Source organism: Aotus nancymaae, unplaced genomic scaffold (assembly GCF_030222135.1).
Source record: "Aotus nancymaae isolate 86718 unplaced genomic scaffold, 86718_ANA_hifiasm-v0.15.2.pri h1tg000138l, whole genome shotgun sequence".
In the NCBI taxonomy this organism is placed as follows: Eukaryota; Metazoa; Chordata; class Mammalia; order Primates; family Aotidae; genus Aotus; species Aotus nancymaae.
Window position 1 is genome coordinate 1615423 of NW_026988553.1, and position 60948 is coordinate 1676370.

At 45.0% G+C, this 60948-nt stretch overlaps 2 protein-coding genes and 1 pseudogene across 2 annotated transcripts; 2 read left to right on the forward strand and 1 right to left on the reverse strand.

Moving 5' to 3' along the window:
* Positions 1-13823, forward strand: part of LOC135272837 (chondrosarcoma-associated gene 2/3 protein-like) — a 26382-nt pseudogene extending 12559 nt beyond the window's left edge.
* A 15254-nt stretch (positions 13824-29077) lies between these two features.
* Positions 29078-32503, reverse strand: CETN2 (centrin 2). The gene is made up of 5 exons (XM_012477331.1): positions 32427-32503; positions 31321-31479; positions 30872-31000; positions 30261-30398; positions 29078-29670 (listed from the first exon to the last, which is right to left on the reverse strand). Exons 1-5 carry the CDS (start codon positions 32427-32429, stop codon positions 29581-29583), a joined length of 519 nt encoding a protein of 172 aa, XP_012332754.1. The 5' UTR covers positions 32430-32503; the 3' UTR covers positions 29078-29580.
* A 219-nt stretch (positions 32504-32722) lies between these two features.
* On the forward strand, positions 32723-59990 carry NSDHL (NAD(P) dependent steroid dehydrogenase-like). The gene is made up of 8 exons (XM_012477332.2): positions 32723-32835; positions 40317-40467; positions 42707-42865; positions 49875-50021; positions 53701-53829; positions 56444-56586; positions 58197-58299; positions 59411-59990. Exons 2-8 carry the CDS (start codon positions 40360-40362, stop codon positions 59741-59743), a joined length of 1122 nt encoding a protein of 373 aa, XP_012332755.1. The 5' UTR covers positions 32723-32835; positions 40317-40359; the 3' UTR covers positions 59744-59990.
* Positions 59991-60948: the final 958 nt, after the last annotated feature.

The window sequence follows — 60948 nt, forward strand, 5'->3', positions numbered from 1 at the left end:
TCTGTCTTGCTAGGTTGCCCTTTTCCTGTTTTTATTTTTTGGTTACGGGGAGAAGGGTTTTGTTGAGGCTTCTCCCCTCAACTCCCTGTACCTGTCGGCTTATTTAGTTCCATTTCTGTGATATATAAGGCATAAAGAAAACACAGGGAACTCACCACTATGTTGATCCTTGGATTCCAAGGTCCCTAGCCAGTCTACCTCGTTTCTCTACCACTCAGACCCTTCTTACTGCCTGTTTTTTGTGTAATATTCTGGGCATTTAGTTGTACTTAGCAGGATAAATAGGATAAAGGATGTGTACTCCATCTTCCCAGAAGTAGAAGTTGAATCTCTACAGAGAATTTTAAAACAATAAAACTGATAAAAGCCAATCTTGATTATTGTCACCACCTTACTCCAGCATACCTATATAATTTCTGTGATAAAATGCTCTCCCCTAAATCTTTTATCCTTATTTTTTCAAAAGTTATTTTTCTCTTCAGGGAATTGTCAACCTAAATATGCAGAGAGAGCCTCTTTAAAGAAAATTTTGGAATAGAGCACTGCATTGGGATTACATGTGCCGCAGTAAATGATGTGTATTGAGAGAGGTAAAGGAAGACAAAGGTTTTAAAAGGAAACAATGAGGAGAATTACGTAATTGCTTTGAAATAATTATCCTTAGGCCAGGCGCAGCAGTGCATGCCTGTGATCCCAGCACTTTGGGAGGCCAAGGTGGGCAAACGGCCTGAGTTCAGGAGTTCAAGACCAGCCTGGCCAACATGACAAAACCCCATCTCTATAAAAAATACAATATATTAGCCAGATGTGGTGGTGCACTACTGTGGTCCCAGCTACTTAGGGGCTGAGGTGGGAGGATGGCTTGAGCCCAACCGACAGAGGTTTCAGTGAACTGAGATTGCACCACTGCACTTCAACCTGGGTGACAGAGTGAGAACCTTTCTCAACAAAAAAAAAAAAAAAAAGGAAAACGATTATCATTGACTACAAAGATCAATAACAAGGGTGATGCCAGGCCGAGGCTGGACAAGCAGTTGTTGGGCAGATGCCCTCACAGAAGTACTTTTTGCACAAGGTTGTAATGGCCTTTGTCAAGTATGTGGTTTTTGCAGACTCTTGTTATCGGGCATTCTTACATGAGAACCCTTCCTTCATAACGTTTTGCAGCTATATTTGTCAGTGGTTTTTTAACATTAGTGAATCCATTTCGAGTCTGACAACTTTCAAAGAATATAATTTCTAAAAACAGTTTTATTGAGATATAGTTGATATACAATAAACTTCCCAAAGTACACAATTTGGCAAGTTTTTTCATATTTATACATCAGGGAAACCATCACCACAATAAAGATAGTAAGAGAGTTTATACTTAATAAAAGCATTAAAAGTGGAATTTTCTCAAAAAAATTCTTCAGAAAATATAAGCCCTTAAAGTGCTGAAGAGGATTTATTTTGAAGACAAACATTCCGAACATAAAGAGAGTTGTAGTAACTTTACTTGTAACACAGATCTTGCTGCACTCGTTTCGTATTAGACGCAAACCCTGAAGCAATTGCTCAAACTTTGTTCAACATCAGAGAATTTATATCAAAGAAAAATCCTGCAAATGTAATAAATTTGGGAAAAAACTACAAACAAATTTAAAAAAATAAAGATAGTGAAGACATTCATCATTCCCAAATGGTTTTTCCCGTTCTAATTCCTCCCTCTTGCTACTTCCGAATCCCCATTCCCAAGCAGATCCCAACTGATCTGTCTGTTATGATAGACTATTTGAAATGTTTTAAAGATTTACATAAATACTTAGAAGTGGGATAGCTGCATCATAGGGTAGGAGTATGATTAACTTTTTAAGAAACTATCAAACTGTTTTGAAGATGGTTGTATGAGTTTACATTCTCACAAGTGTTTTACTTTCTTCCTAGCATTTAGAAGGAGTAAATCTTTTCAATTTTAACCATTCTAATACGTGTGTAGTTATCTCATTGTGATTTTGAGTATCATTTTCCTAATGAATAATGACGTCGAGTTTTTATTCATGGCATTATTTTCCAGATTTTTCTCTTTGTAATTCTCATTTTCTAAAGTTATTTTAAATTGCACTGTTGTGTATTTCAATTTCAAATTGTTCGTTGTTAGTTTATACAAACACAGTGGATTTTTGTATACTGATCTTTTACTCTGCAACTTGCTAAATTCAATTATTAGTTTTAGAAGCATGTTTTTAGATTGATAGAACTTTCTGCAGTCTTGGGTTATAGTTTTTACAGGCAAACCCCCAGCACAACTTCTAACACAGGAATATCTGCCTCATCCTCCCCACACTGTTAAAACCCAAGCCTGGGTTCTATATGTAAAGAGATTAACATGACCCCTATATTTGAAACAAGACTAGAATACATCTGACAGCCTGAAGGCAGTGATTTCAGATTGGAAAACAGAGAATTGAGAAGAGCTATGTAGATACTGGGAAAAGGAGGGAAATGGCAGTTCCTTGGTGGTAGCCAAGAAGCAAATGGTCTTCAAAAAAAGCAATTTGTAGGCAGGAAATGGAATGATTCACATTTCCACAAAAGACTTAATATAGCTACACTACCATGCAGGGATTTTTAGGTAAGACATACAAATACTAGGTAATGGTGAAGGGCGGCAGAGAACAGAATGTATTAATACCACTGAATGGGATGGCTCATGGGAGAAAACCTGAAGGAGACACCCTCTCTCTGCTACATGACCCACAAGAATTGAAGATGGGGAAATGAACAGGGCGAAGGTCAGTTTGGAAGGATCTCTATATGTGCTAAATAACTGTTCCCTTACTTCAACCAGTGTGTCTGCGCTTTCCAGTATCCTCCCCTGAACAATCAAAGCTCAAGGCTATGTCTTATCATTGTCCTGGAAGGGATATATATAGTGAGGCCAGGAGGCCTGGAATAGACTATTGAGAGATGCTGGTGTGGTGAAGATGGCCAGGAAACCACGAGCGTCCAGTCCAGTTGTCTAGCAGCCACCTACCAACATCAAAGCAAAGGGAAAAAGGAAGGCCCCCTCTCAACCCAGGCCCAGAAGCCCTATCAAGGTGAGCGGCCCACTCAAGCTCTGACTCCTACCCTGTCCTGTCCTGGCATAACTCCCACCCCAGCCTGCACCACTTATCATGAAGCTTCTGTTCCCACCCCTCTTCCATCTTCCCCAAAACCAATTCCCTTCTGTGATCTCCCTGCTGTCCTTCCAGGTTCCCAAGACAACCTGGAAGGCAAAAAGAACCCTTCCAGGGAGTTCCAGGAAAAAAAAAAAACCTCTCCCTAAAACACCACCGCTTCAAGAGGAGGGGAGTAGGCCAACACTATCTGGCCACTGCAACCAGCTAAATGAGGAACTCAATAAAAATGAGCCACAGCAGGACCAAGTAAGCCAGGAGACATCCACCATCTCCAGCATTTCCCTCCAAAGCCAGTAATTTCAGGGCAAGACCAGAGACCTCAAATCTATCTGAGAAGTCCCCAAAGGTCTGAACCGCCCTCACCCCACAGAGAAATAGCCAATGAGGTCTAAAGTACATTTTGCACCCCACAGGGTGATGAAAATAAAATGAACCTGTTGTAAAATGCTGTGTGGGTCTGCGTGTTCTCAGATGGTGGGGACGGAGGAAGGAGGGAAGAGGCAGGGGTGTGGGAAGGGAGGGAGGTGGGTATTCCACGGTTGGGGCTAGACGTACAATTCACAATCAGCCAGACACGGAAGATAAGGGGTGCGTCAAGGTTGAACACTGAAGGCAAATCTCCTGAAGTTTTTATTTCTCTGTAATAAATGTCCAATAGCCTAATTTTAGGGCCATATGCTAATTGCATATTTAGTTTTATTAGAAACTGTTAAACTCCTTTTCAGAGTGACTGTACCATTTTACATTCTCTCAATATATGAATGATGCAGTTTCTCTACATGCTTGCCAACATTTAGTATTCTGACTATTTTTTAATTGAAGCTGTTATGAGAGATTATAGTGATATTTCATTAAGGTTTTGATTTGCATTTCCCAATGGGCAATGATGTTGAACATCTTTTCATGTGCTTATCTGCCATCTGTGGATTCTCTGCCTTTTTACAGTGTCTAGAGCTTCTAGTACTACCTTGAATAAGAGTGAAAAGAGCTGAAAGCAATCATCCTTGCCTAATTTTAAGGGGAAAGCATTCAATCTTTCATCTTTAAGTAATGATCTTATCTGTAGGATTTTTTGTACATGCTCTTTATCAAGTTGCAGCAATTTCTATTACTAATTTGCTGAGAGTTTTCAAATCATAAATGAATGTTGAATTCTACCCAATTATTGTTTCTGCCTCAAATTTATATTTTTCGAATTTTATTTTTTTAATTAAATTTCTATGATCTTCCTTCTTTACCCTGTTGACATGTTGGATTACAGTGATTGAGTTTCAAGTGTTGACCCAGTCTTGCGTGCCAGAATAAATTCAACTTGGTCGTGGTGTATAATTCTTTTTGCGTATGCCTGGATTCAGTTTACTAATATTTTGTTGAGAATTTTTTTTGTTTAAGTTCATGAGAGATATTGGTTGTGTAGATTTTTGTGTGTGTATAGTCTTTGTGTTTGGTATTAGAGAAATAAAGCTGCATAAAATGAGTTGGTAAGTATTCACTCCTCAATTTTCTGGGAAGTTTTGTGGAATTGTATCATTCCCTCCTTAAGCAGGTGGAATTCACCTACAAAGTCATCTGAGACTGGAGTTTTATCAGTACAGAGACTTTAAGTACTAATTCCACTACTTTAATAGATATACAGCAGTTCAGACTACCCTCTTGGTACTTTGTGTCTTACAAGGAATTTGTTTATTTGTGGTAAGTTGTTGGACTTTTTAGCATAAGCTTGCTCATAATATTCTCTCTCTCTCTCTTTCTCTCTCTCTCTCTCTCGATGGAGTCTCACTCTGTCACCCAGGCTGGAGTGCAGTGGCAGGATCTCAGCTGACTGCAACCTCCACCTCCCTGGTTCAAGCAAGTCCCCTACCTCAGCCTCCTGAGTAGCTGGGATTACAGGCACACGCCACCACTCCCAGCTACCTATTTTGTATTTTTTGTAGAGACGGGGTTTCACCCATATTGGCCAGACTGATCTCGAACTCCTGACCTCAGGCAATCCTCCAACCTTGGACTCCCAAAGTGCTGGGATTACAGGTGTGAGCCACCGTGCCCGGCCAATATTCTCACTATTTTTTAATGGCTCTAGGATCTGTGGTTATGTTACCTAATTCATTGCTGATATTGGTAAAGTATGTCTTCTCTCATTTTGTTCTGAGCTGTTGATTTAGAAATTTACTGAATTTATTGATCTTTTCAAGGACCAAGTTTTTAGTATAATTGCTTTCCTCACGGTTTTCCTATTTGTTTATTAGCCTATATTGACTTTAGTTTGCTCTTCTTTTTCTAGTTTCATAAGATTTTCCAATATAAGCACTTAGATGTCCTTCTAGGTACTGCTTTAATTACATGCCATAGTTTTCGAGGTGTTGTATTTTCTTTTTTTTAACTTTTAAGTTCGAGGTGCATGTGCAGGTTTGTTACATAGGTAAACTTGTGTCATGATTATTTCATCACCCAGGTATTAAGCCTAGTACCCAATAGTTGGGTTGTTTTTCCTGCTCCTTTCCCCCTTCCCACCCTCCAGCTTCCAATAGGCCCCAGGGTGTGTTGTTCCTCTCTAGTGTCCATGTATTCTCATCATGTAGCTCCCACTTATAAAAAAGAACATGCAGTATTTGGTTTTCCGTTCCTGTGTTAGTTTACTAAGGATAATGGCCTCCAGCTCCATACATGTCCCTGCAAAGAACATGATCTGCTTTTTTATGGCTGCATAATATTCCATGCTGTATATGTACCACATTTTCTTTATCCAGTTTCATTTTAATTCAGTTTCAAAAGTTTTAAAATTTCCCTTGGGACAAATTACCTTTGATGTGTGGATTATTTTAGAAGTGTAATTTTAAATTTCCAAATATTTTTGAATTTCCTAAATATAGTTCTGTTATTGACTTCTAACTTAATCCTGCTACTGTGCAGGAATATACCTTTATTACTTCAATCCTTTTTATTTACTCAGACTTATTTTATGCCCCAGGACATAGACTATCTTGGCAAATGCTCTATGTGCACCTTTAAAAAATGTGACATGACTGCGTACACTGATGTTGTTGGATGGAGTGTTCTGTAGATGTCAATTATGTCATGAACACAGATAATGCTATTTAAGTCTTCCATATTTTTATTGGTCTTTGTGCACTATTTCTCCTTAAGTTTTTTGCTTCATTTATTTTGAAGCTCTATTATTAGGTGTATACACATTTAGAAGTAGTATGTCTTCTGGGTAGATTGGCTCCTTTGTCATTATGAAATATCTCTTTTTAATTCCTGATAATATTCCTTGCTCTGAAATCTATGTCATCTGATGTTAGTATAACTAATTCATGTTACATCATTTAGCATTCTTTCATTTCTGATTTATCTGTTTCTTCATATTTAAAGTAGAGTTTTATAGAAAAATATAATTGAATAATTCTTTTTATCAAATATGACAATCTTTGCTTTTTAATTGGAGGGTTTACTCTAACCAAAGGTTGTGTAATCTCCCTAGGAAAGATCTATATCTAATAACTTATAAGTGCGGGAGTATAAATACTGGGCCCCTTCGACTCAATTCAAGACAACTCTGAAGGGACATGTCAGCTACAAGGATCCCCATGGGATAGGATGAAGTCTCTATTGTGACTGAGTCACAGCTGAATGCTTTCTCTGCTACTTGTTCCTCCCTACTTCCTTCACTTCCTCTTAGATGTTGTTCCTGAGAGCATTTTCCAATAATCTTCCTTCATACAAACCTCTTGGGAATCTGAGCAAACACAGGCAGTTTTAAAATGGTTAAGCACACACCAGCCCTTTCCCAGAAATTCTACTTCTAAGTGTTTTTCTCAAAATAAAAGAAGCCGTAGGTCTACAGAAATATTTGTATAAGATGCTTATAGCAGGGTAATAACAGCCAAACATGAAAACAATTGTCTGCTAACAGGTAAATGGTTTAAAAAATTGTGATATATCCATACAATGGAACGCAACAATAAGAATGAATAAAATATTGATTCATGCAACACAATAAATGAATCTCAAAAACATTATATTGAGGGAAAGAATCCTGACGCAACAGAGTGCATACTATATGATTCTAATTATATGCAAAATTAATTCATAATGATGACAAACGAATAGTGTGTGCCTTAGATGAGGCAAGATCGAATATAAAATGAAATGGGGAACTTTCTGAGGTCATGGAAAAGTTCTACATCTTAATTTTGGTGAATACATAAGTATTCACATTTGTCAAAACTCATATAACCATGGACTCAAAATCTATGTAAGTAACTATTGAAAATTAAACCTGAATAAAAAGTTTAAAACTCAAGTGACACTAAACAATATTGTTAATAAATGTATTGAAAGGTAGTACAACAAAAGGAAAAAAAATAAGATGATTATTACAAAACCCCCCTTTACTGTGGAGGAAGTTGGCCATAATTTACACAGACAATTGCTCGTAATGTTCTATATCTAGACTTGTGTGGTAAATATATGGGTGTTGACTTCATAATCACTGCAAACTGTATGTGTTTGCAGGTTTTGTTTGTGTGTTATATTTCAAAATTACAAAAATATTTAAACAAATATATTTAACTACATTGAGATACCATCTCACGCCAGTTAGAACAGTGATCATTAGAAAATCTGGAGACAACAGATGCTGGAGAGGATGTGGAGAAATAGGAACACTTTTACACTGCTGGTGGGAGTGTAAATTAGTTCAACCATTGTGGAAGACAGTGTGGCGATTCCTCAAAGATCTGGAAATAGAAATTCCATTTGACCCAGCAATCCCATTACTGGGTATATACTCAAAGGATTATAAATTGTTCTATTATAAAGACACATGCACACGTATGTTCACTACGGCACTAGTCACAATAGCAAATACTTGGAACCAACCCAAATGCCCATCAATGATAGACTGGATAAAGAAAATGTGGCACATATACACCATGGAATACTATGCAGCCATAAAAAAGAATGAGTTCATGTCCTTTGTAGGGACGTGGATGAACCTGGAAACCATCATTCTCAGCAAACTGACACAAGAACACAAAATCAAACACCATATGTTCTCGCTCATAGACGAGTGTTGAACAATGAGAACACATGCACACAGGGAGGGGAGCATCACACACTAGGGTCTGTTGGGAGGAAATAAGGGAGGGACAGCGGGGGGTGGGGAGTTGGGGAGAGATAGCATGGGGAGAAATGCCACTTATAGGTGAAGGGGAGGAAGGCAGCAAATCACACTGCCACATATGCACCTATGCAACAATCTTGCATGTTCTTCACATGTACCCCAAAACCTAAAATGCAATTAAAAAAAAGGATTAGTATACAAAATATGTAAGAAATGCCTATAAACTAACAAGAAGATGACAAATAACGTGCTACAAAAAAATGAGCAAAATAAATAAACATGAGTTTAACAGAAAAAGAAACACAAACGTACCATAGACATTTTTATCTTATTTATATTTTGTATAGAGATTGGGTCTCACTATGTTTCCCAGATGGGGCCTCGAACTCCTGGGCTCAAGCAATTCTCCTGTCTCAGCCTCCCAAAGTGCTGAGATTACAGGCATAAGCTATCACGCCCAGCCAGTAAGTAACAGGCACTTTTAAACAGCTATATTGAGATATAATTTATGTCTCATATAGGCATCCATTTAAACTGTACGAGTCAATGGTTTTAGTCATGCATTTAATTACCTCTTACTATTAGTCGTCCATCACTGCTCATTCTTCCTCTCCTCCTCTCTCTCTCTCTCTCTCTCTCACACACACACACACACACACACACACACACACCCCAGAATGTAGAATCCTTGAGGGCAGGGACTTTATCTTCTTCACTTGCTGTGTCCTAATATCTAGAATGGTGCCTCAGAATTGTAGGTCCTTAGTGAACATTTGTTAGTTGACTGGAATGAAAGCAGTGGAGATGGAGAAAACCGAATCAATGTGAGGAATACGTAGGACCTGGAAATGGATAGGATGTGGGGACTGATGGAGAGGAATGTGTCATAATCACTTCCAGATTTCCGGTTTGGGCCATTCAACAGCTGTTTATGTCAATAACGGAGCCATAGAATGTTGGAGGAAGAACAGACTGAGAGATACAAATGACTGGAAGTAGAATGGCATCTTGTAGTGAAAAGAACATGTATACAGAACGCAGAAAAAGTGAATCATAGTCCTGAATTTCCTGTGTAACTCTGATCAGGCTACTGCCCACTTCTGGACCTGTTTTTCTTTTGTGAGTTGATTGATTTGGACTGAAAAGCATTCTGAGTTTTTGCAAGCAGATCTTGGTAAATATTTTAGGACATGTAGAATCTGTCCACAGAGGTATGTTTCATTGAGTCCATACCCCTCAGTTGGCTTCCAGCTAGTATTACAAATCTGTCCATAGCATCAAATCTTCACCCAGAGATCTCTGAGATTTGTAGAGAGTGATACACCTGACACCTGAGCTCACAAACAAGTCATTCATCTATACTTAGCCTGAAATGCAAAGTATCCTTTGTCATTCCTGCTCCCACTGTTCCTTTCTGGGTCCAGGGAAGTCAGGTGAGTGGCAGGTCACTGCCACTGCCAGCAGTTCCCTGCACAGCAGTGATGATGAGTTCACCAAGGATGTTTTTCTTTGGAAGCTCCTAAAACTACAGGCCCAATCAGAAGCCAGACTTTCAGATGCCAAAGGATTGCTCGGGAGCCTCATGTGACAGCATGATGACATAGCGACTATAAAACGAATGTGATAAACATATTTGAATACTTAAAACACAGAATTTTTTAAAACACAGTAAAATAAGAGAACCTTCTAGGAACTCCCCACTTGCCTTAGAATAAAGTCCAAACCCCTTTCCATGTCCCATAGGGTCCTGCATGGTGGGGCCTCCTGTCCAGCCTGAGCTCCCGCCACTCTCCCTGCTTAGCTAAAATCTGAGGCCCAGGGGTCCCTCACCCCCTCAAGCTAAACTCCTTTTTGCTGTGCTGGTGTCCCTGTGGATACTGCCTCTCTGCCCGTGAGTTTCTGTGGCCTTTGAGGCTCACCCTGTCTAGAGGCTCAAGCTTACCAAGCTCCCATGCCCTATGATGATTCTATGGTGAGACTGTGGGTCAATTCCCTCTCTGGCTTTGCTTCCCCAGGTGGTTGGCAAAGAAGCTACTATGTCTGCGTGGGTCTCAGGCCAGCCTACAGGACGTGAGGAGCTGGAAGGACAGAAGGCTGGAAAGACTGAGAGCTAAGAGTTAATGAAAGATCCCCCAGGGCCTGCAGTCCAGGGTCTTGTCAAACTAAAACTCTGTCCCCATTAAACACTAACTCCCCATTCCTCCTGTCCCTACCCCCTGGCAACGAGCATTCAACTGTCTGTCTCTATGGATGTGACCATTATAGGGACCTCATATCGGTGGAATCCTACACTAATTGTCCTTTTGTGACTGGCTTATTTCACTGAGCGTAATGCTCTCAAGGGTCATCAATGCTGTAGACTGTGTCAGAATGTCATTCCTTTTTAAGACAATAATAGTCCATTGTATGGATGGACCACATTTGGCTTATCCATTCATCCATTGATGGACATTTGTGTTCATCTACCTCTTGGCTACTATGAATAATGCTACTGTGAACATGGGTACACAAATATCTCTTCAATCTGCTTTCAGTTCTTTTTGATACATACCCAGAAATGAGATTGCTAGATCATATGGTAATTCTATGTTTAATATTTTAAGGAACATCCATTATCCATTCTGTCTTCCACCATTTTACATTCCCACTATGGTGTGCAAGGGTGCACAAGGGTTCCAATTTCTCCACATCTTCATCAACATTTATTTTCTGTTTTATTGATACTAGCCATCCCACTAGGTGTGAGGTGGTATCTCACAATAGTTTTGATTTGCATTTCCCTAAATGGTGATGTTGAACATCTTTTCAAATGCTTATTGGTCATTTGTATATCTTCTTTGGAGAATCATCTGTTCATGTCTTTCGTCCATTATTAAATCGTGTTTGTCTTTTGTTGTTGTTTGGTTGTAAATGTTCTTTGTATATTCTTGATAATAACCCCTTATCAGATGTGTGAATTGCAAATATTTTCTCCCTTTCCATTGGTTACCTTTTAATATTGCTGATTGTTCCTTTGATGTGCAGAAGTTTTTAATTTTGATGTAGGCCAGTGTGATGGGTCATGCCTGTAATACCAGCACTTTGAGAGTCCGAGGCAAGGGAATCACTTCAGCCCAGGAGTTCAAGACCAGCCTGGGCAACATAGGGAGACTCTGTTTCCATTTTTAAAATAATTTTTTAAAAATTTTAGTCAGGTGTGTTGGCACACGCGGTAGTCCCAAATACCCAGGAGGCTGAGGCAGGAGTACCACTTGAGCCTAGGAGTTCGAGGCTGCAGTAAACCATGATTGCACCACTGCACTCCAGCCTATGCAACAGAGTGAGACCCCATTTCAAAATAAATTCATGTCATCCCATTTGTTTGTTCTTTTGTTGCCTGTATTTTTGTCATTGTATCCAAGAAAGCATTACCACATCCAATGTCATGAAGCTTCTCCCCTGTTTTCTTCAGTTTCCGGTTTCAGCCCTTGTGTTTAGATCTTTCAGCCATTTGAGTTAATTTTGTATATGGTGTAAAGTGAGGGTCCAATTTCATTATTTTGCATGTGGATAACAAGTTGTACCAATTCGTTGAAATTCTCCTCAGCTCTTAAAGGAAAAGAGAACAAGGAGCATGGTGACTAAGGGTGGCAAGACCTCCCTTTCTCTTGCTGAGCCACTCACTTGATTGAGGACCCTGGGCATGAATTTCTTTGTTCATTCATGCACTGGGCAATGTCCAAACCCAGAGTTCACAACTTCCATAAAATTTAGGGCGTTTGTACAATTAGACCGTGGAAGAATACTTTTTTTTATTTTCACTAACCTCTAGTTGAAATTACCTTCATGGATAATGATTGCTGGCAACCAACCACAGGAAGATTAGCAGTACTTATAACTGTCACCGAGTAAAATCCCTGATATTTTCATATTACATTACCTGTGACAGGAGCTCTCCAAATATGCTTTATACTTGTCGCTACTTCCAAATTATAGCAGTTATTAGATCGTCCCTCAATTTTATTATTTAACACATTCATGAAGATGCACATATATTTTATGGCATCACAATTGTGATTTTAAAAAATATTTTGATAACTGTGTTTCAATAAAATTGCTTTCTTTGTATTTCCACTAATTTTATCTCACGCATTCAAAAACATTATTCTGAGAAGGAACACAGAGATTTCCCCAGACAACCAAGGAGAAGGTTCCCTGTGCTGGGCACTGAGGACACAGCAGCCCATGACACAGACCTTGGTCACTGGCTTTGGAAAGATCCCAGCCACTCAGGGTGGGAGGGCACACAGATTTATAGATACAACACAGTCTGGGGATTTCTGTTCCTCAGGGCAGCAGGTACTGTTGGACCCCAACAGGGTACACAATTCCAAATTGACTAGCCAATCTTTCTTGGAGATTTTTGTGTGAGTAAGGACTGTCCACTCATCAGCCTGGAGGAGTGGTCTTCTCCCTGGTGACCTGTTTACATCTCTTTGTGCAAGTAATGAGATTCAGAGGAACCAGCTCTGCCACCCTGGCAGAAGATCAGCTCCCTTCTCCCGTCTTCTGCTGACACCAGCTATTTTCAGCTGTAAGAGCAGAGATGCTTGCTGTGCTCTTGGTAGCTATGGAAATCCCAGGGTTTCCCTAGCAACAGCTCCAGATGGGTCTTGTTGCTAGGGAACGCTGGGATTTCCCAGGCTGCCAGATGAGCAAGACGGCTCTAGTCCCAGGGCAGAGGTGCTAGCATAGATGTGGGTCTGAGCCCCAGGGGATGGATGATCCCCTTTGACTCTGACCTTTTCGGGCACGCAGCCCCATACCCAAGGGAAAGGATGCTGCACACTGGATGAGGAGATCCTGAGAGTGGATGAAGAGGGAGTGCTCTGGGTAAGCAAACTGATTAGAAAAGTCCAAATGAGCCCAACGGATGTCAGGAAGAGGAAGACAGTAGACTTTGGGAAGCTAGCAACCTTCAAGTCCAGCACTTGGCTGTTTCTAAAGCACTTTTCACAGTATTATCACACTATAAACACCTTCTTAGTTTCAAGAGGTCCAAGATTAGAACCAAGGCCAGTCTCAGGAGTGTGCAGTCTAAGCAGTCACACAGCGTCCCACACTGAGAAGGTCTCTGCATGCTTGAATTGAGCTCCACTACCACTGACTTGAAATGCTTAATAAGCTTTAAACAAGGGGCCTGAATTTTTATTTTGCACTGGGCTCCGCAAATAATGTAGCCCGTCCTAGCTAAAACCTTTATTTAACAAGAGAGAAAGCTGAGCCACAGGGAGCAGATGCACTTGGTCTAAGTGCACCTCAGGGGCCACTGAATTTGTGCTTAGCTGCTTTCAGGCCCCAGCAACTGGGCTGAAACAGGCCTTCAGTGTGGGAAGGGATTCCTGGGGTTCCCATGGCAGAAAGGGAAGAGTAGCCAGAACCACAGCCCCTTACTTGTTCTAAGGATCCAACTGAAAACTGGAGAAAACAAGGCTCTGGGGAGCTCTCAGGCTCGTAGGGAAGCAGACAGCATTAAGAAAATCCGATTAGAATAGGAGCTGAGGAGGTGACAGCAGGACAACACCTGTTAGGGACTACCTGTTGTCCCCAAAATTCATATGTTGAAGTTCTAACCCCTAGTGCCTCAGAATGTGACTGTGTTTAGGCGTGGGGCCTTTAAATAGGTAATTAAGATACAATGAGGTTGTTAGAGTGGTCCCTAATTCAATATGACTGGTGTCCATATAAGAAAAGGAGATTCAGGGACAGACTTGTGCAGAGGGAGGACCACGTGAGGCACAAGCCAAGGACAGAGGCCTCAGAATGAACCAACTCTGCCCATGCCTTGGTCTCAAACTTCCAGCCTCCAGAACTCAGAGACAATGCATTTCTATGGTTTAAGCCTCCCAGTCTGTGATGCTTTGTCATGGCAGCTGGAGCAGACTAGTATAATATCCTTCATTCCTTCCATTCCTGTGAAACAAAGCCTATGACTATTTCACAAAGGAAGGGCCCAAGACTTTAAGGGGTTAACTATTTCACTCAGGGTCACACAAACTAGTAGGCAGTCATGCCAGGACTTGAACGCAGCTTGATCTGTCCCAAAGCCTGTGTTTTCCACTCCGCCAGCCTAGTAGGAATTGCACCCCAGCTCACCCAATTCAGAACATCTGAATCCCTTTCCTAGCCATGCCAATCCCTCTGCTTCCCGGTGGGCTCAGGGACTTCTGGCACAGGTCTCCGAACTCCAGACTCATCACTAGCACATTTCCGCTTTGGGTTCCAGCTTCTCAAAGCTTCCCTGTGGTTTTCACTCCTGCCATAGGCTAAGAGGACTGCCATGGCTGCGTCCTTTGATGGAAGGACTGTGCAGCCATATCAACATTCACCCTAACCCTAAAGGCCAAACGAGAGTGACAAGCCTTTAAAAGTGTCACACACTGAAGTACCAGGTACATGGGGCTCATGAACACTTCAGCACTAAGGGAACATCCTTCCTTTAGTATTAAAGTGGCAACATCAGGAAATCCCAGATTCCGTTGCCTTTATGTGGAGGAGCAATTCAGCTCTCTCTGTGACTCTCTTATTTCAACCCAGAGGCAGCCAGGTACCTTCCTAAACAAAGAGCTGTCTACAGGTCTGGAAAGCAAAACCAACTGCAGATAGTTAAGGAGATTTTTCTTCTTTCTTCTTTTTTTAGAACAATTTTAGGTCAATGGTTCTTTATTGGGGTATAACATACATACAGTAAATTACCCAGACATTAAGTGCCCAACTTCATGAAAAATTTAACAAGTGTACACTCCCATGGACCCATCATCCTGGTTGATATAGCAGCTGTATTTTTAAATAGAAACCCCGCCTTCTTTAGACAGGCATGGTGGCATGTGACTGTAGTTTGAGCTACTCAGAAGGCTGAGGTGGGAGGATCGCTTGAGCCCAGGAGTTTGAGGTCAGACCACTGCACTCCAGGCTAGGTGACAGCAAGACTCCCATCTTTATTTACAAAAAGATAAAGAAAATCTCATCTCGCGAAACTCCGTCTCAAAAAAAAAAAAAAAATCCCATCTCTCTGCTGCGAGGCTTCTGTGCCATGAAGAAGAGAACAAGGGCTGGGGAGACACAGGGAGGAGCAGAGCTCCAGCACGGAGGAATCCTGAAAGCATCCCTTCTAGCGTGTGACAGACAGTTAAGCTAGATCTTGTAGAGTAGGGAGTCTGCTGAGAGGAGACAGGAAATAAAGGGACATTGTAGGCATAATGATATGCAAAGGCTTAGGAGAAAGAGTTCACCGTAAATACAGCAGAAGTTGGCTCACGGGGTGTCATCTGGGGTCAGGAACAATGCATGATTATATAAAAATGAAACCAAGCTTGTTGGCTGACTTAGAAGCTATTTCTGCGACCAGAACAGTCAGTGCCTGTCTAATGTTCATGTCAGGTTTTATGGCTTGTGGTCAAAGGCTGTCGCACAGTACACGGAGCAAAGAGCAGGAACTGCATGATTTTTCAGAACGACGTCCAGAATAAATATGAATCTCTGCCTTAAATGGGACATTGCAGACAAGTTACGTAAGGAATTATCTATCTAATAGATCACAGCACTAATTGATCAAAGTGCTTAACATCAGCTTAGCACCAATGTTTAAAGCAGTCAGTATCAAAGAGATACTTAAAGTTGTAAAATCTAAATGTGTTTCCCCCTCATTGTCCCCACATGTCATTTTCTCCCTCTTTAAACACTTGTCTCACTCTATTGCATAGAATTCATCTTTGTAAGCTGTTTTAAATCTTTTCTGGAAAAAATATACAATATACACAGATTACCACATACATAGGTGCATGCCTGTCTGTCTCAGAAACAGTCTATCATTTCACGTCAATTTTGAATACCACCTCTACCATAAACCAGACTGCCATATACACTTGAGTCTGTTTCAAGACTATTTCTTCTCTTCCAGTAGTCCATTTACTCATTCCTGGTGGTACACCACACTCTCTACTTACTGTATTTTCTTCAATTTAAACAATCAAACATCTCAAGTCTTTCCCACTAAAAAAAGAAAATTCTCCCACTGTCACCTGCACTTGGCCACTAGCTTCCCATGCTCACTCTCTTTCCAACCTTTTACAGTCACATTTTTCAAAAAGGCTGTACATGTGGCCTTCTGTTTCCTCAGCCACTTTTCAATCCTAAGCCACTGCAATCTTATTTTTGCTCCCACCACACCACACAAACTGTTCTTGCTAAGATCACCAATGAATGAGCTCTATGTTGCTAAATCCAGAGGGCAAACTTCAGTCTTCACTAGCTTGACACAGGTGACCACTTCTCCCTTTGCTTCTGTGCCCTTCCATCCTCTTGGGTTTCCTGCAGTCACTTTCCTTCTTTTCCATCTTGCTTCTTGGCCTCTCCTCCTCTTCCCACTTCTTAAACACGGAAGCTCCTAGGATTTTGGGGCTGGGTTACATTCTGGTAACAGGCTCACCACACAGTTTACCTAGGAGCACTCCTCCTCATCTATGGCTTCCAACATTACCTGCAACATGGACCATGCTACATGTTCACCAAACACCATTTCCTTTTCCTCCTTTACATGCAGCTAGACCACATTTCCTGGAATCCCTTTTGATTACATGTAATTAGCTTCTGACCAATGGGATGTGGGGAGAAGGGATGTTTGACACTTGCAGATCTGGCCACTCAAACCTCACATGTGGTCTGCCATGTTCTCTCTTTTCATTCATCTGCCAGCCAGGTGCAAAAAAAAATAAAAATGCTAGTAGAGATCTCTGAGTGCCTAGGGGCCCCTGGAACTACTGGACAAGAGGCGGCTGAATCTCTAATAGCCTGAGTAAAACGGAGCCCAACCTCCACCCCAACCCACCTCCACTGACTTTGAACATGAGTGAAAAATAATCCTTTATTGAGTCAGCTCACTGAAATACAAAAATTGTTTGATGCAGCAATTAACCTGGGCCAACTAATACACTGTCTCTATGCTAATGACAACCAAATATTTGCATTCCGAGCTTATTACTCTAATTATGCATCAAATGATTGACAGTGCAGCCCAAACTGATGGGATAGCTTTTCTAATAGATTCCTAGGAAATCACAAAGATTCATGAATGCATTCATTCATTCAACAAATGTTTATCAAGTGCCTACAGGCACCAGACACTGTGCTAGAAACTAAAGTTGCAATAACGAGCAAAGATAAAACCAGTCCATTCACTCACAAAATCTACTGTGAGCCGGATGGCAGCTGATCCTCATGTCTCATTACATTCCAGCTGCAAGAAACTTCCATAGCATTTGCTCCTTCACGCAAGCCCACTACCCATAAAACGGAGGCTTCCCCTCTCTAGGTCCTGGAATCCCTGTTCTCCCCTCTGTGAAAGGTGCAGCTGGATGTAGTAACATAACGCCCCTTTCTGTTAAGAATTTCGTCAGTTTTTTTATTGTAGTAAAATGTATGTAACACAATCTTTATCATTTAACAATTTGTTGGTATATAATTTAGTAGCATTAAATATATTTACCATGTTGTGTAACTTTTACCACTATCTATACCCAAAAATTGTCATTATCAACAAAAACTCTATACCCATTAAATAGTAACTCCTCTTTCCCCTTTACGCCAGCCTCTGGCAACCTCTGTTCTACAAGTGGAATCATGTAATGTTTGTCCTCTGTGTCTGGTTTTTATCACGAAGCATAGTTTTTAATACTACATCCATGTTATAGCATGTATCAGAGTTTTGTCCCTTTTCATGGTGGAATAATATTCCATTGTATGGCTAGACCATATCTTGTTTATCCACTCATCTGTTGATGTGCTTAGGTTTCTACTTTTGGCTACACTGAATAATGTTGCTATGAACATTGGTGTACAAATATCTTTTCAAGTCCCTGTTTGCAATTCTTTTGAATCTATATCTTAAAGTGTGATTGCTGGATCATATCATAATTCTATACTTAAGCTTCTGAGGAACTGCCACACTGTCTATTCCCGTCAGCAATGAATCCAGGTTCCAATTATTCCACATGCTTGCCAACACTTGTTATTTTCCTTATTTTTTATTATAGCCATCCTAGCATGTCCTAGCATGTGTGAAGCTGTATCTAAGAATATGTTTAAAATATAAAAGTTATATATGAATAAAATTTTGTTCTGACAAATTCAAACCCAGAACAGAATTTAAAAATCCACTTCACTGTAGCCACGTCTAAACTCCTTCCCCTCTCCAGAGAAAATCACTGGTAAAAGTTTGGTATGCATCTTTCCTGACCTTGTTCTCTGCATTTGCATTCTTTTTTTGCATATTTTGCATGGATTTTTATTTGTGGCAGAAGTTTTATATATTTATAAATCGCTTGAGAAAAGGTAAACTATTCAATAAATGACACTGGAACAAATAATTCTCCATATGGGGTAAGAAGGAAAATTTTGCCACCCACCAAAAAATTAAGATGAAATTGACACTAAACATAAAAAAAAAAACCTATAAAACTTACAGAAGAAAACACAGGAAAATATCTTCATTATACCTGGGCAAGGACAAATTTCTTTTTTTCTTTTATTTTTCCATAAGTTATTGGGGTACAGGTGGTATTTGGTTACATAAGTAAGTTCTTTAGTGAAGGTTTGTGAGAACCTGGTGCACCCATCACCCAAGCAGTATACGCTGTACCATATCTGTAGTCTTTTATCCCTCGGCTCCCTCCCACTCATCCCTCTAAGTCCCCAAAGTCCACTGTATCATTTTGTTTTGCATTTGTATTCTTATGTGTGTGTAAATGTAAGATTATGCATAATGGAAACATAGCCATTCTGTCACTAATGTCAGTTTTCCTTTTTCTTTCCAGCCGTTCCACTGTGTGTGTGTGTTTTTTTTTCTATTAGAGAAATTCCATTTCTAAAATTTTACCCTTTAGCTTATGCCGCTGGTTATAACGCAGTCTTTGATTTCCAGGAAGAGTACGCTGTGTTGGGTGAAGTCACTAGCAGAACTTCGGTGTCTGCCTCATGTAGAATGTGTTGCCTAGGTCGTCTCAGGCCTGATCTGAGCTGAACTTCTCCTATCACATATACCAACAACTCTTTATGCTTCTCTTTTTCTCCGGAATTACCTTCTTTTGTCTGGAAAAAAAAGGAATGAAAAGATTTTTCTCCCCTTCGGAGAAAACAACTATCCAGCGGGAAGAACGTGCGAATCAGCCAGTGTTTGGTGAGAGATCGCCCTCTGCTGGCTGTGTTCGTCAGGGTTCTCCAGAGCAGCAGCTAATAGGAAAGATAGATTTGTAAGGAGCAACACAATACATATAAATAAGTCTATGTCTATATTATATATAAATATATACCCGTTGGTTATAAGGAACTGGCTGACACTGTTACAGAGGCTGGCAAGTTCCAAGGTCTGCAGGGTGAGCTGGCAAGCTGGAGACCCAGGAGAGCTGATAATGTACTTCCAGACTGAGTTCGAAGGCCTGAGACCCAGGACAGCTGATGACGTGGTTCCAGTCCAAAGCCCAGCAGGCTGAAGATTCAAGAAAAGCCGATGCTGCAGTTTGAGTCCAAAGGCAGGAAAAAGCCAATGTCCCAGTTTGAAGGCCTTCAGGCAGGAGGGATTCTCTCTTACTTAGGGGAGGGTTGGCCTTTTTTTTCTATTCAGGCCTTTAACTGATTGGATGAGGCCCACCCACATAATGGAGGGCAATCTTTACCCAGTCTCCTACCTCAAATGCTAATCTCATTCCAAAACACCCTCAGAGACATACTGGAGATGATGTCTGACCAAATGTCTGGGCACTCCACGGCCCGGTCCAGTTGACACATTAAAATTAACCATCACACTGGCCATATGGGCCTTTTAGGGCACCTGAACCCATAGCAGGAAGCTCTGATGCATTAAACAATTGTCCTGACGGGCATTATAGGCAGTTAAAATTCTAAGCCAGAAAGATTAAGGAAAAAAAAGCATGTAAGCCAAACTGGAGAGAAAGAGAATGCAATGGCAATGCTGGTCGAGTTTCTTTCCTGCTCGGAACCCCGTGATGGCTCCTCATCCCCGGTAGAACATCCCCTTAACTTACGTGGTTTAGGAGGCCCACCTTGCTCCCTGCTTCTTGCTGCCACCGCACCTGCTTCTTTACTGTCCTTCCCTTGTTTCAAGCCTGGTGCTGTTTCAGGGCCTTTGCACTTGCTGTTCCATCTGCCTGGGTGCTGTTTCCCAGATCTTCACAGGGCTTCATGGCAAGGCCTTCCCTGACCCCCCTGCCAAAAATAGCACCCCCTCCATCCCTTTCCACCTCCTTACCTTCCTTTATTTTTTTTCGAGCTGGTTTTCTGTCTCCTTCACTAGAATATAAATTCCATGAGGCCAGGGACTTTATTTTTTTTCTCTGCAGGGCCTGGATTGGAATAGGTGCTAGGTATTTGTTAAGTGAGTGAATAAATGAATAAATTCAAAAGACACAAGGAGGTGACAGATCTAGTGATGGATAAAAAGCACATACAAAATGGTATGGATGCTAAAGAAGAATTAATTTGGGGAACGCTAAAGCTGAAAATGAATTGAGCCTTTCAAAAAATGCTGAAGACACATAAGTAAAATGCCTTTTAGTCAGTGTAAGGAAGTGAGAGAGCAATTTCTTGGAAGAAAATAAATCCTCTTTTGTTGGCATTTTTCCTTCTAGAAGATTGATCTTTAAGCTAAAAAAAAAAGTTGGAGGAGCAGGAGGAGAGACAGCTGGTGAGGTTAGTGGATCACAGAGGCTCTAAGGTGCGATTGATTGCAGGGGATGTCTAGATAGTGACAGAGAAAGCATCATAGAGATTCCCCAGGCCCCAGAGCAGCAAGGAAGCAGCAGCCTCATGCCCTTAGGTATGGCATAAAAATCATGCTAGAGCTGCCTCACTGACAAAAATCCCGAAGGACCAGGAAGCAGGCTGATCTCAGGAAATGTCTGTGTGGACACAGGATCTCTAAACTAGCCCCCACCCCCAAACACACACGCGCGCGCACACACACACACACACACACACTAATGTGGCACAATGCTGTGGGTTTGCATATTTTTCTCCATGCCCCTAAAGGTGATGTCCACATCAAGGGCAGTGTGTCTGAATCTTTTTTGGCTCGTGGACTCTTTGAATAAATCTGATGAAAATTGCCACATGCACATTATTTCAGGGAATTTAAGGAAATTTCAGCAATCCTCCTCCAGGCGATTCATGGGCACCTGAAGTCCAAGTGCCCCAGGTTAGAAACCCCTGTTCTAAGAGTATACTCCTCAACTGCAACACTCGGATTAATGATGTAACTCCTTAACCCTAGAGTTGAAGATGCCAGCCAAATTCAGAGTGTATTCATTCAACAAATATGTATTGAATGACCGCCATGTAGCTTATTTAATCCTCACAACTGCCCTTGAAGTAGATTATATTAATACCACCGTCACTCTTAACAGAGAAATCAAATGAGGTACTGAGGCTTTGGGTAACTCACTAGTAGGGGCAGAGCCAGTGATGGAACCCCAGTAGTTCAGCTTTACAGACATTTTACTGCTACCCCATGATGCCTCTTGCAAGGCTGGTGTCTGTTCTTTCAGATAGCCCCATTCACCCTGCCTCTGCATATTCATCGTTCCCATGCTTTGCTGACTCAGTTTCTAATCATCGGCTCACCTTTTGGATCTATTTGTATGAGAGATTGCACAAATATTTCCCCACATCCAACATCTCACAAGGAGATGGCCTCACATGCATGTTCAAGTTCATTCTCCAAGTGGAGAAGAAAGCTTTCTGGTAGCGATGCTGCACACCCCCAGGGGCTCATGGATCTCTCAGCAGAGACCACATCCAGTGTCCATGAAGTCATGAGTTCTGCAGCTTAGATTCCAAATTCAGGTTTTGTTTCATCAACATTACTGTGTGCACTTCTGGTTGAGACACTTACGGGAACAGAGAAAGTTTTTCAGTAAGACAGAGGATGTATGAGCTTCCTGTGGCTGCTGTAACAAAGTACCCACAGACTGAAGTGTTAAACAATGGAACTGCATGGTCTCACAGTTCTGGAGGCTGGAAGTCAAAGATCAAGGTATCAGCAGGGTGGGTTCCTTCCGAGGGCTGTGAAGAAAGGATGTGTTCCAGGCCTCTCTCCTTAGCATGTAGATGACTGTCTTCTCCCTGTGTCCCTTCACATCATCTTCCCTCTACACATGTCTGTATCTGTGTCCAAATTTCTCGTTTTGTAAGGAAATAAATACTGGAATATTCCTAGTATTTATTTATATATTTATATACTTCCAGTATTTATTTATATATTTATTCAATATAAGGAAATACTGGTTGTATTGGATTAAGGCCTACTGCCATAAACTCACTCTAACTTGATTCCCTCCATAAAGACCCTACCCCCCAATAAATTCACCTTCTGGCACACCACCTAGCAGTTAAGACACCAACATATGAATTTTAGAGGTCACAAGTCAACTCATAACAAGGGATAATGGTCAGGAAGAAAAACAACCACAGAATGCTAGAAATTTTTAATGAGTTAATAAGCCCTTGCTATAGCATCAACAAACAGTAAATGCATAAGCCTCTTAATGGATGGGTGGAGCATTGTACCAGGCATGAAGCCCAGCTATGGTGACATCAAAGGCACCTGCTCTAAGGTATTTCTCACTCATGGTGATGGAGGAGCTCAAAGAACGGTAGCTCCTGCACGATGCGGAAACTTGACACCATTGAGAAGTGTTCAATGCAGTTAGGGAGTCTCAATGAACCCATGTAGCAGGTAAGATCGCTCACACTCAAAAATACAAACATATCATTTTGTTCACTTATAACTAGGCTTAATAGGGCATCCATTCAAATGAGTTGTCATTCCATCAATGCCCACACCTGGTAGCCTCTTCCAAGGGGTCCAAACCCCACCAGGATTCTACCCACTGTGGCATCCTCTCCATCACACTCCAAAGCTAGATGAGACCACAGTCCTTTTGGGGCACTAGGAAAATCCAGCTTAAATCACTGCTGAACTCAAGGTGATTTAGTGGCACTGCCTCGGAACCTCTCTGTCCTGACACCCCACCTAGTGGCAAGGAACATATCTGCAAGACTGCTGTCCCAGAATTCCAGCTGGGAAGCAGTCCTCTAGTCCAAAACAAGTTTTCTGAAAGGAGGGAGCTCTGAGGTGGAGTTTCACAAGGAGTTCCCAAGTCAGGGAAAAAAGAAAAACAGGCTAATTAATGAACAGCCATCATCAGTGGCAAAGAGGCATCAGGCTCTACGCTAGCCTTTGTTTGCTGTCTTAGACCTCACCGCACCCTTGTTTTCTACTTGGGCAAATTGAGGCTCGAGGGGGTTGAATCCTTTCCGCCAATGCCACAGCTGCTGGGTCGAAGAGTTCGCGATTTGAAACAGGGGTGACTGACTCGAAAGGCTATGCCTCCTCCCTGAGCAAAATAATGGCATGACAGACGGCACTGCATACTGTCTTAGGAAAAAGACAGGACAGGGAAACCAGCTAGGAGGACACTTCAGCAATCTGAATTTGGGTTGAGGTGGTGGCCTCAGAAATGGAAAAGGAAGGGGAGATGAGTGTGAATACTGTAGGGAAAGGCTGGGTGACATATGAGGCAAAAACAAAAAACGAAAATGACATCAGTCCTCTAAACCACTGAAATCAGAAAGATAAAGGCAAAGGTGGTGGTTAAGGAGAGGCTTGGAGGACCAGAAGACAGGGAGGAAGCAGGGAAAAGCTGGAAATGAGGGTAACTCTAGCTCCAGATACATCAAGTGCTGATGGTGATGTTCTTCGAAGTGGGTCCGGAAACCCACATAAGAGTTTGAGGGGTTGCTGACAGAGATTTGGATCAGCAAATGGGTCCGATATGTCCCAGCATGGCACACAAAGATGATGTCTCAGCTTCACAGCTGCAGATGATGCAGATGCACTACTTCTGCTACAAATGAAGATGCGGCCACTCCAGCGGCTTCCAGCATGAAGGACGATGAACCAAGCAGGTCATGAGACATGGAATGGAGAAAGGAGCAACCTGCTGTGAGATACTTCTCACTAATGGTGATGGAGGATCTCACAAAACGGCAGTTCCTGCACTGTGCGGGAACTGGACACCATCTGGACAGCAAGCCGTTCCAGTCCAACTAAAGGCTAAGTGTATAGTGGGCTGACTACTGGCCATTTCCTGCATAGTAGTGACTAAGTCGCAATTGTTGTTAAACTGTTGTTTTGAGTGTATTACTTCCTTCTAGCGTACTGCCAAAATTCTAGTATTCAAAGGTGTGACAAAAACATAAAATAAAGTTGAGCAGTCCTGGAATACAGTAATCCTTGACAGCAGGGGTCCCACTAGAGGAGAGCTGCTCTAAAATCAAGTTTCGAGGTTGCCCCATGACAGCCAGAGATCCTGGCACCTGACATTGCATTTGGAAGGTCAGCACTCTCAGAAGCCAGACTGAACTTTGAGGAAATTTCCCCCAGTGGATGGTGGGGCGCCACGTGGTCCCTGAGAGACCCGGGTCTAACCTCATGGCCTAACTCCTAGGCTTCCTAAAGAGGTGGTTAACCAAGGGAAAAATGGTAAAACCTGTGTTCTTTCTTGTCTTCCCAGTCATCAAGGAACTTAAAAAAATCTCAGTCCCAGCAGCTCTTCCATGTCTTACAGAGACAGAAAGTGAACCACGTCCTTTCTTAAATCATTTCATTATATCAAGCTTGATTGAGCATGTTTACCAATGAATTCTGCTGTTCACAGTAGTTCTAACACTTGGGAGCAAAGAAAAGATGAATGTACTGGACGGTTTTTTCAAGGAAATTTAGCACAACCCTAAGTTATTAAGGAGGCCCACAAGGCCCACCATGAACTGACTATTCTCCCTCTCCGTCCCCCTACCTCCCCTCCCCTCCCGCTCTCTGGTCCATCCTCCAGAAACTGACCTCTGTTCCCTCACCCTCTCCAGCACCACACTAGGTGTCTGTGGTCCAACCCCATGTCAACTGACCTCTGCTCTCTTTCCATTCCCATCCCTTATCCCCCATCCCCCTCCACCTCTCTGGTCCAGCCCCGCATGTACTAATTTGGGTTCAGTCTCCTTCCCAGGACCCAGTCCATCATGAGATGACCTCTGTTGCTCCCTATGCCTCTAAGCCCTTGCACTTCTGCTCCATCCTCTGCTTGCTCTACTTTTCTGTTCCCCTCAACTCCTCTGACATCTCTCTGGTCCAGCTCCACATGGAGGAACCTCTGCTCCCTCTTCCCCTCCTTTTTCTCCAACTCTGATTGAACTTTTTTGTTCAACCTCACATGAAGCAATCTCTGCCCTCTTTAGTTCAAAATTCCACCCCCACCCTCCTGCAGCTCTCCAGTCCAGCCCCGATGACCTGCTCTGCTTTCTCCTGTGCCTTATCTCCCCTTGTCGCACTACTGCTCTCTGCCACAGCTGCACATGAACAAACCTTTGCCTTCTCTCCAGCCCAATCCCCATATGCAACTGACATTTCTCTGGTCCAACCCTGCATGAACTGCTCTCTGCTTTCTCTCCTGCCCCTTCCTCACCTCCTCCCTACACTGTTCTGTCCCACCCTGCATGAACTGACCTCAGCCTCTTTACTTCTGATCTTCTCCCACTCCCCAATATCCTTCTGGTCCAGCCCCACATGAACTGATCTCTGTTACCTCTCCATTCCAAACCCACCCCACTGCTCCTACATCTCTCTGATCCACCCACAAGGGCTGACCTCTCTCCCCCTGCCTATCCCCCCGCAGCTCTGTACACAATCAGCATTTGAACCCACTTACCTTGCCTCTCCCTCCCTAACAGCAAAATGGGAGGCAGGGCCCAGTCTTTTCACTCCTCTCCAATACTATATGTCACCTCCACACCCCTTACAACTTACCCCGTCACTCTCCCTACATGCCTCTGATCCAGCCCTCCATCATGAACTCAGCTCCATTGCCTTTCCTACCCCTTCCCCACCATACATCTCTGGGCCAGCCACACATGAACTAAGCTCCATTCCCTCTCCTTTCCCTTGCCCCACACTCCGGCTACCTCTGTAGATACAGCCACACATAAGCTGCCCTCAGTGGCTTTTCCTTTCCCTGACTCTCTACATCTCTCCAGTACAGCTGCATAGGAGCTGGCCCCGAATGCCTCTCCCATGCCAGCCCATTCAGCCTTCTGCATTTCTTGGTACATCCTACATGAACTGACTTCTGCTCCCTCTAAGTGTCCATCGCCACTCCATCCTCCTCCAGCTCCCTGGACCAGCCCCATATGAACTGTGGACATTTCCCCTCACTCCCCGACAACTCCATTGTCCACACGAATAAGCCACTAACCCTACAAACCCACCCACCGCCACTCCCACAAAAAGCCAGCTGCATGCTCACAGGAACTGATCCCTGCTCTCTCTCACTCCCTTCCCCCCACCCCCACTCCGCGCACCTCTCCGGGATGCCGCATGCCCAGATCTCTTCTACTTCTCTGCCCCTGCAATTTCCCTACATCTCTTGGTTCAGCCGCACGTGAACTGACCTCAGTTCCTTCTCCATCCACGTCCTCCCCCGCCTTCAGGACTCTTTTCTGCCTCCATATGAACTGAGCCCAGCTCCCTCTCCTTCCCCATCTTCCCGACCCCCTTACAACGCTCTACTCCAGTGCCACTGACTCATGCTCCCTCTCTGTCCCCATCCCTTCCACTGAACAACTGCACACCTATCTTAGAATGGCTGCCAGGCACAGATATGGTGAACACATTAAGCTTGTTTTTATACTCAGGGATAACCTATTACTTGCCACTCTCTGTCCTCCCTCAAGAGATTTGTGAGAGATTTCATTTATGAGAATATTAAGCAGGAGGAGATAACGATGTTTCCAGGATAGTCAATTAGCTTAATTTAGCCATTCAACAATGTATACATCTTTCAAAACATCATATTGTACACCACAAATACATACAATATTGTCAATTTCAAAATTTTTTTAATTAACTTTTTTCCTTATCCCTGTAACTGTTTTCTTTTTTAAAATTTAATTTAATTTGATTTCAGTTCCAGGATACATGTGCAGGATGTGCTGGTTTGCTGCATAGGTAAACGTGTGCCATGGTGGTTTGCTGCACGTATCAACCCCTCACCTAGATATTAAGCCCTACATGCATTAGCTATTTATCCTGATGCTCACCTTCCCCCACATCCCCCCACCCCCGGCCACCACCACGGGCCCGGGTATGTGTTGCTTCCTTCCCTGTATCCATGTGTTCTCACTGTTCAGCTCCCACTTATGAGAACATGCAGTGTCTGGCTTTGTGTTCCTGTGTTAGTTTGCTGAGGATAATGGCTTCCAGCTCCATCCATGTCTCCGCAAAGGACATGATCTTGTTTAATTAACTTGTTTAAAAAAGGGTGTTTCCAGGGTTACAGTTCACAGTAAAATGGGAGGCAGTCTTTTCACTCCTTTCCAATATTATGTCTTTTATCCAATCATATGCCTATTATAAAATCACAATACAACAAAGGTCAAATCATACTAGGAAATGCTATCAAATGACTTCAGGGAACAGTAATTGTAAAAGTTTCATGGACCCGTATTTAACAAGCAAGCTTATGTGATAACTGTAACAAAGGAATGGGAGTCAGACCGAACACCTTCAAGCCAGGTCCTCTCTGTAAGTTTGTATTTCACCTCCAGTGATTCTGAGTTGGCGCAACTCGTCTCCCCGACACAGACACGAAACTCCGGGCACTTAGACAAGTAGCTTGCCCCAAATTGCCCAGCAGAGCAGTTGGGGATTATGTGTGTGAGAAGCCAGGGTTGGGCCTAGTCTGGGCTCTTCCCCCAAGTGTTTCTCAAGGAGCAGTCCCTCTGCATGAGGCTCATCTGGGCGATACGGTAAACTTCATATTCCTGGTCCCCCAAGTCCTGCAGGGTATCAGGGTCCAGGCATGAGACCCAGGGCCAGGCCTCTGGCCTCCGTAACATGCTCCCCAGGTAGGGTGGCCAGTGGCAATACAGGATGCCCAGGTAAATTTCCATTTCGGATCAACAATGAATAAACAAAAAATCCGAATGGGATCTACTCATACTAAACAAAAATGCATTTGTTGATCTGAACTGCAAATTTACCTAGGCTTTCTTTTTATTAGCTAAATCAGGCAACCCTATCCCCAGGGGACTAGCCGACCCCTAGAAGTTTGAAAATCCGTTTACTGCCTCTCCATGTGAACAAATGAGCTTTCCATCATTGTTCATTTTCTATTCTCCCTCACCCCTTCTATCTCCCCCCACTCTCACCCTGGAGCAGAGACTTTGATGTCATCTACCAGGATTTCTCTCACAGGTAATCCCATGCAAGGCCAGGAAGATGGCTGGACAGGGTCACTCAGCCCAATCGACCTCCAGGAGTCTGCGAGCCCTAAGCACGTAGATTCATGAGAGGTTGGCCGAATCCATCCTAGTGTTGGATTAGCCTGGCTCTCCCCATTTCATTCAAGCACAAATTACTAACAAGACTCTTCCAGTCTTGCACTTTGCCAAAACTATTTTTAGAGCATCATTTAGGTTTAGGTGATATAAAAATTCTGCGAGTTTTACAAACCAGCAGGTTCCCAAGGCAAAAAGCAATTCATGCCAGGAGAGTAGCAAAGGATTATTCATTTTCTGTCCACAGGCTGGTAAGGAGTTTTATATATAACAGGCTGCCTTCAACACAATAGTTGAGAAGATGAACTCATAGACAAAGCTAAAAAACTCATCCTTAGAGAACACAAGGTCAAACTGAGAAAGGTTTTATTTTTAAGATAAAACAAATAGCATTAACACACATCCAAATGCCAGTGCGAGAGTTCACTGGGTTGTATAAAGAGAAAACTGCACTCAAGTGTCAAATAAAAACTGGAACCGCTGAAAAATGACTGCTGCTTGTGGTGACACAGGTACAACATGTGCTTGTCTAAGAAGTCGTTCTGTGTTTGTGGATATGACAAGAGTGAAACAATGCAAGGCAAAATGGCAGGTGCTCAAAGCTTTAAGATCCTTTTCTTCATGCTAATGTGCTCTTGTTTTGTTTTTGAGAATTAATTAGCAGGTCATTTTACAAAGAACTGTAATATAAAAGAACACTTCCAAAAGGCTAAAATAGGTTCAAGGTCATTATTAAAGTGATTCAGGGAGGTCAGTGAGGGAAACGTTTGTGTTCTCAAAAGCCAGATTTCACATAATGGCAGGCACTAAATCTAGTTACATGTGCTTACAGTAGAAAAGAAGACACTGATCTTAATAAAGGCTGGTCTTCTTCATGATGCGCAGGAACTCTTGCTCACTGACCTCTCCATCTCCATCTCGATCAGCTTCATCAATCATTTCCTATATGACAGTAAATATTCAGGTTAGGTTAATTTATAAACTAATGCAAAAAGGTGATTAAGGAATAGACTTTTTTTTTAGAGACAGGGTCTCTACGCTGCCCACACTAGTGCCAAATTCCTGGCCTCAAGTGATCCTCCTGCCTCAGCCTCCCAAAGTACTGGGATTATAAGCATGAGCCACTGTGCCTGGCAAGCAATAGACTTTTAATAATGCTATGTGAAAAGATCATTGTAGCCCACCCAGTGCCAGTATGCTACTCCTGATAATAGCCTGGTTCCTGAAAAGTTATTTGAAAACCAAGTCATACTTTGTCAAACATATCACCTGGGAGGGAGCTTGAAGACTACCTTGACTAGAGGGATTCCCGGAACCCAAAATAGAAAGTAAAATTGTGCATATGTGCATTTTTCTAGAAGCAAGGTTCATAGGTTTGTCTGACTATTAAAGGAGAATTCAGCTGTCCGCAGAGGGACAAGAGTCCACTGGCTTTCCTTCAAAGAGATGCTCACACCAGGAAAAATGTAACAGAAAAGTCACAGAAGGCTGAACAGTGGGAATCTGAAGTTCCAGTGTGACACGTTACAAACCTGCAGCTCGTCATCAGTCAGGTTCTCACCCAACTCCTTGGCCACGCGTTTCAAATTTTTGAACGAAATCTTCCCAGTTTCATCATCATCAAAGAGCTTGAAAGCTTTCAGGATTTCTTCTTTGGTATCTTTCTCAGACTTAACAATTAGAACATAAAACACATGAGTAGGGAGACACCACGGTTACTTGTGTCCTGTAGCCCTGCCACTGCCCAGTCAGGTCACCCTCTCCTTTTTAACAATAACTCGAGTCTAGACTTGCAGCCAGTGTCAGGAAGCCCATTTTGGCCTCAGAGAAACACCAGGCAAGCCAGGCACTCCATCCAAGGTGACATTTGCTCTCTATCCCTGTATCTATCCCTATCCCACATGTATTTCTTAACTGGTTTGGAATTCTGCGGGATGAGGTGTCTGCTTGGAAGTCTTGAGAGAGAAGCAAAGCACAAGGGCTTGTTTTGGGAGCCCAAAGTAACACGACGGGTGGACAGGCCTCCTGATGCAGCTGCTACCTGGACTGCTGTGTGGTCACATGACTGTTTTAACAGGCAGATGCCATGGGCCTCTACAGATGACTGGGGCTCTGTACCACGCTAATTGTCTTAACTACTTACCATTTTCTGGGTCATCACAGTTAAAAAGTCACCAAAGTTCATTTTTCCTGTCCCTTCCTTATCAATTTCACTTATCATTTTCTTAATTTCTTCTTTCTTGGGTTCAAAGCCCAGGGCCCTCATTGCCACCTGTAATGAAAACAGGATTGTGTCAATATACACATCTAAACTAGCAGAAGCAAAAATAACAGTGTTGAGAGCATTAAGCCCACATCTGATGTGATCATGTTAATATGATTGGGGAACACTATAACACTGATCTCATTGATATCTGCAATCAATTTGATAATACTCAAGGTAAGTAAAGACAGGAAAACAGAGCACAGTACAACCTCCCCTGTTACTTACTGCAGGGAGAAGAGGGCAAAAGGGGTAGAGAGGTGATAAGGAGATGACAAGGAAGAGGGAGAGGAAAGGCAGGGCAAACGGCAGGAATGCATAGAGCTTGCCTTAAGTTCCTTAACATCTATGCTGCCGGTTCCATCTGCATCAAAAAGATCAAATGCTTCACGGATCTCCTGCTTCTGCTCTTCTGTAAGCTCAGGCTTAGGACTCATTCTTTTTCGCTGGGCACTTGACGCCATGTTTGCCTTCTTAAAGTTGGAGGCCTTTATATGTTATGCAAATACATAAGCACAATAATATGTAATACAGTCCATATTTACATAACATAGTTACAGACACCCATATGTATTTTTAAAGTCATTTATAACCAATTCCAAAGCTTTGCTTAACAAGAAAGATGACAGGGTTTACTGGCAAGAACAATCAGTCTTTCCATGAACTTCTATCCCTCCCTTTTCTTTACTATTGTTTCTAGACGCAGGGAGATCATTTGTTCAGTAAGGATACCTCTTATTGAAAATCATCCCAAAAGAGAGCTAGTCAGGAAACTGACTGTGAATAACTAGAGATAATCAGTTCTTCCCTAATGCGGGGATCCTGGTTCTGGAAACAGCCTTAAAATGCCCACTCCCAGTAGTCTGCTTCCCAGTAAGTACTCTGAGTTCCCAATTACTTCTAGATTTGGCCAAATATTAGTAAATTGTTAAGATGTATATTGTGTCAGTATCTAACAATAAAACTCAATCAATCTGGCACCTTCGTGCCTTCTCCAAGAAGCTAAAGTATCCCCTTAATGCCCCTATATTTATATTGTAGAAAACATTTTCGAAGAAAACAATACACCTTCTCCCAGTTCTGTGGGGAAACTTTGGCCGAATGAGGCGGCCAGGAGGCCAAGGTCTGAGAGAGTCAGGGGTCGGTGAGGGATTCGAGTCTTTTTTACCCAGGGAGGGTTACCGAGGGGACCAGGGAAGGCCAAGGGAGCCCGAGGGGCGGGTGTGGGCCTGTTGTGGGTGAAGGGGAGGCAGCAGCGAAGCGCAGGCCCAGTAGGTTGGTTAGCGTCTGTACCCTACCCTTCCGGGAAAGAGCTCAAAGGAAGGACTGATACGCCAAAGCCGAGAAAGGCGCAGGAGAGGCGGCGTGGCCCAGCCGGAGCCTGGGAAGGGCTCAACCTCTGGGCGTGGGGCGCGACAGAGCGGCCAACACTCACCATATCCAAAGGACTCTGCTACCGGTTGTTAGGCAACCGCCGTATACACTGACTCTGCGCCGTTCCCACCGCCCCCTGCGCGCAGCCCCGCTCTCCATTGGCCGTCCTCTCGCCGTCGCCTGTCTCCATTGGTTCAGGGCCGAAGTGGGTGGAATTAACCTGGCAAAGCCCTGTACCAGCGCGGGGAGGGGCACGCTGGCGACACAGGCCAGTCATTATTGGGCAAGATCACGCCGCGAGCGCCAATTGGCTGAGCCAACGCTGAGCTGGTCCAATCCTCTTGGTGGAGGAAGCTCGGCTGATTCTCGTCTCACGCGGGAGGGTAGTAAAGGGTGGCGGTCTGGGCTAGAGTTCGGTGGGTGCAGCCTGCTTGCGAGCTGAGGCCAGCCAGGGGGGCGCCTACGGACGGGTAAGAGTCGTGGTCTTGCCCTTGGAGGTCACCTTGTGTCCGCGACTGGGCAGGGCGGGAGACTGAGGAGCTGCGGGGCCGCCCGGGTCGGGTGCTTTCTGGGCTGACCTCAGGCTGAGTTAGGAACCGAGTGCATCAGACCCCTAGAGACTACTGACCTTTCGTGTGGGAGCAGGGGCTGTACTCACAGGACAGCTGAGACCCAGAGAGGGGAAGGGGTGTGCTGAGCGTCGTTGCAGAGGTCGCACTGCTGAGACCTAGGAACTGAATCCAGCCGAGGCTCGCTCTTTGACGGTGGCCCTTCGAGAGCACCCCCAGACTGCCCCAGAAGTATAGGCCCCAGATCAGGTTCCAAGAGGGGATCACTTTAGGTCTCACGTGGCTAAAAGCAGCCCAGGACGGTGAACTGGGGGCTTTGGGAACGGACTTTGAAAGGAGTGAGGGGGATGTGAGCGACCATGAGGGGCCGGGAGAGGTCATCAAAATATACTCTTTTTGACACCCACTCAAGGCAGATAAGGAGGCGCATTCCAGGCCGAGACGCCCTCATAAGCAAAGTCACAGGAGTTTTGTAAGTTACTGGTATGCTTGGAGAATTAAAAGGGAGCGTGTGCAAGGGCTGTGGACTGAGATAGACCTGCAGAAGGGGAGCTGGAGGTCCAATTTGCCCTCTTCCGCTATTCCCGTGGCTTTCAGCCTTCACCTGCCTTTCCTCCAGGCATTGGGACAGTAATCTAGGGAGGCAGAGGGCAGAGAGTAAAGCCCGAGGCTTATTAGCACCTTTTAAATGGAGCTGCTGCCCTTTGCCCTCCTCCTTCTTCAGCAGTGAACAGATTCATAACTTTTGGGTCGTCATCAGCCTCCCAAGTAGTCCGAGCCAGAGTTCTCACCATGCTCTGCAAAGCCTGGCATGACATGTTCCCTCCTATCACTCTTCTTGTCTCCTCAGGCTCACTCCATCCCCACAACACTGGCCTTGTCGTTGAACCTCATGTGCCAGCCACACCCCTGCCTCTCATTTTTGTCCCAGTTGTTCCCTCTGCCTGCCTTCTCTTAAGCACCCTATTTAAGTACTGCAGCCCCCAGTACAAACAAGCTGCTCACCTTGCTCTCCTTTTTTTCCAATAGCACTTACCACCTTCTGACCTACTGTATATTTTGCTTATTTATTTTGTTCTCTGTTCTCCCTCCACTAGAAAGCAGGCTGTCTGAGGGCAGGCATCTTTGTGGTATTCACTACTGGTATTCCAGGACCTGGAACAGAGAGGGGAACAAATTAGGTGCTCAGTAAATCTTGGTCAGACAACAGATGAGTAGTCCCCCTGTTTCCTACCTCTCACCTATCTAGTCCCCCCTGCTCTGCCAGGCTAATCTTCATAGTGAACAGCTCTGGTCAGAGCAGCTCCCAGCTCTTAAACCTTCAGAGCCTGTACTGTAAAGGGCTCCTTAGCCTGGCACGTGATCCCTCTGCCCAATTTTGCCTCTGCTAACCCTTCTAGCTTAATGTCCCTCCACACCTTGCTTCCCCATCCGTCAGCCTGCAGATTGGAAGCCTGACAGAGTACAAGGGACAAACACAAGTTCTGCCCAGGTTGTGTGCAGGCTGTGTGACCTTGGACAAGTTGCTTAACCTCTCTGAGTCTGCTTCTCATTTGTGAGACCGGTACTGTCTGCCTGATGGGATACTTTTGCATCTCAATGGTATAAGGTACTTATATGTAAAGTGGCCTGATGTTGAGCAGGTCTTCAGGCAATATTACAGTTGACCCCTGAACAGCATGGGTTTCAACCTTGTGGGTCTGCCTACAGGCAGATTTTCTCTCATCTCTGCCACCCCGGAGCAGCAAGATCAACTCCTCGTTTTCCTTCTCAGCCTACTCAGCATGAAGACCGTTCACTCAGTGAATAGTAAATATATTTCCTCTTCCTTATGATTTCATAGTAACATTTTCTCTAGCTTAATTGATTGCTGGAACACAGTGTGTAATACATATAACATACGAAATATTTGTTGATCAACTGTTCACATTATTGGTAAGGCTTGCAGCCAACGGTAAGCTGTATTAGTAAAGTTTTAGGTGAGTTGAAAGTTCTATGTGGACTTTTGACCGCGGGGCTCAGTGCTCCTGGCCCCCACATCGTTCAAGGGTCAAATGTAGTTCTTGGCTCTTTGCTCTTGTCATTCCCCCTACCCAACATGCCTAGAGCCTTAGACTTTTCCAAAATCTCTTCCCCACACTGCTGCCAGGGTGATCTTTCCAACCACAACACTTCCTCCTGCTTCCAATTTCCAGGAGCCCCAGCATCTTTCACCCCAGGGAACTCCTTAGCTTGGCACACAGCCCCCGTAGGTTCTCAACTTTGCTCCTGATCTTGCTTCACACTTGCTGTGACACAGCTTGTCACATTTATCAGAACATGCTGTCTCTGTGCCATCACTTTGTCCTTCCCACCCCTGGCCATGGAATGTCTTTCAGGACACCGTGCCCTCTGTTTGACTCATTCTTCTGGGGCCTTTTGAAGTCAGCTTAGGGGTCACCTAGTTGGGGCAGACTCCCCTGAGCCAGCAGCCGGCATTGCTGCTCTGGGCTCACCCTCATCCGAGTGGAGACACACTTCCTCAACTGTTTGCTCCTGTCTCCCACCCTAGATGGGGGGCTCCTTGAAGGTTGAGGCTGTGTCTTTTTCAGCTTCTGCCTGATAGTGGCTGGCATTTAGTGACTTGTGAATGAGGGAATGAATGAATGAGGCGACACCTGGGGTCCTTTTACAAGTTGCAGCTCCCACTTTAACCCTGGGGGTTTGTTTGAGCTTCGGCAGCTGAGAAGGTTGCTGTTTTCAGATAAGGCCTCATGACCAGTGGCACACGGTAGTTCACTCAAACCTATCTTCCATTCCAGGCTGTCTGCTGGGCCTCCAGGGGCTCCTGGTGTCCTACAGGGTGCTAAGTGTTAGGATGAGAGCAGAAACACGTGCTGTGGAAGTGACTTGGCTTTCCTGGGGAGAGGGAGGAAGTTTCACAGAGGGGGCAGTTGAGCTAGGCCTTGAGGGAAGAGGAGGCACTCGCCGTGAATAGGAGAGGGGAGGTATTCCGTGCAGAGGAACAGCATAAGCTAAGCTCACAGGCATGCTAATGGGTTTCTGATTCATCTCTCTCTCTCTGGTTTGAAACAGACTGTTCTTTCCTTTGGCCTCCAGGAATCAGTGGCCGGATCGTTGCCTAGTAGGAAGGATGAGGTTGAGCTAACTCGCTTTTCTCTTCTCGATTCACCTGAGGCGGCACACACCTTCATTATGGATGTATTTCTTAGATAAAATGCAGCAAAGCAGGAGGCCTGTAGGAGCAAAAGTAAGGCCTGCCTTTCAGAATTCCAAGATGTGAGACGGGAAAGAAAATACCCAGATTAGGATTAGGGAGGCCAGTGACACTAGGAGTTCACATCTCTTTAGAGGGGTCCGTTTGGCCTTTATTTTGCTGGGGCAAGTCAGCTCAGCTTTGTGCTTCCATGGCCCTGCGCTGTGGAGCAAGGTGCTGGGATTTTACCAGTACAAGATGACTCTGTTTTCCTAGATGATTTTTAGCGTAAGATTTTTGTCCCAGTGTACATAGTGAGTGCACATACTGGTTTTTAATGGATTAAATACCTAACATTTTAAAGGAAAAGACTTGAGGCTTCTGATGCGCGAACCATAACAATCCACCAGCCCCTAGAACATTGCTCTTTGGAGTCTTGTTTTCAAGAGTTCAGAGCTATCCTTCTGTGTGTATGTGTGGTAAAGTAGACATAACGGAAAATGTACCATTTTCACTATTTTTAGGTGTACAGGGCTTTTTTTTTTAGATGGAGTTTTGCTCTTGTTGCCCAAGCTGGAGTACAATGGCGTGACCTTGGTTCACTGCAATCTCCGCCTCCCAGGTTCAAGCGATTCTCCGGCCTCTGCCTCCTGAGTAGCTAGAATTACAGGCATGTGCCACCACGCCCAGCTAATTTTTGTATTTTTAGTAGAGATGGGGTTTCACGATGTTGGCAAGGCTGGTCTTGAACTCCTGACCACAAGTGATCCACCAGCCTCAGCCTCCAAAAGTGCTGGGATTTCAAGTGTGAGCCACCATGCCCAGCCTGTTGAACATCTTTTTATGTGCATTTTGGCCATCTTTAAAACAGATCTTCTTTGGAGAAATGTCTTTTCTATCGGAGCCATTCTCAATGTACATTTTAACCCGAGCATACATAACATGGTGAATTTAGGTGAGTAGGCAGGGGATGGGGGTTGCCCGTGGGATCTGACTCATTTGCTAGGCTAGCTCTGGGCACTCCAACGCATAGACACAGCTAAGCTGTCACCAAAATTCTTATCTGACTCATAGTATTTACAAACTTTAAAATAATTGGTATATAATTTGAGACAAAAGAGGTTTTGTTTTGACAAGAGGCTGGTTTGCAGGGAATTGTGCGCTTATTGTTTCAGCAGTACAGCTCTGTTGGGGCGAAACATGTTTCTTCTGTCACCTCCTACACCCTCCTCTAGCAAACGAGGAGAGGAATAGGCTGTCAGGCTTCTTGCTTTTGCTAGTCATACAGGAGGATGTGTGGAATTGGCAGCTCTGCTATTTGGATTTTGGGACTGCAGAGGATACTTGTATAGTTTGCTGGGTCTGCTGTAACAGATGACCACAAACTGGGTGACTTAGAACGATAGAAATGCGATTCTCACAGTTCTGGAGGCCAGAAGTCTAAAATCAAGGTGTTGACAAGGCTGTGCTCCCTCTGAAGGATCCAGGGGAGACTCCTCCTTCATTTGTCCCAGCTTCTGGTGGCTCCAGGTGTTCCTTGACTTGTAGCCACATCACTCTAACCTCTACCTCCATCTTCGCATGGCCTCCTCTTCTGCCTGCCTTTCCCCTCTGTATGTCTCTTAGAAGAACACTTGTCATTGGATTTTGAGCCCACCAGGCCCCCAAGGGCTTCTATTGGCCCATTCTTTTCCTACTTTTCATGCAAAACTTAAGGCCGCAGGAGCAGTGAAACGTTCTTTGGTTGTAATTTTCGTTAAGAAGAACTGAATGAAGGGTCTGGTGTTAGTCGTTATGCTGTTCTTTGAATGAGGCCAAAGAGGAAGTAATTCTTTCCACCCAAGTTTGCTTGCAAGTCCCAGTCTGTCTTATTCTTTGTTTACACCCCTGCCCGTGCTACCACTGTACACATACTTTACAAAACAAGTCCTTGGCTGTTTATTTGTTAGCCCGCATCTGGTTGTTGCGACAACCCCAGGAGTTAGCCTTTAACCAGGACCTGGGAGTCATTTCCAGGGCAGATAGAATAGCCCCTGCCTGCCCAAGCTGACACCACATGCCAACAGGTTAGACAGGGGAGGGCTAGAGTGGTGGAGAGACTCCAAAGAAGGCCCAAGAGGACACGTGGCCAGGGAGACTCCTGCACAGGAAGCTATGTTACAGTGATAATAAAATGAGCTGCCTTGAATGGCGTGTTGACAGGTATTTGACACAATCCTCAGAAAGACCTTATGAAGCCATTTACTTTACAGATGAGGAAAAGCGGGCTCAGTTCTTTTAAATAACCTCCACTCCGAGGGCTGCCTGCAGGTAAACAATAGTAGCTGGGATTTAAACACAGGCAGCAGACTCTTGTTTCATTCATTTATTGCCAGCTGTACTGAGAAGTGGCGCGATTTGTGATTTTCTCAGGCATTGAGGGCGAGCAGAGGCTTACAGGAGCATAACTCCGCAGGGGTGGGCTTGCTTAGCCCAGCTGGCCTAGTTGGCCCATCATGTGGTCCTGTCATTGCCTCAGGCACACACTCCTCAGATCCCCTGCCAGCAGAGGTGAATAAGGCCTTGGTGGGATCAGAGGCCAAATGTGGGTGATCTCCTTGCCCCTGTAGATGCCATCTGCCTTTTCATTGACTCATGTTTCCCTGAGTATCTGGGGAAACTGGATAAGAAGTCAGCAGTGGGCATTCATGATTGTATCATTGTGAAATAGCAGTAATTTGCTCCACTGAAACCCCTGCCCCTTATATGGGATATGCATGTGCACGATGGAGAGCAGCATGGGGGCTCTAGTGGGTGTATCCACACGGCAGTCTCATGATCCCAGGGCGATATGAGAGTGCCCACTTCATGCTGGGCACTATGCTTCATACCCAGGTCACAGCAGTGGGCAAGACTTTGGTGCAAGGTGCCAAAATCCTTTTTCTCTGCCTGCTTTGGTCCAGATACACATAGAGTCCCAATGAGTTCAATATCAGCCGCGTGTCTTTCGAATGAACAGATGACAGGGCCCCTGCCAATGTGAAGGGGATTATGGGATAAAGGGAGGGACAGGGCAGGTGCAGAGTTACAGACTGAAATGCCGTTTCTTGATAATTTTCAGTGTGAGTTCAGAAAAATGGTCCCCTCAAATGGCCCTTCCAGACATTGAGGGTCCTACATCCATTTCAAAGCCATTTTGGCCTTCTACATGCTCATAAAATCAGTCCCCACTGGGACACATGATCGTGCCCATTCATTAAAAGTGGCGAGGAGTGTAAACTTTGAGGTATAGGGTTGGATTGGAGCAATCACAGCAGGTGGAACCCCAGTGCCGCCTGCCTGCCACCTCCTCACTGAAGCATTCTGTGAATCTAGCCTTTCATGAGCAAAGTTAGACTCTTGTGGGTTTTGCCATCTCCAGATGTGAGGAGATCCATGACTAAGTAAATTGTCAACTAAGAAAACATGGACGCAAGACCAATTACATCATAGTCAAGTGGCTTCTTTGTGTTTGCAGTTCAGTATTGTGGGTGACGAGAGGAGCACCCTAAGGGCTGTCATCTCTGGTACCATCTCCGTGCTGTGAAGTGTTGGGTCCCCACCGTACTCTGACCACTTCCCAAGGGTTTCTGCTGGCCCTAGATACTCTTGAGTTCCTCCACCCGTCGTCAGGATGGCTTTAACTTAGCCAAGCAGAAGAGCTCCATCTCCCATTGCACTCCACTCATCCCCTGTCCCAGCATCCCATGTCCTGAGCTGCTAGACATGAGCCCTTGAGCCCATTTCATTGATCGGAAAACTGAGCTGCAGCAAAGGGAAGTGACTGGAGCAGATCCATGCAGTTCATGATAGGACCAGACCAGGACTCCCTAGGCGTGGGCACTGCCACACCCTACAGGAGAAGTCAAGGCTGACTGAAGCATGGCAGAACCGTGGAAAAAGCTACAGTGCCAAAAACCATTTTGATGTTATAACTGATGAGTGAGCTTATTTAACTGGCCTCCCGTGCTGCCTCTAATCCAACTGTATGGTAGGTCATGGGCCCAGTCACGCCTGCATTACAGAAACAGCGCAGTGTCTCCTCGAACGGCTGTAGCTATGGTTCAGCTGCTTGTAAAAACTAACGGGGACGGCATCTGCACAAAATACTAACAGCTAAAGATGTTTTGACTTAGGCAACATTAATGTCTATCTCTATGTCTTTAAGAAAAGAAAAGCTGATTGCAAACGGGACCATATTTTGCTTTGAAATGGAACCAGCAGTTAGTGAGCCAGTGAGAGACCAAGTTGCATGGACGCATTTGACAGAGGAGATTCCCAGAGTGAATACTGACATAGAAAAGGTTAACCAGAATCAGGTAAGGAGAAAGTTGACACGTACATACCAACAAGCTGTTACTATTTACCTGTGGGTTAAAAGTTGTGTATTTGTGCATGGATTAATCAATGTTGGGTATTGTTATTTTGTTTTTGTTTTTGAGATGAAGTCTTGCCCTGTCACCCAGGCTGGAGTGCAATGGCACGATCTTGGCTCACTGCGACCTCCTCCTCCCTAGTTCAAACCATTCTCCTGCCTCAGTCTACCAAGTAGCTGCAATTACAGGCACGTGCCACCACACCCAGCTAATTTTTTTTTTTGAGACAGAGCTTTGCTCTTGTTGCCCAGGCTGGAGTGCAATGGCGCGATCTTGGCTCACTGCAACCTCCTCCTCCCTGGTTCAAACCATTCTCCTGCCTCAGTCTACCAAGGAGCTGCAATTATAGGCGTGTGCCACCATACCCAGCTAATTTTTTTTTTTGAGACAGAGCTTTGCTCTTGTTGTCCAGGCTGGAGTGCAATGGCGCAATCTTGGCTCACTGCAACCTCTGCCTTTAATTGTGATTAGTCACAATTAAAATCGTGAAATGAAATCGCACTAGACATAACAGCAAGGTTATTTGTTTTTTGAAAAGATTAGCATCCTTTGAAACACCTGTAACTAGAGATGCCAAATGATATAAGCAAGGCAGTCTGAAATCCCTCATGATGCTCTCAAAACATATCTAGTTCTAACTTTCTTTGGGTTCAGACTTTTAGTAAAAACTGCGGAAACCCAGGTTGGGAAACAGGCAGCTCAGAGTTCTTCTAAATAGCTACAGTTTGCCTGTACAGCTGACTTGGGAGGAGGGGAGAAGAAAGGGATTGCTAGGAAAGGGATTGATGGGAGTTTTGTATTCAATTTGGCCATGACCTGAGGAAATATATCTCAGTCATGGTACAAATCATGTAACCTAGTATGGTTGCATGTGTATAGGAATATTCAGAATAAAGCCTAGAAAAGAACAGGTTGGGAAGTTAGTTTTGGGTGGCAGAAGAATGGTGAGGCCGATTTTGTTAGTAGATTGCACATGAACAAATGAGGCTGAAGTACAGTGCCAGCTCCAGGCGGGCCTGGTGGAATCCAGTATGAGTGCCGTTTCAGATGGGACAGCCCAACTGGGAAGGAGGCGGATGTGTAGAGGCTGTCTGGCCCTGGCATCCCTTCAGTCTCTTGCATAGTTCAATTGTGTTAATGTTTAAGGGATAAGTAGGGAGATTTGTTTGTTTTTCTAATCAAGAACATAATTTATTTAAGATCTTTCATTTCCACACACCCAACTTGGATTTACTTTATATGAGCTAAGGAAAGTGGAGGTTGTCGTCTTAAGGAGCCCCAGATACAGTTTTAGAAATAACCTAGGGTGGAAGCCTATCACAGGTCCGCCTTACAGACACTCGTAGCCAGCTTGTCTGGTGTACAGCAGCCGCAGTTTGGCACTGACATCCCGGAAGGAGGATATTGAAGGGCCTGCATGTGCTCCTCTGTCCTTGCATTATGCCCAGTCACCAGAGCCGCAGTTACCCGAGGAATCGTGCGTGTTGTGGAGGCTGAGACATGAACGCCATGGCTCTCCCCATTTCTTCAACTTCCTTGCAGTTCGGAGGAGACAAAGCAGAGCCCTGGGCTCACCCATCCTCACTGCAGCCCCACTAGGAGAGCCCATGAAGGTGGTCTTAGATTTCTAGGCTGAGGCAAGAAGGGGTCAGGTGACGAGCCCAAAGCAACACAGCCCAGCCCTGCTGTGGTCAGGGAGGAAAAGGGACTGACTTTGTCCATCGAGTACGGAGACTGCTTTCTTCTTTCTGATGTTTTCAATGCAAGCTATCAGCTACCGAATGGCTGCCTTTTTTTTATTTTCTTGTCCTTAGAGAAGTACCCAGGGATCAGGAACACGAAGGTATCACAGGTTTGTTTTTTTTTAAGATTGTCCAGTTTTGGTCATAGGTGGTTTGATTTCCTTTCACTAAATACAAAGCATGGATCTTGTCATCAAATCCAGCCAAAGTCAATCTCAGTGTCATTTGCTATCTCTCTTCCCTCCTTACTGATGCCAGGAGAGAAGGTTACACTAGTGATGGAACACCAGAATGATATAAGCCTTCCAACTTGGTTCAGGAAGAGCTACAGACAAACAAGTATATCTGCCATTGCAGTGGCTCATGATACGGAGGTCTGGACTCTACAGCCTCCAGTTCTCACTGTGCTGGTCTTCCCTACCGTTCCTCTCTTTCCACAGGCTAAGAAATGCACAGTGATCGGGGGCTCTGGATTCCTGGGGCAGCACATGGTGGAGCAGTTGCTGGCAAGAGGATATGCTGTCAATGTCTTTGACATCCAGCAAGGGTTTGATAATGCCCAGGTGCAGTTCTTTCTGGGTGACCTCTGCAGCCGACAGGTAATGGACCATGCAGCCCATGAGGGGAGCCACGATACTTCCCTTGCTCAGAGGCCAGCCAAATTGTTTGAAAAAAAATTGTTGCATTGTGAACATTTTCAAAGTTACAGGAAAGAGCACCACATTCTTACTACTTAGAATGAATAACCATCATCTCTGTCGTAGCCACTCAGCTCTGTGCTGGCAGCACAAAAGCAGCCATGATCAGCACTTAAATGAACAAACGGATGTGGGTGTGTGCCAGCCGCAAAAAGTGTGGGTGCTGGGCCACAGGGTCGTGATTTTTTTTGATTAAGGTATAATTCATTAAAAAAAGATACAATTCAGGTACTGCCAATTTCACATTTTTAACGTGTAATTCAGTGGTTTTCCGTATATCCACAAAGCTGTGCAACCGTCTCCCATGATCTAACTCCAGAATAGTTGTATTCCGCCAAAATGAAATCTCATAGGCATCCCCTCTCCTCCCCTCCCAGCCCCTGGCAACCACTCATCTGCTTCCCATCTCTATGGATTGGCCTCTTCTGGACATTTCATATAAACAGATGTATGTCATATTCATGCTTCTGCGTCATATTTATATTTTTTTCACTTAGCATGATGTTTTCAGCTTCCTTCATGTTGTTCAGGTATGAATAGCTTGAATTTTATTAGATGTTGCCAGATGGCTCGACAAAGCTGCTATGCCAATTTCACCTCACACCACAGTGTGGCAGAAGCCCCATTGCTCCACATCCTTGCCACCGTGGGGCATAACTAGACTTTTTGGTGTTGCCATTCTGAGGAGTATGAAATGGTGCCTCGCTGATGTTCAGAGTCACATGTCTTCCCTGATCAAGTAACCAACCACTCTGTCATTGCGTGATCGGCTTTCAGGCTTCCTCCCGTATGAAATGTTTGTGTCCTTCGCCCCTTTGTCTTTGGGGTCGCCTTTTCTTCCTTGTTAGTCTAGTCGGAATGCCAATCCTGTGCCTGTGTCCTTGTGGATGGCTTCCCTCAGCCTGTCACTGGGCTCTTATTCTTGGCTTTGGTGTCATTTGCCGTATGGTTTTTGTTTATGACATATTAAGACCATTGCTTCCGCTGCAAAGTTCTGGCTGTTTTCTCTCCCACACTGCTTGCACCTCCGGGCCTGGAGATAGGGTAGACATCTTCCGCACTCATCATGACTGCCTCCAAACCATTCTCCCTCATGCTGCTCTAAGCCCCTCCAGCTTTGAAGAAGATACCCTCAGCCTACACAAACCCCAACACCCTTCCTTCCTTGTGATGGCCACCCACAGCCATCTGCTCCCCTTCCCAGGTGACTCCACTTTATTCCTTAGGATTTCAGCTCCTTTCTGGCATTATGATTTGTGAATTCAGTGTTCACGTAGATGACCCTACCACCGCCCTCGCCTCTCTCATCCTTGGCCACCTCTCACCCAGTGATGCTGCCCTCCTGTCAACACCAGTAAGCACGTCCTCTCCTTCATCCCAGTTGCAGGCATTCTACTCTGAGTACCAGCTCCTCTCTGTCCGGCTCATGCCCTCTAGTGCCTCAGCTGTCCCGATTCCTTGACCCCACCCAGACATCCAGCCATACCCGCTATGGTTCACCCCGTTCGTGCCTCACTGCCTTTAGTTCCATGGTCCACTCATTCACTTGCATAGTCTTCACCCACTTCCCCTTTCTCTTTTGCTTGTATGTATCCATAAAGTTTCTCCACAGAAACACCAAGCGGGGGCAGGGAGAGAGACAGGGTGGGTGAGAGGTAGAAAGAGATTGAGATTTTTTTTTTTGAGACGAAGTCTTGCTCTTATCGCCCAGGTTCCAGAGATTCTCCTGCCTCAGCCTCCTGGGTAGCTGGGATTACAGGCACAAGCCACCATGCTCAACTAATTTTTGTATTTTCAATAGAGACAGGGTTTCACCATGTTGGCCAGGCTGGTCTGGAACTCCTTACCTCGGGTGATCCACCTGCCTCAGCCTCCCAAAGTGCTGGGATTACAGGTGTGAGCCACCGCACCTGGCCGAGAGATTGAGATTTAACTCACAATTGGTTTACATGATTGAGGGGGCTGGCTAGGCAAGTCTGAAATTTGTAGGGCAGACCAGAAACTCAGGCAGGAATTGATGCTGTGGTCCCACGTTAGAATTTCTTCTTACAGAAACCTCAGTTTCTCTTTTAAGGTCTTTGACCTGATTATATACTGCCTGTCCAGAGTATCAAGGGTAATCTCTTTACTTAAAGTCAGCTGATTGTAGATGTCAACCACAGCTACAAAATACCTCTACAGTGTTCCTATTTCTCCACATCCTCTCCAGCATCTGTTGTCTCCAGATTTTGTCTTTTGATCACTGCTTTGTTCCCTCCAAGGAGATAAGAATCCTTAGCAGGCTTTAACTTCTCTCCAAAAGGCTCCCCAGCTGCCATGCTGTTGTTGCTAATATATTATTTCCAGCTTTCCTTGAGTACAAATTTAAAGGGAGACCCTCAAGCATGGCATGTTGCTCTCCAGCTACACTCAGCTACTCAGCTGCAGGCATGGAGAAGAGGCGAGTTGCATTTAACCAGGGTTGGAGTTTGCTAGACAAATTTAATAAAGGGAGAGGGGAACAAGGCAAAGGTAGTGCTGATGGATCATGAAATCTAAGCTAAGTCCAAGGTGGATGTGATGTGGGTGAAAGACATGGCAGGAAAGGACTTTTATTTTTATGTATTTTTTATTTTTTGAGACAGAGTCTTGCTCTGTTGCCCAGGCTGTGGCACGATCTCAGCTCACTGCAACCTCTGCCTTCCAGGTTTAAGTGATTCTCCTGCCTCAACCTCCCTAATCAGGTGCCCACCGCCACACCTGGCTAATTTCTGTGGTTTTTAGTAGAGACAGGGTTTTGCCATAATGGCCAGGCTGATCTTGAACTCCTGACCTCAGGTGATCTGCCTGCCTCGGCCTCCCAAATTGCTGGGATTACAGGCATGAACCGCTGCGCCCGGCCGGGAAGGACTTTTAAAATGTGCTTTCAGCTGGGTGTGGTGGTGTGCATTGCACTCCCCCAGCCATTTGGAATGCCAAGGTGGGAGGATCACCTGAGGCCAGGAGTTCAAGACTAGCCTGAACAACATAATGAGACCTCCATTTCTTTTTTAAAAAATGTATTTTTATAGTCAGTAGAGAGAGAGGGGAGAGAGACAGATATACGGACATACATATAGATAAAGTTTATATATATATATAGTTATGTAGTTTTATATACACAATATATATTACATAACACTCTGTTCGTTTGTTGGACACAGAGTCTTGCTCTGTCGCCCAGACTGGAGTGCAGTGGCACGATCTCAGCTCACTGCAACCTCTGCCTCCCGGGTTCAAGTGATTCTCCTGCCTCAGCCTCCCGAGTTGCTGGGATTACAGGCATGTGCCACCGTGCCTGGATAATTTTTATATTTTTGGAGACAGGGGTTCACCACGTTGGCCAGGCTGGTCTCAAACTCCTGACCTCAAGTGATCTGCCCTCCTTTGCCTCACAAAGTGCTAGGATTCCAGATGTGAGCCACCATTGCTACCACTCCCAGCCCATAACACTTTTTAAAATCACCCCAGTCTTGTGGCATCTTTTGCTGCTAACAAGAAGCTGCTCCCAAGCTGGTTGCTGTTTCTTTGTTGGTTGTCTGGCTTTTCTCTCACAGCTTTTAGGATTTTATTTTTTATCATTTATAGTCTCTATAAAGAATATATCTGAGCCTGAGTTCTAGTTTTGATTTTAAATCTTACTCAACACCTGCTAGGCCTTTGCAGTCTGAAGATGAATGTCTTTCCTCATTTTTGGAAAATTCTTCAAAGACTCTACTCTTCTGTCTTTTCTCTCTTTCTGGAAGCCTTGCTGGACGGATGTGGTCTTTCATTGTGTTATCTGTCTGTTACCCTCTCTTTCTTGCATTCGTTCTCTTTCTCTTGTTCTATTTCATAGCAGATTTCCTCTTCCCTGCATCTGCCCATGGCCAATCATGTTTCACCTATATTCCCCTCAGATTATGTTGAAGCCATTCCTAGACATCATATGATTTTATCTGTAAATATTTCATTATTGATCTCTAAAAGATAAAGATTCTTTTTAAAAACATTACCAGTAGTTCTTTAGTATCTAGCCAGTGTTCAGATACCCCTGAATGTCTTATAAATGTTTCTGTATTATTGTTTTTCCACATAAGGAACCAAGCAAGGTCAAGACTATACATTTGGTTGAAATATTTAGGTCTCTTTTAATTTACAGTTCCCTTCATCTTTTGAAACTTCAGTCTATCTATTGAATAACTGATGTTTAATAGGAGCCATGTTTGTGGTTCTGTAGTATTTCCCACAGTCTGGGTTTTGCTGATTACATCCCCATGATGTTTAACATGCCCTGCTGTCCTCCAGTATCATCTGTATAGCGGTAGATCTGGGATGGTACTGTCCATTAAGGCAGCCATTAGCCACATGTAGCTATTACGCACTTAAAATGTGGCAAGTCAGAATTGAAAAGCACTGTACATGTGAAGTCTACACCAGATTTTCAAAACTAAGTACAGAAAAAAGGAATGTAACTATCTCATTCGAGTTAATTTCACCTTTCTCTTTTTACTTTTTAATGTCATTACTATAAACTTTAAAGTCACTGTGGCTTGATCAGACTCATTCAGGTGTTTCCTCTGGGGTATTACTACTTTTGATACTCCAGTAGTAATAAGCATGCCTAATGCTCATTTTTGGGTTTCTATATACCATTTCGCACAAAAGGAACTAGGGCTTCTTGGGGAAATTGCTCATTCTAGTACCCTAGGGCAGGGGCAGTACAAAATTAGTCTGGAACATTTTCTTAGCACAAAATGAATGAGGACATGTAAAGAAGACACAAGAGCCCAAGTGAAGGGCCTCCACTGGCCAAATCTGGGACATTTTGAGCCTTGAAAAGCATAATAGTAGTGGATTATAATGCATTGATTTAAAAAAGAATCCATAGGTCTGTAGAAATACTGAAAATAGGCCGGGCGTGGTGGCTCACGCCTGTAATCCCAGCACTTCGGGAGGCTGAGGTGGGTGGATCACCTGAGGTCAGGAGTTCCAGACCAGCCTGGCCAACATGGTGAAACCCCGTCTCTACTAAAAATGCAAAAATTAGCTGGGCGTGGTGGCTGGCGCCTATAATCCCAGCTACTTGGGAGGAGGAGGCAGAAGAATCACTTGAACCCAGGAGGCGGAGGTTGCAGTAAGCTGAGATCGTGCCATTGTACTCCAGCCTGGGCAACAAGAGCGAAACTCCATCTCAAAAAAAAAAAAAAAAATACTGAAAAGAACAATTGGGATCAGGGAGAAGGCAAGCTCTACAGAGGAATTCCAACTAATAAATGTAAAAAGCATGAATGAAAAGGGTAGACTTAGAATGTCACCATTTTATACCCAGTACATTGATTACTGTTCCAGGCAAGGACTATCAATAAATGCTGAGGTCGATCGGTGGAATTAACATGCTGCAGATTACTTAATGAATTGCAAGGGAAAAGGTACCTTTTTGATGGCCAGAATCTGGCAGCCATCATCATCACCAACTTAATATCACCAACAGTGGGACAAAGTTGCACCTCCTGAGGTAATTCCCTGAGAAGGGCACACCACCACTGATGTGGTATTCTTGCCAAAACCATTAAACCCGAATCTAATCTTGAGGAAACAGACTAATCCAAACTGAAGGACAGTCTATAAAGTAACCAACCGGAACCCTTGAAAAATGGCAGCATTAAAATAAAACAAAAAAGAAAAGATGGGAAATTGTTTCAGATTAAAAGAGACGGAGGAGACATGAGGAGTAAATACTGCATGTCACGCACGGTTGGATTCTGGACCCCAAAACAAAAGGCTGTAAAGGACATTATTGGGACAATTGGGGGAATTTGAATATAGACTAATTATTGGAGAAGAGTATCATATCTGTTAGGTTTCTTGAGTGTGATCATTTTTTTATGGTTATTTAAGAGAATGCTTTTGTTCTTAAGAGATACCTGGTGAAGAGTTTAGAGGCAGCATGAGGTCTGCAACTTACTTGAGTGGTTTCAAAAAATATCATTGATTGTATGTATGTAGAGAGAGGAAATTGTGGGAAAATATTAATTGGTGAGTCTAGGCACATAATTGTCTTTTGGTGACAAGCATGAATCATACTTAGATCCTGTTAATTAAGGTTTGGCAAAATGGTGACATGCTGTTACTTCTTCATTTAGTAGCTGCAGTGTTTATACCTTTTGCAGAATAAAGGTTTGGTTTTTTTCCCTTTATTTACCAGTTTCAGAAAGAATTTTTTTTATTTTTACTTGTGGTCAAGCTGTCCTTTCTTTGCCCGGTGGGAACCTCTTCAGGCCAGCACCTGAGTGCTTTTAACCTGACCCCAGTAGTCTTAGCTAGCTAGCATCCTCACTTTCTGGTACAAGGTGTGCCTGGTTCTTCTTGTGTATTTCCTGTCCCAGATCTACAATCAGCCATTTCTCTCAGGAGCTCTTGTTCCTTTTAGCAGTAAATCAAACAGACCTGTTTTAAAAATCCCTTTCAGGTTGCTGTATTGTATCTAGTTTCACAGGAAGGAATATGCCTGTGTATCGGCTATTTATACCGTCTTTAATGGTGTGAAACTTTTTCATATGATTCGTAATTTCTATCTGAGTTCACCCTCTGGGAGAGTTTTACCCGCTAGGTGCCCGCCCTGAACCACCTGAAAGGGTGTTGCCTCTGTGTGGATCGCACAGGCTTCTCATGCCCCAAACCCCTTTTTATTGGGGACTAGTTAGTGGGGAGAAGGTGATTAAACAGACAACTTGGTTTCCATCCCATGTACTTCAGTATTATTGAATCTCTTATGAGAATATGTTTCCATATTGATTGTAGAATTATAAGATAAGGAACCTACAAGCCACAGGTTGGAGAAAGAAAATGTGGGGTTGCTACTGACCTGTCAAAGCAGGAATGATTATTTTCTCTTCGTTTGCTTTTCCAGGATCTGTACCCAGCTCTGAAAGGTGTAAACACAGTTTTCCACTGTGCATCACCCCCGCCATCCAGTAACAACAAGGAACTCTTTTATAGAGTGAATTACAATGGCACCAAGAATGTCATTGAAACTTGCAAAGAGGCTGGGGTTCAGGTAAGGGGAAAGCTGGAGTGAGCGCTGTCAGGAACGTGTGATGGCCCTTTCTAAGGGTGTAAGGTCATAGTTCTTGCAGTCTCCCCAGGCCTCGGTAGGGTTGCTTCTTAAATTGTTAGGAAGATGTTAAAAATGAAGGCCTGGGAGTCACTGAGGATATGAAGGTCTGCTTGCCAAGGCCGATTTGAGTTGTAGTATTCTAACTGCACACAAATAGAACATCTGAGGACCTCAAGGCTATTAGCCTTCAGTTAAAGAGCTGCAGAACTTAGACATTGCATATATTTTTATTATGATAAAATATATATCACATACAATTTACCATCATAGCCATTTTGAAGTGCAGTTCATTGACATTAAGTACACTCACAGCATTGTACAACCATCACCACCATCCATCTCTAAACTGTTTCTTCTTCCCTAATAGAAACTCCATCCCCATTAAACAGCAACTCCCCAGTCTCCCTTCCCCACTTAGCCCTTGGCAACCACCCTTCTACTTTCTGTTTCTGTGGGTTTGACAACTGTGGGAACCTCACAGAAGTGGAATCATACAGTATCTGTCCTTTTGTGTCTGGCTTATTTCACCAGGCATGATGTCCTCAGGGGTCATCCATGTTGTAGCATGTGTCCGAATGTCCTTCCTTTTTAAGGCAGAACAATATTTCACTGTATGGATGGACCACATTTTGTCTATTCATTAAGCCGTTGATGGACATTTGTGTTGTCTTCACATTTTGGTAATTATAAACAATAGTGCTGTGAACACAGGTGTACAGATATCTGTTCAAGTCCCTGTTATCACTTCTTTTGGGCATATACCCAGAAGTAGGGTTGCTGGATCATATACTAGTTCTATGGTTAACCTTTTGAGGAACTACCGCATCGTTTTCCAGACCTTGCTTATATTTTAAAAGAAAAGCAAATTGTATTTACTCTTAGCCAGTAGAAACCTGTTATAACTCAGGCCTGAGGGGATACGAATTTCTGCCACATCGTAGCTTGCTGCATTGTTACCAATCCTGGTTTTAGGGTTTTCTTTATAGGACTCCAGCCACTGGCTGAAACAGCTCCCTGTCAGTTCAGCATCCTGACCCTCACAGGGCCACATGCCACAGGTACTACATAAATTAAGAGAAAGCTTGAAGCAAGCCAGGGGTTCCTCTCCCAACAACCTCTCCTGGCACTGTCTGGTCCTCAGTGTCCCCAGTGTCAGCCAGCCCAGCAGGGCTGGAGCTCTTCTGGGCTCGGACCCTGGAAAGGATCAGTTATAACTGACCCCTAGCAGTTGACAAGATGCTTTGTCCTGCTGCAGTTTTCACCTAATTAGCTCTTCATTAGGTAACCAGGGGCTGAACAATGTCTCTTAGCTAGTAAATGCAAGAGGTGGGGTCAAAGCGGATTCTCCAAATCCCAGACTTTGCACTCTGCCATGCTGATGTAACTGGAGCCTGGGAAGGGCCCTGCTGCTCTTTGTTAAGTGGAAGGTTACAGGCATACAACAAAGATTTGCACCCCAGGTGTGGTGGCTCACGTGTAATCCCAGCACCTTGGGAGGCCAAAGCAGGAAGATCTCTTGAGCCCAGGAGTTCAAGACCAGGCTGAGCAACATAGCAATACCCCACCTCTACAAAACTTTTAAAAGCCAGGTGTGGTGGTAGGCACCTATAGCCTCAACTGTTTCAGGAGGCTGAGGCAGGAGGATCGCTTGAGCCCAGGATTTTCAGGATGCATTGAGCTATGATCCCAACACTAAACCCCAGCTTAGGCAACAGAGCAAGACCTTGTCTCTTAAAAAAAAAACAACACAAAAAAAGCAAAATAAGATTTGAGAATAAAACAGCAGCCCTGCACTCACCACGGCATTTAAGAAACAGCATGACTGGCGTGTGTGATGTGTGCCATCCTCAATGCCATTGCTGTCTTCTTTTAGCCATGGGTAACAATTCTGAACTTGGGTTTCTCATTTCCATTTGCTCCATGTGCAGCCAATATAAGGTACTGGACTGCGTGTTAGAAGATTTTATAAAATGATACCTGATTGAACAGATCCTCCTGCAACTTGCTTTTTTTCCTAGTGTTATGTTTTTCTTTGCTCATCTTGGCATATGTAACTGGTTCATTTACTGAAGGGGCAGAGTAGCTTAGTGGGTAAGGGTGCAGAAAGTGATTTCTGTGTTGTATTGAAGGAACGTTTTCCAACACTAAAATCAAAAGATTATTTCATGTACTTTTTTTTCTCAAAGGTTTTAAGTGTTGTTTTCCACACTGAAGTCTTTAATCCTTCAGGGATTTATGTTTGCATATGGTGTGAGATAGAGATCTCACTTTTTGCTATGTGTGTAAACAGTTCAGCACCATTTCTTGCATAATCCCTCCTTTCTGCGTTGCTCCACACCATCTGTGGCCTGTCTTCGGTGTTTGTGTCTTACATGGGCCTGTTCCCAGGCTCTCCCCTCTGCCCCATTGACCTCTCTGTCTGCCCATGCAGAGAGGCTCTGCCTTTTTAGGACAAGTCTCGGTGTACGGTAGGATAAATCCCCCCCTAACTGATTTCTTCGAAATTCACTTGGCTCTTGTGAACCCTTTGTTCTTCCACATATATTTGGCTTAACCAGTGCCTTGCTAAAGCCAGCTGGGACTGCTATTGTAATTGCATTGAACTTGTAGGTAATTTTAGAGATAATTGACATCTTTCCAATATCGACTGTTCCTGTCCATAAATAGGGGATATTTTTCTGCTTATCTCTCTCTTTAATGTCTTAAATAGAGTTTTATACTTTATTTCATAAAGATTTTGCATATCTTGTTAAATGTATTTGTATGTACTTCATTTTTTGTTATTTAATAATTTTATATTACATCTTCAATTACTGCTAATGTATAAGACGACTTTTTGTATATTGATTTTTAATTCAGCAATTTTGCTGAATTCTGATATTTTCTACATATTTGCCTGCGTTTTCTGTGTAGATTTTTCTATCATCTGTAAGTGATGGAAGTTCAGTTTCTTTTCAAATCATTATAAATTCTTGTTTACCTTACCCTACCACTTTGGCTAGGGCTTCCCATACAATGTTGAATAAGAGTTGGAAACATATGATTCATGCTAATGGTGTCCAGTGTTGGATGAGCTGCTCTTAACCCACAGGCTGGATGCTGGGGACTCTCATAAGAGAGCGTCTTCCTTTAGAATAGCATTTCTTAAGAGGTCTTGTGGTGTGTGTCTTCATACGTGTGTTCACATGGCCAGGTCAGTATCAGAATAGACAGTGATCTTTTTCAAACAGACATCCTCCTAGAAGTTTGTGGGCTGCCCTTCCCCAACAGAGAATCACTGTCATAGTGAGACACCATGAATGAAAGTCTGTTCTATCCCTCGGGTGTGATCGGATAGAAAAAATGTGTTATCCCTTGTTTTGGAACCAGGATCCCTTGATTCTTGGTTAGAATGTAATACCATAGTGTGTCTGGAATCCACATAGCTGCAAAGATGGTGATCTTTGGATTATTTTAAGAAGGCATGAGAAGCAAAGGCATTGCAGCAAATAATTTGTGCAGTGCCTCGAGTGTGAGGGCAGCAAAGGGATGTTCCTTGATTCTCTTTCATACAGGATCATCGCACTCTTTGAATTGTGATAATTTGTGACTTTTATTCTTTCTAACGTTCGTCTGTCAGAAACTCATTTTAACCAGTACTGCCAGTGTCATCTTTGAGGGCGTCGATATCAAGAATGGAACTGAAGACCTTCCCTATGCCGTGAAACCCATTGACTACTACACAGAGACTAAGATCTTACAGGAGAGGGTATGTGCCTTGGAACTCGTTGAGTGCGCAGACTGAAGGGTTTATGAACTTAATGAAGTTTGTTCTGAGGCCTAAGTACCTGAGTTGGGATGTAAAATTTGTGGGTGACATTGAATTTAAAAATACTGTGAGAGGCCAGTCACAGTGGCTCACGCCTGTAATCCTAGCACTTCGGGAGGCCAAGGTGGGCAGATCACCTGAGGTCAGGAGTTCGAGACCAGACTGGCCAACATGGTGAAACCCCGTCTCTACTAAAAATACAAAAATTAGCCAGGCATAGTGGCGGGCACCTGTAATCCCAGCTATTCAGGAGGCTGAGGTACGAGAATTACTTGAACCCGGGAGGTGGAGGTTTCGGTGAGCCAGGATTGTGCCATTGCACTCCAGCCTGGGGGATAGAGAGACTCTGTCTCCACCAAAAAAAAAAAAAAAAAAAAAAAAAAATACCATGAGAACAGGTTTACACGGCCAGACGCTGTTTGGAGTGTTCTCCAGTATTTTCGTTGTTTAAAGGTCACAGTTATCCCATCGTCACCAGATGACAGATGAGGACTGTGGTGCACAGAGAGACTCGGAAGCTTTCTTAAGCATGCGTCTGGGAGGTGGCTGACCCCAGGCCGTCTGTCCCCAGAGCCTGCACTCTCACCCTCGATGCCTTGCAAGCTTCCTCGCTTGCTATGGGAGTTTACAACGCGGGTCGCAAGTGTGCGGACAGGAATCAGGCTGGAGGCACCTTCCTAGTGGCACTCTTGCCCCCTCCCTTACTTTTCCATATGGCAAAGCAGCTTCATCAAAGGACAGCTGATTTTAGTGTGGTTGGGTTCAGCCGCAGTCACTACCAAGCCTTCAAGCTGCCGGGGCTGCTATGGGGCCCCTGACAACTGCTAGCTGCAGATGGGGATTGTCACCCTGAGGCCGTCCTAAGCTGCAGGCCGGGAGTGCTCCTGAGCCTGAGATAGCTCGCCTTAGCTGGGTAGCTGTGAGTATACCCCTCCCAGGTGTGTGCAGCGTATCACACCCACTGAGGTTTTCTTTCAAAGCCAGTACATACTGAACTGGAGTCGAACACTGACCTGTCTACCTGAGAGCCAGCTACCTCCCGGCTGTTTGCTGCTGCTTCAGCTCAGAAAGTCCTGGCAGAACTGGTCCACAGGGAGAGAAAAGGGCTGCCCATACGAGGGGTGGAGGCTTGGCCTTTGGCAAGCCACGGTGCTGGCTCCAGACTATGCTATCTCACTCCTTAAAGCACCCATGTGCTCAGACTTGGCCCCAGGAGCACTAAAGCCTCCCTGTGCCTTGCAGGCAGTTCAGTCACCATGGAGACCTGTGCCTCGTCAAGCCAGCATGCCTGGGACTGTCTGCCACCAGCGCTGAGCCCATCTAGGGTTTTGGGTTTCAACTGGAAATAAGCAAAACCTGCAGATGACTCCAGTAGCAACTCACCTGCAGCCTCCTTCCCACCAAGGTCAACACCCACTGTTGCCTTTATAACCTTCCTGCTGATCATAAACCAAATGTGACGGGGAGCTAGGACTCCTTCACCGCTCTTCCCTTCAGTAGTAGAGATGAGCCCTGGTGGAGGCCATTTGAGGGTTTATTTCGTCATTCCCTCCATCACTGTGGGGACCAGAGGCCTGACGGGAAGAGGAGGGGAATCTGTTGTAAGAGGCAGCTTTTCCATTGTTGAGTGACTTAAGATCACCGGGGCCAAAACATGGACCAGCACTTTGCCACCGTAGAGTAGAAACCTGAGGTGACATGACAGCAGCGACTGTGCTTACCAAGCCTGACACGGGCCATCTTGTGTGTTGCGCATGCAGCCTCGTCAGGGTAGGTGCCTTCGTGATCACCGCTTTCACCCACGATAAATCCTTTCGGAAGTTTTGTTACTTTTGAGGCAAAACCCATTTCTCTGTGCTTTAGGCTCTTGAGTTCTAGTTTGTCCATGAAGTCACGCAGAAGACACGTTTTCAGTCTTCCTCGTAGTGGTAGCAGGAGCACTGGCTGCAGACCAGGCACTGCTCTGAGGACTTCACATGGCTCAGCTTCCTTCACTCCCCAGCTGCTGGCCTGTTTCTCCCCGGGCATGGTCTTCAGACCCTTCACCTTCTCTGACCTTCTGGGCCCACTTGGGTTTCTGAGAGCCCTCCCCTCAGAGGTGGTACTCAGAATTGCCTGGAACAGCCTGGTGGAAACGTGGGTGGCACATGCAGTTCACGTTCCTGGTGGCTCACAGCTGACTCGTTCACCGGAACCTTCGGATCTTTTCCACAAACCGCTGCCGAGGCGTGTCTTCTGGCAGTGCTGGTGGATTCTAGCCTTTGAACCCAAACCTGGGTCTTCTGATTTGATCTTACTGGTTTTTGCCCAGCTGTCTCTCCAGCAGTTTCAGATTTTGGTGTGAGGGTGGGTGGGGTAGACAGGTAGGCAAGAATTACACCAGCCACTGATAGAGGTCATCAGCTCAAGGCAAACCACTGCTCGGTGGCCACATGCCAGCAGAGTGTGTCATCTCTCTGTCCCCCACGGTGGGTCTACTCACCCAGTGAGGCGCTGTCTTGGCTTGGGCCCAGGAGTTTGCAATGGACATGCTCCTTCTCCTGCTCTCCTCCAGGTAGTCCTGGGTGCCAACGATCCTGAGAAGAATTTCTTAACCACAGCCATCCGCCCTCACGGCATTTTCGGCCCAAGGGACCCCCAGCTGGTACCCATGCTCATCGAGGCAGCCAGGAATGGCAAGATGAAGTTTGTGATAGGGTAAGTCAGCCCAGAGTGGCTCTTCCCACTCCCTCCTGGTCCATGACCTCGTGTTCAGAGAGCACTTGGTAGGAGCCAAGCAGCATTGTAGCTCTTTCCTTATGTGACTATCTTGGTCCATGCAGGCTGCCGTAACAAAATACCTGAGACTGGGTAACAAACAACAGGCAGGTTGGAGGCTGGGAAGTCCAAGATCAAGGTGTTCCCAGATTGGGTGTCCAGTGAGGCCCTGTTCCTCATGAGTGGCACCTTTTCACCATGGCATCACATGGTGGAAGGGGCAGACAGGCTCCCTTGGGCCTCTTTTATAAGGACACTAAGCCCATTCCTGAGGACAGAGCCCCCATGACCTGATCACCTCCTAAAGACCCTCTTCGTAGTACCACTGCATTGGAGATGAAGTTTCAACATGTGAATGTTGCAGGGATACAAAGACGCAGGCCATAGCAGTGACCTCGTCTACTGTCCTCTGTATTCATTTCCTGTAGTTGCTGTAACAACTTGCCACAAAGTAAGTGCTTAAAACAACAAACTGATCCTGTCACAGTTTGGGAGGCCGGAAGTCCGAAGTTAAGATGTTGGCAGGGCTCGTGCTTTCTGGAGGCTGAGAGGGAGCGTCTGTTCCAGGCCTCTGCCCTGGCCTCTGCTGGCTGCTGGCCATCCTTAGCATTCTGTGCTGGGAGAGGCATCACTCTTGCCTCTGCCTCCCTTTTCACGTGGCTGTCTCCCTTGGTTTCTGTGTCCAAATTTCCCTCTTATAAGGACATGATTCACTGGATTTCAAGCCCACCCTACTCCAATATGAGCTCAGCTTAACTAATTACATCTGCAGAGCCCCTGTTTCCAAATAAGGTCACATTCACAAGGTCCAAGCAGACAGAAGCTTTGGGAGGATCTATTCAATCCAGTGTACCCTCTCAGGTAGGCTGGGAAGATATTTGTGACCCTGTTTGGAAATTGAGGAACCCGAGGCTCAGAGGGAAACAGTGGGCCAGGGTCAAGGACCAGGGCTCGATTCTCCTTGCTTCTAGGAGGGCAGGTGGGGGCATTACACTGCTCCTTGGGGAAAGTGCAGGCAGAGGGAGGAGCCTCTGCAGGGGCCAGCAGTGTGGCTGTCTCCCAAATAGGTCTTCTTTTCCTTCATTTCCTTCTCTCCTCTCTCTCTTTTCTCCGTTTTCCCTGTGCCTTACCTTCTTGTTTCTCACTCAGCCTCACTGCCACCCTGACTTGTTACCTTGAAGGATTACAAGGAGGCCGGTCAATAAATGGGAGACCAGAGCAAGGTACTGGCCCCGTGTCTCCTGGGAAGGAGCTGAAAAGCTGCTACCCAAATCGGGACAGGAGAGACAGCACCAGTGTTGGCCATGCTGGAATGGGGTGGGCATGCCACCCAGCTTTCAGATTCCACTCACCCTGAGTACCCAGAAGCCCTGGCCCAGTGTGCATCTTTACCCAGTACAGGCGTCCACGAGTGTCTGGGCTGGCCTTGCCAAGCCGGGCAGCAGTCATTCTGCAGGTCGCAGTCTCTCAAATGCCAAGACTTGGGAGCGGCGCTGGCTTTGGTACGGGGACTCCCAGCACACATTCCATCATCCCTTGTGCACCTGCAGGAACGGGAAGAACCTGGTGGATTTTACCTTTGTGGATAACGTGGTCCATGGACACATCCTAGCTGCAGAGCAGCTCTCCCGAGACGCAACCCTAGGTGGGAAGGTAAGGCCCACTGCTGCATCTCTGCATGTGTGCCTTTCTGCAGGTTTCTTATCCCTGCCATTGGACTTGCTGGCAAATTGCTCCTGTGATCCTGCATCATGAGGCTCTGCCTTAGGACCCCCTGTGCCAGGGTCGAGCCCCTCTGACCCTGTGTGCCAAAGTCGAGCCCCTCTGATAGAGCATCACTTGGGGCAGCCAAAATTAGGGACCCGATGAGCTGGGATGGAACAGACATTTAGGACATGGTCATCCGTGGCCCCTGACCTGGCTGCCCACCTGTTGGCATGGCTCCTCAAGGCCGGAGCCCACATAGATTGGGCAGGGTGCTTGCTCCTCGCCCTTTCTCCCGCTCATTCCTCAGGTCTTTCCCTCCCTTGCTGTTTGGTCCTCTTTTATTCTCCTGAAACTCTGCCATTTTCCCAATGATAACTTTCAAAGAAGTTGGGAGTAGGGTGGGTGTGGCTTTTTTCTTTTTTTTTGAGACACAGTCTTACTCTCACCCAGGCTGGAGTGCAGTGTCGCAATCTCAGCTCACTGCAACCTCCACCTCCTGGGTTCAAGCGATTCTCATGCCTGAACCTCCCAAGTAGCTGGGACTACAGCCACGTGCCACCACACTCAGCTAATTTTTGTATTTTTAGTAGAGATGGGGTTTCACCGTGTTGGCTAGGATGATCTCGAACTCCTGACTTCAGTTGATCCACCCACCTCCACCTCCCAAAGTGATGGGATTACAGGCGTGAGCCACTGAGCCCAGCCTGGGTGTGGCTTTTGATTTAAAAGAAGCATAACACCATCGAGAATATGCAATACGACCAATTCATTACATCCAAAGATACGTAAATGAGTTTTACGATGATTAATAATTATCGAATTAGCAAATGTACTTTTCCAGGTGCCATCTAAGCTTCACTTAAAGTCCTGGCTGACAGATAAAGCTTTCATCATCTGTCCTCTCTATGCCTTGGCGGTTGTGCAGTTGAGGGCAGGCCACGTGGGCCGCTGCAGCAGTGAGGCAGTGAGGCTGCAATCCGCAAGGGCTTCATAGATGCGCCAGCTTTGGGCAGGCGGGGGCGCTGTTTCTAACTTCTTGTTCTTGTTCTCCTGCCAGGCATTTCACATCACCAATGACGAGCCCATCCCTTTCTGGACATTCCTGTCTCGCATCCTGACGGGCCTCAATTATGAGGCCCCCAAGTACTACATCCCCTACTGGGTGGCCTACTACCTGGCCCTCCTGCTGTCGCTGCTGGTGATGGTGGTCAGCCCTGTCATCCAGATGCAGCCCACCTTCACACCCATGCGGGTCGCGCTGGCTGGCACATTCCACTACTACAGCTGTGAGAGAGCCAAAAAGGCCATGGGTTACCAGCCACTAGTGACCATGGATGACGCTGTGGAGAGGACCGTGCAGAGCTTTCGCCACCTGCAGAGGGTCAAGTGAGGGACCTTGGAGGCTGGGCTCTCTCGACACGTTCCCCAGCCAGTAACTGTCTCCCCTGTGGACTAATGACGTAACATCCTTCGAATGATTTCTCTTTGAGTCTGTGACTCCTCTTGCTAGGTAGAGAGTGCACCCTACCCTTTCCATAATGACAAAGACAGCAAAAACAGACATTTCTGCCTTCATGGAATTGGATTTGGGTTTCTTAAAGCAGGCAGCTTCATATTATACTGATGTGTTCTCTGTCTCTTTGTGTCTCTCTGTATACCCGGCCCCTTGCCTCCTCTTCTGGGTTACACGTTTCATTCCAGTGTCCTTACACATAATCAAGGAAGCTGTAGGAAGCTACAACCCATTTATTAGTTGCAGTGGAGAACCATTTCCTTGCAGACCCATACTAGAGGGAAGGCTCTAGACTTTGTTCAGATACTGCATCTTCAAAATATCCCGGAAGACAAGCAGAAGTTAACACACAGGTGAGACTTTACATGTACATTTCACACTGACAGCTTAGAGGACAAACTGAAAGCCGAAATGCCTGTAACTCCTCCCCAGACTCTTGCTTGTTCAGCTCCTTAGATGCGTCCACATTCTCTTTCAGGTACGTTGCTGTGCCTGCCTGCATTTTTGTGGTTGTCACTTTAGAGACAGGGTCTGAGTGTGTCTCTGTTGCCCAGGCCAGAGGGCACTGGCTAATCACAAGCCCAGTCATACAGCACTGTAGCCTTGAACTCTTGGGCTCAAGCAGTCCTCCCACCTCAGCCTCCTGAGAGCAAATGTGCACTGCCATGCCAGGCTTGCACTGTTTTCACAAAACATTTCTCAACAGACTACTGTTGTTTTTAGAGGCAAGGCAGTGATCCAGCCCAGTGGCACGCTGTTTCAGCTGTTCAGCTCCTCTCCTAATGTGGGACACTGGGCTGGGTGACAGTAAGCCTGAGAGCAGAAAGGGCTGCTTCCCTGCAGCTCATCCTCAGAGCCCTTCAGGCCAGTTTCCAAAGGGCATAGCACAGAGAATTCCTCTGAGTGAGGAGAGACTGCTGCACTCTGCTTATGGGGCGGGGGATATAAACATACATAAGACGGCCTTTGCCGCTAAGGCACTTCGAATCATGGACTTCAGATATGTTCCCAAGCCCGTGTAATGCCAGGCAGGAGGTGATATACACACCGAAGACACAGTGGTACACGTTCAGCTTCTGTCG

Bases quoted from the DNA above. Each gene is read 5' to 3' on its own strand.
- CETN2 (XM_012477331.1), bottom strand. The intron at 31,001-31,320 runs GCAAGCTCTATG...TTTTCATTACAG, and splicing joins TAGATGTTAAGGAACTTAAG to GTGGCAATGAGGGCCCTGGG. The intron at 29,671-30,260 runs GTTTGTAACGTG...ACTGTCATATAG, and splicing joins TGACTGATGACGAGCTGCAG to GAAATGATTGATGAAGCTGA.
- NSDHL (XM_012477332.2), top strand. From the start codon at position 40,360: ATGGAACCAGCAGTTAGTGAGCCAGTGAGAGACCAAGTTGCATGGACG. The intron at 40,468-42,706 runs GTAAGGAGAAAG...CTCTTTCCACAG, and splicing joins AAAAGGTTAACCAGAATCAG to GCTAAGAAATGCACAGTGAT. The intron at 53,830-56,443 runs GTATGTGCCTTG...GCTCTCCTCCAG, and splicing joins CTAAGATCTTACAGGAGAGG to GTAGTCCTGGGTGCCAACGA.